The 71637-nt window shown below is 47.0% G+C and overlaps 1 protein-coding gene across 3 annotated transcripts; it reads right to left on the reverse strand.

Moving 5' to 3' along the window:
• Nucleotides 1–27251: 27251 nt before the first annotated feature.
• On the reverse strand, nt 27252–55146 carry LOC125917404 (ras-related protein M-Ras). Of its 3 annotated transcripts, XM_049623616.1 has the most exons (6): nt 54841–54923; nt 42527–42665; nt 34902–35055; nt 33238–33337; nt 28821–28900; nt 27252–27497 (listed from the first exon to the last, which is right to left on the reverse strand). In XM_049623616.1, exons 3-6 carry the CDS (start codon nt 35018–35020, stop codon nt 27398–27400), a joined length of 399 nt encoding a protein of 132 aa, XP_049479573.1. In that variant the 5' UTR covers nt 35021–35055; nt 42527–42665; nt 54841–54923; the 3' UTR covers nt 27252–27397. The 3 variants fall into 3 exon arrangements, with proteins under 3 accessions (XP_049479573.1, XP_049479571.1, XP_049479572.1); XM_049623614.1 differs by lacking the exon at nt 42527–42665 and having other exon boundaries at nt 54841–55108; XM_049623615.1 differs by lacking the exons at nt 27252–27497; nt 28821–28900; nt 42527–42665 and adding an exon at nt 31092–32598 and having other exon boundaries at nt 54841–55146.
• Nucleotides 55147–71637: the final 16491 nt, after the last annotated feature.

Here is a 71637-nt window from a genome sequence, read left to right on the forward strand (position 1 = left end):
TTCAAATCACTATCTTGTGCACTAATGTATCAACTGTACTTCAATAACAAAAATAAAAATATAAAAAATAAAACAAGAGAAAAAAAACCCTCCACAAGAAACCAAAATAGTCTTCTAGGTAGCTCACTACATCACTCTGCAGATGGTAAATTAATTTTAAACAAGACCAGCAGAGAATAAAGGTCTGGTTTTTTCTGTAAAAGTAAAAATGAAATCTGTCATTCAAGTTACGAAATGAAATCTCACCCAACACAACAGTCCAGAAAAATGCCGGGAAAGGTAAGGAGAGCTCTTTTAGTAGAAGGAAGTCACAGTGGCTACTGCAGTGAGACATTCTTGATCCTACCCTTGAGTTCACCAGCCTTCAGCCTGTTGTGTGGAAGGCCTCTCCTCGACTCTGGGAAGAGAGTCTCTAAGATCCCCCAACCCGTTCATGTGTGTCTCCCCTTCGAGGGCCCAGTAGCACCACCCGCCTGAAAGAAATCCCTGATGAATGTCATCACTTATGGAGCAAGTAAATCTCTGATTACAAGAAAAGTTTATCTTTCCAAAAGCATGTATACATATATATTTTCAGGGACAGTAGACGAGGTGTTTTATTTTAGAATCTATAATTAGATCAGCCTTAAATGTGTTGAGAATTTTCTTTCAGGCCATAGTAGTATGAAGGAAAACTGCAACTACCATTCCTTAATTGGGAAGAGTAAGGGAATATTCGTTCTTTATACCTGTTCTGGCCATATACACTTATAATGATTAGATTTTTTTAGTGTGGAAACATGATCTGAAAGTGTTGATGTTATTTGATCTTGACTTGTGCATAATATCCTTTCCTTTATCTTGTATCCTCTGAAAAAATTGATTCTTCTAGTTGTGCAAAAAGAGGTCTACGTCATTCAATCTGGTGTTTAATTGCTGTCCAAGGTTTTGTACATTTGTCTTTGGCTATTTCATTCATTTATTCAACAAGTATTCATTAAGGGCCTTTTACATGTCAGGCACTGCTTAGAACACTGGAGATGTCGCAGTGAATTAAACAGACAAAACTGCTTTGGGAAGCTTATGTTCTAGTTTTGGTTTTCTAGCTTAGTTGGCTAGCTAATACATATTTTTTTTCCCCTAACATCTTCCACTCTCCTCTTTAGGGACATAATATAACTTTTGAGTTTCTTCTTCCCATGACTAGAAGAAGGCAAACTCTGTCTTTTGACCTCAAACATCAGTCCTAGTTATCAGTAGAGCATCTCTATCTAGAGTCTTCTCACACAGTAGTGTCAGAAACTGTTTCACATTCATTTGCTTTTCTTTGATCCGAGATCTTTTGTCAGTGCCAATCATGTTACCCAGCTGCAGATCTCTCCTCATTGATACTGTCTGGAAGACACCTGGCTTGCAGGAATGTGTCCCACAGGTCCTCCTGGGGTTGGCAGATGCAGGAGTGACAGAAAAGCCAGTCCACACTGACACTGCAGCTCAGCCCACCTGGAGATCTGTCACAGCTGAGGCAATCACCGCTGAGCAATGAATGCCAGTGCTGACTACGGTGCACACCTGACTCTTCGGGGCCAAGGGCCAAGTGGGAAACGGACAATCCTCTCTGTCCTTACTGCCCTTTGGACAACTAGCAGGCTGTCCAATTGCACACACATCTCCATGATGACAGCAGTTCCACCCCCAGCCCCTCGGCTCCAACCATTCTATATTTCCCATCACATTGTTTTAATAATTCTAGGACTATAAGATTTTCTTTCTTTTCTTAATCAGTTGTGTTTTTAAAACTAATTGTGAGGTTGTTTTCAAGGAATTTTTCAATCTGATCTAAAATTGGAGGTGTTTTTATAATATTCTTATTTTTAAAAAAGGTCTGTGTGGGGCGCCTGGGTGGCTCAGTCGATTAAGCGTCCGACTTCGGCTCAGGACATGATCTCATGGTCCGTGGGTTCGAGCCCCGCGTCGGGCTCTGTGCTGGCAGCTCAGAGCCTGGATCCTGTTTCAGATTCTGTGTCTCCCTCTTTCTCTGACCCTCCCCTGTTCATGCTCTCTCTCTGTCTCAAAAATAAATAAATGTTAAAAAAAAATAAAAAAAATTAAAAAAGGTCTGTGGGATCTATAGTGATGTTCTTAAATTCTTGTTATGGATACTTTGTTTTCTCCTTTTGTCCCCTTTAGTCTTGGTACGGGTTTATCGATCTTATTATTCTTTTTAAATAAGGAGCTTTTGGCTTCAGTTATTTTCTCTATTGTATGTCTACTTATTTCCATAATTGTGCTTCCATATTTATTTCCTTTCTTCTACTTTCTTTGGGTTTACTTTGCTGCAATTTTTTTTCTTCTAGCTAACTTCTTGAGATAGAAATTAAGATAATTACTTTTCAACTTCCTTTATAACATATGCATCTAGTGCTATAAATTTCTAAGTACAGCTAATGGCTGCATCCTACAAGCTTTTTCAATAGCATAGTGCTAATATTTATTCAGGCCATACTGTATGTGAAGCACTGTATTAAAAGCTTTTTAAGCTTTTTCTTTCTATTTATATATTTATTTTTGTAAATATAATTTACAAATACTAAAACACACAAATCTTAAAGGTACAACTTGACCAATTTCTACCAATTATATATACATCTATATAGTCCCCAGATCCAGATATGAAACATGTTTATCACTTCAGAAATTTTCCTCATTCTTCCTCCTAGTTAACATCCATGTCCAGAGGTAACCACTCATCTGAGTTCCGTTACCATTGATTTAATGTGCCTATTCCTGAACTTCATATAAATTATATCCAACAGTAATTCAGTATGTACACTTCCGTGTCTGGGTTTGTTGCTCAGTTTAGTGTTTTCAGTATTTACCTATATTATTGCACATATAAGATTGTTTGAATTGCTATGTAATATTCCATTGCATGGATGTGCCACAATTTGTTGATCCAGTCTCCTAAAGATGGAAATTTAAAATGTTTTCTAGTTTTTGATTATTATGAATAAAACTGATATGAAAATTCTTGCACATATTAGTAGGTGGACATACGCTCTCTTGGTCTTATGTGGAATTACTTGCTTTGCCATAGGATATGTGAATTTTTAGTTTTAGTAGATATTGCCAGTATTTCTCACATTTAGAATTACGTTGTATAAATGTGAATTTTACTATTTTTCTAATTACCTGATATATCTATAATTGACAGGGAATTTTTAATGTTTGTCAAATACTTTTTTATTTTATTATTTTATTTTATTATTAAAAAATTTGTTTTAATGTTTATTTTTGAGAGAGAGAGACAGAGCATAAGTGGGGGAGGGGCAGAGAGAGAGGGAGACACAGAATCCAAAAGGGAGCTCCAGGCTCTGAGCTGTTTGCACAGAGCCTGGAGATGTGGGGCTTGAACTCACGAGCTGGGAGATCACGACCTAAGCTGAAGTTGGACACTTAACTGACTGAGCCACCCAGGTGCCCCTGTCAAATACTTTTATTTTTTATTAAAAAATTTTTTTTAAGTTTATTTATTTTTGACAGAGACAGAGTATGAGCATGAGCTGGGGAGGGGCAGAGAGAGAGGGGGAGGCACAGAATCTGAAGCAGGCTCCAGGCTCCAAGCTGTCAGCACAAAGCCTGATGTGGGGCTCGAAATCACGAACTGTGAGATCATGACATGGTCGGAAGTCAGATGCCTACCTGACTCAGCCACCCAGGTGCCCCAGCTGTCAAATACTTTTAAAGGTCAGGGAACAATCATTAATTTTCCCATTGATTATTATTTAAAAAAATTTTTAAGGTTTATTTATTTTTGAAAGACAAAGACAGAGCATGTCTTTGGGGAGGGGCAGAGAGAGACACACACAGAATCCGAAGCTCAGTCTCCAGGCTCTGAGCTGTCATCACAGAGGCCGATGCGGGGCTTGAACCCATGAACTGTGAGATCATGACCTGAGCTGAAGTCAGGTGCCTAACCGACAGCCACCGAGGTGCCCCTCCCATTGATTATTATTATTTTATTTTGAGACAGACAGAGAGAGAGAGAGCGTGTGAGCAGGGGAGGGGGCAGAGAAAGAGAGGGAGAGCATCTTAACCAGGCTCCATGCCCAGTGCAGAACCCCATGGGGGGCTCGATCCCATGACTCTGGGATCATGACCTGAGCCAAAATCAAGAGTCTGATGCTCAACCAACTGAGCCACCTGGGAACCCTGGTTTTCAATATTTTTGATGCTATGGTAAATGGTGTTAATTAAAAATTTTTTTAGTATTTTACAGCTAGCATATAGAAATATAATTGGTTTTTCTTTTTCTTTTTTTTTTTTTTTTTAAGGCTAGTCAAGTGAAGCAGTGGGAATGGAGAGGGAGCAAAGAAATCTGTAACTCACTGTGATCAATTAATTGTGAACACCACTGCACTCGGACCAGCCTACAATTGGTTTTTCTATATTGATTTTGTATTCACTAAATTAACTTATTAGTTTGCTTATAGATTCTTCTGAAAGTTCCAAAAATATAATCATGTTATCTTCCCAGAAGCACATTTTTTTGCTTCTTTGTTTTCAATCTTTATATATTTTGTTTCTTGTCGTTGCCATTTTGGAATGGCCAAGACTGCCAGTACAATGTTGAACAGGAGTGAGAGCAAAATCCTTGCCTTGTTCCTGATCTTAGAGGAAGAGTGTTCAATCTTTTATCATTATATATGATTTAGCTGTAATTTTTAAAAATAAATCCTTTATCAGATTAAGGAACTTCCCCCTTTTATATAAGTTTCCTGAATTTGATTAAATGCTTTTTCTGAATCTGTGGAGATGATCGTATAGTTTTCCCCCTTTATTCTGTTGATGCAGTGAATTATGGTGATTGGTTTATGGATGTATAATTGACCTCACATGCCTAGAATAAAACCCATTTGGTCATTAGGTGTTTCCTCCTTTTAATTCATTTATGTATTTGATTTGCTAATATTTTGTTTAGAATTTTTGCAACTATGTTCATGAAAAATATGGTTCTGAAATGTTCTGTCCTTATAATTTTCTCTCCTTGTCAATATTTGATATCAGGATTATGCGGGCCTCTTAAGTAAGTTAGGAAGTTTTCTTTTTCCTTTGTGCTCTGAAAGAGTTTGTATATGGTTGGTATTATATCTTCCTTTGATGTTTGGCAAAATTTACCAGTGAAATCATTGCTCTGTGGGAAATTTCTTGATATAATTTCACTAACAAATAGTGACTATTCAGACATGTACTTATTCTTATGTCAGGGTTTTGTTCAATAGGTTATAATTTCCTGATCTGTTTAGTTAAAAACTATTCTATTTTCTGTTGCAACTTCTTCTCTGGCCCATTGATTATTTGGAAATTCTGTTTACTTTTTAAATAGCTGGAGTTTTTCCAGTTTATTATTTTCTTATTCAATCTGATTGTGGTTAGAAAATACACTTTGTATGATTTCAACCCTCATAAATGTTTTGCGTCTTGTTTTATGGCCCTGCATATAGTCCATTTTGGTTCTATGTGTGCTTGAAAGGTATATCCTGCAATTGTTGGGTATCATATTTTAGAAGTGTCATTTAGATCAAGAAGATTGATGGTATTGTGCAGAACTTCCATATATTTACTAATTTCTTGTCCAGCTATTCCATAAGTTAATGAGAGGAGGGTTAAAATCTCCAGCTATAGGGGCGCCTGAGTGGCTCAGTCGGTTGAGCATCCAACTTCAGCTCAGGTCACGATCTCGCGATCTCGCGGTCCGTGAGTTCGAGCCCCGCGTCGGGCTCTAGGCTGATGGCTCAGAGCCTGGTGCCTGCTTCCGATTCTGTGTCTCCCTCTCTCTCTGCCCCTCCCCCGTTCATGTTCTGTCTGTCTCAAAAATAAATAAAACGTTAAAAAAAAAAATCTCCAGCTATCATTGTTGGTTAGTCTATTTCTTCTTTTACTTCTGTCAAATATTGTTTTATGTATTTTGAAGCTCTAATATCAGGCACATACACATTTATAATTATGTTTTTCTAATGAACTCACTGTTTTATTGTTATAAAATGTCTCCGTTTATATTTGATGGTTCTCCTTATCTTAATTTGCCTCAAATGAATATGATCACTTTGGCTTTCTTGCACTTACTACTGATACAATATATCTCTCAATCCTTTTACTTTCAACTTATCTGTGTTCTTATATTTAAATATTTTTAATGTTTATTTTTGAGAGAGAAAGAAAGGGAGAGAGAGAGAGCGACAGAGGGAGAGAGTTGGGGTGGGGCACAGAGAGAGGGAGACACAGAATCTGAAGCAGGCTCCAGACTCTGAGCTGTCAGCACAGAGCCCAATGTGGGGGCCTGAACCCAGAAACTGCGATATCATGACCCGAGCCAAAGTCAGAGGCTCAACTGACAGGAGCCACCCGGGCACCCCTCTGTGTTCTTATATTTATTTATTTATTTATTTATTTAATTTTTTAACGTTTATTTATTTTTGAGACAGAGAGAGTCAGAGCATGAACAGGGGAGGGGCAGAGAGAGAGGGAGACACAGAATCTGAAACAGGCTCCAGGCTCTGAGCAGTCAGCACAGAGCCCGACGCGGGGCTCGAACTCACGGACCGTGAGATCATGACCTGAGCCGAAGTCGGACGCTTAACCAACCAAGCCACCCAGGCGCCCCTGTGTTCTTATATTTAAAGTGTGCCATATATGTGTAAAGTTGGGTCATTTAAAGAGCTAGTCAGCAAATCTTTTTATTTTTACTTTTTATTGTATTTTAAGTAGGCTCCACACCCAACATGGAGCTTAAATTCAAGACCCTGAGGTCAAGAGTCTAACGCTTTACTAGCTGAGCTAGCCAGGCACCTCACAATCTTTGTCTTTAATTGTAGCATTTGTTCTTTTGTGTTTAAGGTAATTACTGATATGTTTCGGTTTAAGTCTGCTGTCTTTTTCTTTGTTTTCAATTTGTTCCGTCTGGTGTTTGTCCCTTTTTCTCCTTTTGTATCATTAAAAAATATTAAGCAAAGGCAGAATAGACAGTTCTTCTATCATAATTGGAGGATTAAAAAACCTTCCCTCAGCAACTGATAAAACTAGACATAAAATCAGAACAAAACTATCACACTTTGATTTAATTGATATTTGAAGGACACTGTGCCATAAAATGGCCAACTACATACTTTGATTGTATGTGCTTTACCATATAGTAAACATAAAATTAAAAGGACTGAAATTATACAGAATATATTCTCTGAAAACAATGGAATTAAATTAGAGCTTAATAACAATTAAAAAAACCCCAAAATATTGGTAAATTAAATAGCAATTCATGAGTTCGAGCCCCGCATTGGACTCTGCACTGACAGTGAGGAGCCTGCTTGGGATTCTCTCTCTCCCTCTCTTTCTGCCTCTCCCCCACTCTTGCTCTCTTTCTCAAAATAAATAAATAAATATTACCAAAAAAAAAACCAGATGAAGACATTGTAGGAAAAGAGAACTACAGACCAATATTCCCATGAACACAGATACAAATGGCAGTGAAATTAAACTGTAGACCCCATGTGTGTTTGTAAATTATCTGTAACCTTCTATGTGCAAACATGTTCTGAAAGATACCAGGAATAATGTTTACCTAATATTAATGATAATTGTTTCTGGTTGGTGGTTAAAAAAATTTCATTGTTGCACTTTTCTGTATTGTTTCAATTGTTTATAACAAACATGTTTTATGCAGCAGAATAATCATTCTTAAAAAAAAAAACGGTATGCAAATTTGCCAGCTTATTAGTTCTAGGTGATGGCAATATGAATGACTTTTCTTTGTGCTTTTCTGAATTTTTAAAATAAAAATAGGGGCATCTGGCTGGCTCAGTCAGTAGAGCGTATGACTCTTGGTCTTGGGGTTATAAGTTCAAGTCCTATGCTGGGTGAGGAGATTACTTAAAAATAAAAATAAAGGGGCGCCTGGGTGGCTCAGTTGGTTAAGCGGCTGACTTCGGCTCAGGTCATGATCTCGCGGTCCGTGAGTTCGAGCCCCGCGTCGGGCTCTGTGCTGACAGCTCAGAGCCTGGAGCCTGTTTCAGATTCTGTGTCTCCCTCTCTCTGACCCTCCCCCATTCATGCTCTGTCTCTCTCTGTCTCAAAAATAAATAAATGTTAAAAAAATTAAAAAAAAAAGAAAAAGAAAAATAGATATTAGTTGTTGGACTTCAGGCATATAGTCTTTAAATTTTTAGGGAGTTTCTTTCTATTCCTATTTTATCAAGTGTTTTCTATTGGGAATGTGTACTGGTTTTTATCAAATGGCTTCTCTGAATCTACAGATTTTACTGTGGGGTTTTAAACTGCCTTACTCCTGAGCTATACGTGCACACCCGATGGAACCAGCTGATCGCACGGATGTCTAGTCATTAAGGTGCAAGCAGAAAGCAACCTCTTCCCACTGCCCTTCAAGCCCGTGGGCCGGGTACGCCCTCCCTCACTCTTCATGGCCTCTTGGGCAGCTTGTGTAGCTTTTCCCACCCTTTTTAGTCTAAGAAGAGTTTTGTTTTAGTCATAAAAAGACGCTATTCAATCCAATATTTAAGCTCTAGCCTCTTATCTAATTTAAATTTCCCACTCCCTTAGCTCTCCCTCAGACTGGAAAATCTGTGGTGGGGGTGGGGCACCACTTCTTTCCAAAGTACTGGTCAGGGTTCTTCAGAGAAACAAAACCATATCTATCTCTATATATCTATAGATAATTCTTTATTAAATGTATCTATTTATTTTGGGAGAGAGAGGGCACGAGAGTGGGGGAGGGACAGAGAGAGAGAGAGAGAGAGAGGGAGAGACAGAATCCCAAGCAGGCTCCACATACTGTCAGTACAGAGCTCGACATGGGGTTCCATCCCACAAACTGTGAGACCATGACATGAGCCAAGATCAAGAGTCAGACACTTAACCGACTGAGACACCCAGGCGCCCCTGCAAGCCTTTCTTAAGAGAGTCCTCACCCATATCTGCTACCTACAAGGGCCACTCCAACCACAGTCACTCATCTTGAGTCTTTATTGGTTTGTACACCCCTCAGGTGTCAGGGGCTCCTCCTTCGACTTGAAGTAGAAGGCCAAGTGGGGGGTGTGCTCATTGACAACATTTTCCAAACACCTCCTCACTCCTCCTCCTCAACCTCTCAAGGAAACCTCATGGTCTGGAGGGTTCTAGTTGGGTGGTAGGGGTCAGGTGTCTTCCTCAAGAAAAGGGAGGTGTTTGACAACCTTGCTCTTGTTCTGGGCCTGCGGGCTTCTGCCCAAACTCAGATTTCAGGAAGTGCTGCTTTTACTATCCCTTCCATTGGGATAAATCCTCCAGATGATAGCGAAGAGCATAGCATTCTTTTCATACGCAGCAGATTTATTAGTGTATTTTTAATGTTTGCTTCTATTTTCATATGGGAAAATTTTCGTTTTCTTCCACTTATCAGACTTCGATATTAAGGTATTTCTAGTTTTATGAAATGATTTAGGGACTTTTCTCTGTAGGTTTGTGTAGTTTGAGTGACAAGGGAATTATTTATTTTGGGAAGTTAAATAGAACTTAGCTGTAAAACAATCTTGGCCTGGTGCTTTATAAAGTGATATATCCCTAACAACTTGTCCACGTTTTTCTATTGTTATCGAACTGTTCGAGTTTTCTTCCTCTTTCTGGGTCATATTTGGCAATACAAACTTTGTCAGAAAGTCATCAATTTTCTTTCTAGACTTTTCAAATTCATCGCAGTAAAGTAGCACATAATGTTCTTGTGTTAGTTTCTTCGGGTTGCTGTAACAAATGACCACCAACTGGGTGGTTTAAAACAACAGACATTTCTTCTCTCACAGTTTTTACAGGCCAGAAGTCTGAAATCAAGGTGTTGACAAGACTAGTTTCTTCTGGAATCTCTGTGGGAGAGTCTGTTTCATACTCTTCCTCCTGGGTTTTTGTGGCTGTCAATCCTTGGTGTTCCTTGACTTCTATTTTTTTTTATTAATGTTTATTTTTGCGGGGAGAGAGAGAGAGAGGGAGAGAGATAGAAAAAGTGGGGGAAGGGCAGAGAGAGAGGGGACAGAGAATCTAAGCAGGCTCCATGCTGACAGCAGAAAGCCTGACACAGGGCTTGAACCCATGAACTGTGAGATCATGTCCTGAGCCGAAGTTGGATGCTTAACTGACTGAGCCACCCAGGTGCCCCATATTCTTTGACTTCTAGATTCATCCCTCCACTCTCTGCCTTCATCTTCACAAGATCTTTCCCTCTGTGTGTGCCTGATCTCATCTCCTTTCTCTTTCCCGGACACCAGATATTGGATTTAGGGACCTCCTCTAAATCTAGGATAACCTCATCCACAGGTCTTTAACTTAATTATACCCGCAAAGACCTGAATTCCAAATAAAATCATGTTCACAACTATTGGAGGTTAGGACTTGGGCATATATTTTGAGGCGGGGCACTATTCAATCCACTCTACTTCTATTTATAGAATCATGAGAATTGGGTTGAGAGTTTTGGAGGAATATGCAAGTTTACTTGTAATTAGAAAAAAAAATCTTTATTTTCTGGAGTCTTCGAGCATCATTAGTAGAGCCTTGTTTACATAGGCCAACGGACCCTTTTACACGGAAAATAATTCTATCTTTTCTCTCTCTCTACATGTGTGTGTGGGGATTTGGATGGCAATGCTGAGTTCTAGGAAATCCCTCTCTTGGATGTCAGTTGGAGGGAAAGGAATGAAATTTTCACACTTTCTGTCAAAAAGATTATTTGTCTATTTGAGATTGTGAGCTTCCTAAAGAATGGGTCTGTACCTCTTGTTCATCCAGGCATCATGCTGCTCCCATCCCAGGCCTGGACCTTCCCCAGGCAAGGGCTCTCCACATCACAGGGGGTGGGTCGGAGCAGGGCCTGTACCTCCTCGCCCTTCACACTAGAACAGGGCCACCTCAGTGTCTCTGTGCAACCTTCCCCCTGCCTCCGAGGAGAAAAATACTATAGCTGTTGGAAACAAGATAGATCATGAAATCTGACCATCTGTGAAGCCGGTTGTCACAAGTCAGGGTTCTATTTGCTAAGCAACTGTAACGAAAACATTGCACATTTTCATCAAGATGAAAATGAAAACCACGATAACTTTGAGCACCGTCATACGGGAAGACACCTATCACAACCGTGTCAGTGGTGCACCACACAAGCCAACAATCACATCACTGACAAAACACTTCAGCCCCTTGGAAATGATGAATTAGACCCACCGGAGCTCTGGAGAGAACGATCTGGCGACATTTGTGGAGAGAAATCCTGTGGCCACAGAAGAGGGGAGAGCGGAAGCCAGAGAGTCTCAAACTTCCGGAGGTAGCAGGATCACATGGCGGGCTTGTGAAGGCACAGGTTGCTGGCCCCAGCCCGGAGTTCCTGCTTCAGTGGTTCTGGGGTGGGGAGGATATGCGTTTCTTATAAGTTTCCAGGTGATTTGTAGCAGCTGTCCTGGGGCCACACCTGGAGAATCACTGACCCAACATGGGGCTTTGGACTCTTCGCTGTTAACAAGCTCCATCTGTGATGTGAGGCAGGAGGTCCTCATACAACATCCTGGGAGATGCTGGTTGCAGAGTGAAAGGCCGAAGGCCAGAGGCCAGGGACTCGGCGTCTCCCAAGTTGGCAACAAGTTGGTAGGGCTATGAATGTGTGTGGAGCCTTGTGAGAACATTTCCTTGTGTCCACCTGGAAAACTTAAGGCAGATGGAGCAGTTCCTAGAGGGTATTTGAGGTCAGCCAAGAGGGGTTTGGCTTTGGCTTTCACCATGGAGTGTTCAGAGGGAGTTAGCCTGGCCTCTGGTGGGGAAGTTTAGGCCCAGAGGGGATCATCAAACAGTTCCTGAGAAGGCCTCTTGGCCTGGCCCTGTGTGAGCCATTTGGCACAAAGTAGGTACGGTGAACTTGCTACACTCAAGACAAGACCCCGGGTCCCCAGGGTGTACATTAATCTGGGTCCAAGCAGCCCTAGAGGGAGGAAGTCTCAGAGGGCAGGGGTGAGAGCAGGGGAGAGTGCCCTCTGGGAAGCCAGACGGCTTCCCTACAAACATACTGAAGGGAGGCAGTGGGGAAAGCCGCCCATCTGCTCTGCGATGGTGCCACCTGGTGGACAAGAGGGACTCTGGTCTGGCTTCCCAGGCATTCTGGTGCCAGGGGAACCTCAGATGGGGATAATACCAACTCCTGCTGCTCCTATCACAATAATAATGCTAGTAGTGCTAAAAATCGCAACTGTGCATTTTAGAGCTTTCTTTATGTGCATCAGACACTATTCTAAGCTCTGTGAATGCATCAACTCATTTAATCCTTAACAACCAGTGAAGCAAGTACTCCTGAGAACTCAGTTTTTCAGATGAAGGAATCCATGCCCATAGATTTGTAATAACTTGACAAAGCTGCATAGTGAGGAAGTGGCCTCTGATCCCAGTTGGGGGTGTGTGTGGAGGACACGCTTAGAGTCGCGGGTTTGCTGCTCAGCTTGTGAGACCTTGGGAGAGTTATTTAACCTCTCTCAGTCTCTCACATGAGAGGAGTTCAACGTCTTCCTCACCTGGTGGCAATTACAGTGAGAAGTGATGGTAAAAGCCCTCAGCACATGCCTTGGTTGCTCTGAAGGCCAGGGGGCGCCATTCACACAAATTCCTGTGTGCCTCCCGGGCTGTGCGACTGCCAGGTACTGCCCAAGACACAGAGAGCCCTCTATAAGTGGCATTTCAGCTCTTTGCCTTAAAAAAAGGCATCTCTGTTACAAAATCCCAATTTCTTCCCCAACCTTTGATACTATGCTTCTCAGAGAAAATATGTGTCACTGAACTTCCTTGCAGAGGTGAATTATAAGAAGGGAGACTAACACTGAGTCTCAGACAGAGGAAATCTGGCCCTTATTGGACCCGGGAATCAGCAGTGGCCAGAAAGACTGATCCGGTGACCCCCAGGGGACAGCACCCCTCACCTCCTCACTGCCACCCCTCCAGGACATAGGGTCTGTCCTTCCTCGGCTCCTACCTGGCATGTCAGCTGGATAGGGGCCATGAGCACTTTGGCTGAGCAGACTCAGTGGACTGTGGGAGGAGCATGGTTAGAGAAAACAGGAGTCTCATTGGCCCCAGAGACCAAAGCGAGGGGAGGATCTGTGGAAAGACTGAGGCAATGTGGCTGAGTGTGGGCTGGAAAAGAACATGGCAAGCTGAGCATGTCTTGGGCCTGCACCCTACTTAGGAAACCTGTCGTGACACAGGCCTTGACCTTGGCATGGGGAGAGTACCTGGTGAGAAGGTGAGCAGGGAGCTTTGGAGCAGCCTCATTCCCAGCCCACAGCTTTGTAAAGGGAATTCCCCTCGAACTTTGGGCTCAACACAAAGATTGCATTTCAGCCATAGGCTTTTGACGAGCGCAAAATGTATAGCGCACGATAGTGTTGGGACAACACTGGCTTAACACAAAACTCTAACCTATTTCATACCTAACTCCAGAAAAAATTTCCAGTGAATTAGAGTTTAATAATAGCTAACAATGAGTACCTACTATGTGCCACTTACTGTTTCTAGAGCTTTCCATGAATTAGCTCATTTAATCTTCACTATAATGGTATGAGGTGTGGATAATTCCATTTTATTATTTTATGGATAGGAAGTCATCTGACAAAAAGGTGTTAAGTTTAAAGGTATGAGAGGGGCACCTGGGTGGCTCAGTCAGTTGAGTGTCTGACTTTGACTCAGGTCATTATCTCGCGGTTTGTGAGTTCGAGCCCCACGTCGGGCTCTGTGCTGACAGCTCAGAGCCTGGAGCCTGCTTCCAATTCTATGTCTCCCTCTCTCTGCCCCTCCCCCACTCATGCCCTGTCTCTCTCCCTCAAAAATAAATAAACATTAAAAAAAATTTAAAGGCATCAGAAGAAAATAATATTTGATGAGTAAGGATCCTGTTAGCATCACATCAAAGACAAGAACCATAAAGGAGAAAATGATAGCTTTGAACATTTAAAATTTAAAATGTCTACAGTGTAAAATCAAATTAAAAGAAATCACATACTAGTGAAAAATTTGCAATAAATATGACACATAAGTGGCCAGTACACTTAACAGATGGAAACCAATAAGTAAGAATAATAAAATCTCCAATAGAAAACTGAAGTGAGAACATAAATAGGCAATTTATAAGGAATACAAGTTGAAAAATCTTAAAAAGCCCAACCTTACTGGTGATAGTCAAAGAAATGAAGATAAAAGGAATTAGATGCTACCTCCTTCACACTTCCACCAAGCAAAGATTTTGACAAAGAGGATACCGCCCAGGGCTGGCGAAAGGGCAGGAAATGTGTAGTTTTTACACAGACTCACACATCTTCTCATTAATTGCTGGGTTGTACTCCATTCTGTGGATCCAGCATTATTTATTAATCATTTGTCAATTGTTGTTCACTTAGATCATCTCCAAATTGGCTTATAAATTCAAAGATCATCTCTGTAATTCTTTGCATCTTTGAGGATTTCTTTAGGAGTGGATTTTTTAGGATGGAGGGTTTTAAGGCTCTGGATGCACGAGGCCAAATTGCTTCTCATGAAGCTCAAATCTGCTTTGATTGACAAGAAGAGCTGGGTCAGAGCAGGGCTCAGAGTAGCCCTGGGACCAGGAAAGGAGAGGACAACAGGCAGAATGAGTGGAGTGTGGCGGCTGCCTTTCAGAAGAGGACTGAGCAGGGGGAATGAGGCAGACAGGGGAGAAGTGGGAAGGCAGGAGCTGTGGCCAGAGGACAGAGGTGAAGGGCAGAGCCTTCCAGGCTGGCCATCCAAGGGAAGGAGGGCAATGGAGGTGAGGCTGAGCCTCCCTGCTGATATGCACATGGGAGGCAGAGCCCCCCCCCCCCCCCCCCGCAGGGCAGGTTGGTTTAGACTGAGGTCCTCACACCCCACTTACTGGGGCTGCGTGCTTGGGCAAGTGTCTGTGATCCTCAAAGTTTTAAGCGACCCATACAAAGCACAATGACAGATACTTGCTAAGTGTTCAGTAATTGGTGGCTGTAAAGACTAGTCGGCTCCAAAAGCATTTACTGATTGGATTCTGGGATCTTGGCTAACATTTACATAGAGATTCTGTGTGCCAGCCATTATTCTAAGGGGGTATATCTGATTCAAAGCTGATAGCCTAAATAACCCTAAGAAGTACAAATATTATCATCAACTCAATTTGACAAATGAGGAAATGGAGGCACAGAGAGGTTGGGCAACCTCCTAAGGTCCTCAGGTGGCAAAATAGCTGGGCTAGACTTGGACAGCCATGCTCTTATCACCACCCACACAGAGTCTGAGTACCTATAAGACCAGGAATCTCAGCAATACCAACCACAAATAGGGACACAAAAGTCTGATTCACTTGGGGTTTGGGAGTGGGGAGGAGCTCTTATAGTCACAAAAAAAGCCAGTTGTGGTGCCCTGCATCAAGGGCTCCCTCAGACAGCCCTCAAGGGAGTTAGGACCAAGGAGGGGTCCCAGGGGATCCCTGGCTGTGGGGTGCTACCCTGGGCTGGAGGTCGGAGGCCCTCAGACTTGAGGCCTCTGCTGGGCTAGACTGAGCTGGCCTGGTTCAGGAAGAGGCTGGAGAAAGAGGCGGCAGGGACAGGACTAGAGGCTATGTCTCAGGGAGAAGGCCCAGGGCAGAAGTTCTGGAAAATGACAGTGGTCTAGGTTCAAAATGCTGCTGCTGAGTCACCCAGGGGAAGTTGATCTGCATTTAGCTTACTTGGAAGAAGGCGGGGATGTGGGAGATACACTGAAAGATTTCCCTCAAGCAAGTTACATTAACAAGGGTGGTGTAGCATGCTGAGAGCAGCTTGTCTTCAGCGTGGCGGGGGTGGTGGTAAGCTGAGCACGGCTTTGCAGCCAGACCGAACTGGGTGAAAATCAGGCTCTGTCACTCGGCTGTCCCTGGACCTCGGTTTCTCTTTCTGTGAAACAAGCATCATAGCACCTACCTCGCAGAGTGCCTGTGAGGACTAATGAGATAATATGTATAAATAGCATAGGGTCTGGCTTACAGAAAGCACTTGACAAAACATTTGCTGGTAACCAGTATCTGTGGTGCATGGAAGTCCATGCCAAGCCCTCTGCTGAAGGATGTGGATTAGCTAATGCCGAGCTCTCCAAGTGTGCGACCAGACCAGCAACGTCACATCCTGGGGAAGATCATTGGGCCGCATCCCAAACCTGGTGAATCAGAAGATCCTGTGTCTCCCAGGTTCTTATGATGGTTGCTAACATTCAGGAACCACTGCCTAGTTTAGACTTATTAGTTCTGCTCTTATAGAAGAGCTGAAAAATGATATTCTTACCATAGGGTGACCAAATGTTCTAGTTTTAGCACTGAAAGGCCCATGTTCTAGGAAACCCCTCAGTCCTGCACAGATGGGAAACTTTAGTTACCCTACTAACAACTGGAATATTACACCCTTGGAAGCGATGATGGGATTGTGGCAAAATAAAACAAACCAGGTGCAGGTGAGGGAAACTGAGGGGTGGGTGTTTAGCCTACTTAGGGGCATGCTGATGTTGGGGGAGGAGTAGGGTTGTTGGAAGGTCTAGCATGGCAAGGGCTGAGAGGCCCTGAAAGCAGAGGGACCGTTCCTGGGACCCTCCCCCCCCCACCCCCCTGGCCAAGTCCTCAGCAAAACTCAGGAATGGTTGCTGAGAGTGAGCTTTCTTTGTGGAAACTGAGGCAGGGGCTGAACTTCAGAGTGGTATGAGTCTGACTTAGGTTTAAGGCATGAAGGCCCCTGCTGATATCTACAGTAATTACTAACTCATTTAATAAGCATTAAGTGTCAGGGCGCCTGGGTGGCTCAGTCAGTTAAGCGTTGGACTTTGGCTCGGGTCATGATCTCACAGATCCTGAGTTCAAAGCCCTACGTTGGGCTCACTGCTGTCAGCTCACAGCCTACTTCGGATTCTCTGTCCCTACCTCTCTCTCTGCTCCTCCCCCTGCTCAAAAAGACTCGCTCTGTCTCAAAAATAAATACACATTAAAAAAACAATAAACATTAAATGTTGACTTTGTATTACCACACATCCCCCTGAACTTGGGGATATAAAAATGGAAGGGATGTGAACTTGTGGACTGTGACCAGATGAATCAACAAGTCAAGCCAGGCTCAGAGAGGACCTGCTGTAATGGAAAGAGAAGAATCCCTATGGTCAAGTGTCTGTTTACAAAGGGCTGGGAAACTGGGGTCCTTTAGTAACCTCAGACACTGGCAACTCCAGGCAGCTGTTTCTTTTATTTACTAATTTTCACTAAAAAGTTATAGGATTCAAGGGACCAGAATCAAGTGGAAACAGCTAGTGGTCTCAGCCCTGGCTACAGAACTGAATCACCTGGGGCACTTAAAAAATATCTCCACATTTGGGTCCCAACCCAAGTCAACTGCCCCAGATTCTCTGGGGGTGTGGTGCGGGCACCAGGGTTTCCCCCCCAAGCTCCAGAAGTGATTCTAATATTAACACACAGCCCTTTGCGGACCAATGGCCTAGGTGGCTATGAATTCGAGAAATGGCTTCGGATGTTAAGTGCCTTTGCTACACACCTTACATCCTTCCTCTGCCCCCTTTCCTGGCCGGGCTCCCACCCCAGTGGTGGTCCCAGCACCCTGAAAGTCCTCTCCCCATTTCACCAATTCTAGACCAGTGCTGGGGCCTGAGCAGCAGGTGGTACAAACCCCGGTGGGGGGAGGTGAGTGAGTCATGTGCGGGTCACACACTTAGTCATGTGGGGGAACTGGGAGAAGGGTGGCCGGCCCCCTCCCTCAGGATGTTGTGGAGGCGGGTTCAGGGATGTGTCAACCAGACGAAGAATTTTGTCAGAGCTTATAAGAGTCAATAGATCTTTGCTCCTTTCATTTCCTCTTGCTGCTCTCAGTGTCTGTGAAACTACCAGAAGGACCTGAAGTCAGAAAAGGAGGCTCAAGGGACCAGTTTTTTTTGTTGGATAAGACACAGCAGTACAGTAAGAATCTGATGCCATAGGATAGTCTCTCCAGAAGAATGCATGTGTATAGACAATTTTACATGATTTTGGGGGAGGGGGAAGGGTCAGCCACCCCACTGTCACCCCATGGAAGCAAGGTTACTAACCCCTGCACCAGAGTCCCTGGGTTCCAGACCTTGAAGGAACCTCATTAATCAGCTGCTGAAAGGGGAGGGGCAGGCCCTGCACAACTTCCCCAGATTGCCCACTGCTGTCTTGCAGGTGAGAACAGGATAAGTTGCCACTTACCCGCATGTGGTGGGAGTTTTTATTTTTACTTACTTATATTAATACAGTGCTTTTCAAACTTGAGGGAGCACTATAATCTCCTGGAGAGCTTGTTAAAACACACTGCTGGGTCTCACCTCAGAATTTCTGACTCAGTAGGTCTGAGATGGGGCCAGATAGTCTGCATTTCTTTTTTTTTAATTTATCAATTTTTATTTTATTTTTTAGAGAGAGAAAGAGAGAGGGGCAGACAGAGACAGAGAGAGAATCCTAAGCAGGCTCCATGCTCAGTGTGGAGCCCCATGCAGAGCTCGATCCTATGACCCCGGGGTCATGACCTGAGTCAAAATCAAGAGTTGGACACTCTTGGGAATGCAAGCTGGTGCAGCCACTCTGTAAAACAGTATGGAGGTCCCTCAAAAAACTAAAAATAGAACTACCCCACGACCCAGCAATTGCACTACTAGGCATTTATCCAAGGGATACAGATGTGCTGTTTCGAAGGGACACATGCACCCCCATGTTTATAGCAGCACTATTGACAATAGCCAAAGTATGGAATGAGCCCAAATGTCCATCGATGCATGAATGGATAAAGAAGATGTGGTGTATATATACAATGGAGTATTACTTGGCAAACAAAAAGAATGAAATCTTGCCATTTGCAACTACATGGATGGAACTGGAGGGTATTATGCTAAGTGAAATTAGTCAGAGAAAGACAAAAATCATATGACTTCACTCATATGAGGACTTTAAGAGACAAAACAGATGAACATAACAGAAGGGAAACAAAAGCAATATAAAAACAGGGAGGGGGACAAAGCATAAGAGACTCATAAACATGGAGAACAAACTGAGGGTTACCGGAGGGGTTGTGGAAGGAGGGATGGGCTCAATGCATAAGGGACACTAAGGAATCTGCTCCTGAAGTCATTTTTGCACTATATGCTAACTAATTTGGATGTAAATTAAAAAAAATAAAAATTAAATTAAAAAAAAGAGTTGGACACTCAACTGACTAAGCCACCCAGGCTCCCCAAGATAATCTGCATTTCTAATAAGTTCTTAGGTGATGCTGAAGCTGCTGGTCTGAGGACCAAACTTTGAGAACCACTTATAAAATTATTTTACTTCTGTTCATCGGACTGGGCACGGGTCCCAGGACTGACTAGGAAGCTGAGTTTGAGTCAGAGTTAATGGTTTACCACATCATCGCCAGAATGTACATTCTACTGAAAGCATCCATCAGTGCTAGGCTCAGTGTGAACTCAACTTTCTTTTTTATGTTTACACTTTCACATTAGCATGGTAATGACCTATTTGGCACAATGTTGGAGTTTTGCAAAGCGAAAGTCCTGGGGAACAAGCATATCTCCAGCCTGCATAGAATACCCCGTCTTCAGAGTGGCTGAAGAACCCAGAGCCTTTCAGCTTTCTTAGCTCGGATTGTGAGTTCTCTTGTTCTTTGCATTGAACATAGCTACCAACATTTGAACAAAAATACTAGAGTGTGAGAAGCAAACTGGGGTCCCACTGGCCTTAGTGTAAAAACTCCTCTTAATTAAGGGCACCACATGCTGATGGGAGGACACTTCTGAGCATACTGCCTTGCCAGGCAGAATCTTGCAGCAGCTACAGGCAGAGGAGCAAACTCTTAACTGCCAAGTTGAATGCCAATGAGGCTTCTGCTGGTTGCATGTGGTTGAACAGGGTCCCGAGGCACAGTGAGTCCAGGGCTGGATATCATTCCAATGCTGGGGTGATGTTCTAAGGCAGTGCTACTCAAACTTTACTGTGATGCACACATCAATCACCTAGGGGTCTTGCTAAATGTGGATTCTGACTGGGTAGGTCGGGCCAGGACCCCCGCTCCTAGGTGATGCCGATGCTGACATCTGTGACACCTGGGAACTTTTCTCCACTGCCTTTTCACAAGTGTGTGGAGACAGAGGTGGAGTTTATTTTAGATAGTCCTGAGAACCTGGGCAGTGAAACCTTTAATCCTCACAAGCAATGGAACAAGTGGACCCAGTCTGTACCTGAAATTCTCATCTAGTCAGTGCACAACCTCCTCATTGACTGGGTACAAAGTCTATGAGAGCCCCTCCTGGCTCCCCCAGGTTGAGGGAATCCTCTGAATGCACAGATCATAATAGTTCACCACCCCCATTAGGGCATGAACCCCTGTGACGTGGAGACTTTTTTTTAAAGCAAAGTATAGTTGATGAACAGTGTTATATTAGTTTCAGGTGTCCGACACAGTGGTTCCACAATTCTATACCTTACTCAATGCTCACCACGTTGAGTACTACAATACTCATAAGTGTAGACAGTGGCTGGGCTGGGATGTTTTGATGACCTCAAACAAAATATTTTTAAACACAAAGTACAGCTGACACACAATGTTATATTATTTCAGGTGTACAACTTAGTGATTGACAAGTTTTGACATTATGCTGTGCTCACAAGTGTAGCTACCATCTGTAACCCTAAACACTATGACAGTATCATTGACTATACTCCTTATGCTGTCTTTGTTCCCATGACTCATTCATTCCGTAACTGGAAGCCTGCATCTCCCTCTCCTCTCCCTTGCACTTGTTTTGCCCAATCCCTCTGCCAATAAAAGTTTGTTTTCTGCATCACAGGTCTGATTCTGCTGTTTGTTTATTCATTTGCTGTTGTTTTTTTTACATCCCACTGACTGAAATAATATGGTATTTGGCTTTTTCTTAGCTCACTTAGCATAATACTCTCTAGGTCCATTCATGTTGTCTCAAACGGCACAATCTTATCCTTTCTTGTGGGTGCATAATATTCCATTGTGTGTGTCTGTATATATGTGTATACATGTGTGATATGTGTGCATATATATATCATATATACATGCGTGTGTGTATGTATATACCTCACATTTTCTTTTTCCATTCATCTATCGATGGACACTTGGGTTGCTTCCATATCTTGGCTATTGCAAATAATGCTGCAATAAAATAGGGGTGCCTACATCTTCTTGAATTGGTGTTTTCGTTTTCTTTGGATAAACACCCAATAACAGAATTACTGGATCATATTTCTAATTTTTTGAGGAACCTCCATACTGTTTTCCAGAGTGGCTGCATTTACATTCCCACGAACAGTGCACAAGTGTTCCTTTTTCTCCACATCCTCATCAATACTTGTTATTTCTAGTGACTGGGTTTTAACATCCTCTGTTGCCCTGATGTTTGGCTCAGAGCCCAATGAATATTTGTTGCCTGAATGAATGAAACAATTTGACTTCCCTTCTCTTGTGGGTAATGAACATCAGCTCACTTCTAGGTGTTCAGTGGCATAGCTCACTGTGACATACAGTGAAAATGAGGTAGGGGAGCATTTGGGGTGGGGAGGGTTGAACAGAGTGGAGACATACTTTGACTTCCTCCCTTTACCAAGATTCCTCTGGATGTGGTGCTGAGAAAGAAGCGTAGGAGGACATGAGTGAAACAGGCAGGAATCTTGGTGGCTCAGGCCAGAATATTAGCAGTGGAGGTGATGAGAAATGGGCAGTACATTTTAAGGGCAGGGTCAGCAGGATTTGCTGATGGATTGGCTATGAGGTGTGAGGAAAAGAGAGGAAGAATTAGGGATGATTCCAAGGTTTTGGGCCTGAGTAACTGGAAGTATGGAGATGCCATCAACAGAGCTGGGTGAAGCAGGAATGGGAGACCAGGAACTCAATATTGGAGATACTTTGACACAGTCTACTTGAGACATCTAAGCAGAGATGTCAAGTAAGCAGTTGGGTGTGAGTAGGGTCTGGGAAGAGATAGACCTTTGGGAGTCACTGGTACATAGAAGGCATTTAAGTGTCAAGACTGGACGAAATCACCAAGAGAGATGTTAGGATCAAGGACCAAGCTCTGGGGTACTCCAATGGAAGAGGAAGAACTAGCAAAAGAGATCAGGGAGTGACCATGAGGAAAGAGAAAAATGAAGAGATGGCAACATCTTAGAAGCCAACGGAAGGAAGTTCAATAAGGAAGAGGCAGGGATCAACTGTGCCAATGCTATGAGATCAAATGTGAGCAGATTGAGAACCAGTCACTGAATTTCACAAGATGGAAGCCATGGCTGACCTTGAGAAGAAGGGTGGTGGTGGCAGAATGATGGGTGGAAGTCTGTTTAGAGCAGTTTAAAGAGAAAAGAGGGGCACCTGGGTGGCTCAGTCGGTTAAGCGGCCGACTTCAGCTCAGGTCATGATCTCACGGTCTGTGAGTTCGAGCCCCGCGTCGGGCTCTGTGCTGACAGCTCAGAGCCTGGAGCCTGTTTCAGATTCTGTGTCTCCCTCTCTCTGACCCTCCCCCATTCATGCTCTGTCTCTCTCTGTCTCGAAAATAAATAAACGTTTAAAAAAAATTAAAAAAAAAAAAGAGAAAAGAATGAGAGCATTTCATGGACTGAGTGTAAATTACCCTTTTAAGATGGCTTCCTGCAAAAGACAGCAGAGAAGCCAGCGGTATCTGACAGAGGCTGTGTATCAAAGGAAAGTTTTGTTCTTTTTTTTTCAAGATGGGGAAGATCTGAGAGAAGAACTGATGATGCAGAAGAGAGGGAGGTGAAGAGCCAGAGGAAGGTCCTGGATGTGTTCTAGAGAAGAGACTGGCTTCAGTCAGGAGCACAGATGGTTCACCTACTGCAGCCAAGAAGGCAGAGTGTGTGGGTGCAGATGCTTGGGGGTGGGTGGAGATGGTGGAAGGGGGCTGTGGAAATTCTGCTCAGCTGGCTTCAACTTTCTCGGTGAAAAAGTGAGCATCAGCTCAGAGGGAGGGAGACTTGACACAGGGAGAAGGCTATGTGAGGATAGAGGAGAGATTCAAAGATGCTGGCCTTGAAGACTGGAATTAAATGGGTACAAGCCATGAGATGCCAGCAGCTCCAGAAGCAGGATTCAGAAGCTCTCCCCCAGAGCCCCCAGAGCAGGGCAGGGAATGCAGCCCTGCCCACACATGGACTTCAGCCCACAGATACTGAGTGTGGACTTCTGGCTTCTAGAACTGTGAGAGAATAAATTTCTCTTTGAAACCACTAAGTTTGTGGTAATTTGTTACAACAGGCACAGAAAACCAATACAGGAGTAAAGGAGATCTGGTTACCAGAAGACCCTCTGCCCTACTCACCACCACGTACCTAGGACCCAGCCCAATGCCCAGTAAATACGTGCAGAATGAATGGATGGGCAGGCAGCTGGGCCCGGTTGGCTGTCAAACCACCGCTCCTACTCTAGTCTGCTCCCAGCCCAGAGGGTGTGAGGAGCCCCTGGGTTTACATGCTGCAGCCATTGTCCCCCACAGGGATTCCAAAAGAGGGATTTGGTCTCTTGGCCTCTAGCCCCTGATAAAGGACCCAGAGAGGCTCAGTACCAACAGGTTCAATCAACCGGGAAATGAAATCACATTGCACAAAAGACTGTGATCTTGTGGATGGGGGCAGGGGTCAGTTTTCACAAAAAGCCATGTCAGACACCCCAATCAGTGTCCTTTACAAAGAGTGCCATTTCAGAGCTCCGTCCCACAGCTTCGCTTCAGTCCTGGGTCTACTCAGGAGGTACACACTATCATCCCGTTCTCAGGCAGGGCAGCTGGAGACTGAAGTTCCACTGCAATTGAACTTGCTCAAAGGCACAAAAGGTCAGTGGCGGAACTCGAATCCAAGGCTGCCAGACATCAAGAGGCTAGGTCTCTAATCACCCCGCTCACTTGCCCTCATCCTCTGGCTCCAGGTAGGAAGGAGACACTTCCTCACGGCCACCAGTGATCTCCTCCTTAGTTTAGGTTTGCTCTGTAAGAATGTGCTCTGGGCCAGACACGGGCAACTTATAATGTCCTCAGCAAAACTTCAGGAATATCTGAATAAGAGGAAATAAGACAACTGCTCTTCTTTTCTTTATTAATGGGTTGAGCTACACAAAGACTTGATAAAAAGTTACATAAAAGGCTCAAGCATCGTCGAGACCCTCAGGCATCACTCTCCTGTCACAACAATGGCCATCCGGTAATACTGGGTAGCAGAAGCTGTGCGCTCACGGGCGCTCAACAATTCAAGTATCTTTTGTTCTAAGTAAACCCAACATGGAATTTCTAACCCAATGGGCTGCTAATGGAAGGACTCTGTCTGTGGCTCCAGGTTGACTGTCACATGTCTGAGGGGCCTTTGGGTCAGAGCTGCCATGTGTTCGTGGGTCACATCTCTTGGCAAAGTGAGACAGGCCACCCTCGGCTCCCAGGCACTCTCCACAGCAAGCAACACAAGGTGGGGTCCAAGTCCTAAGAAAAGCCATCCAAGTGACCCCCGTGTGGCAAAATACAGGAGAAGCCAGTAGCCAGAGCCCCAGGCTATAGGGGTCGGGAAGATGGCTAAGATTACCTGCTGGAGAGAAAAGTAGCCCTCTAATTGGGGTTGTCAAAATTTTAGGAGGAAATCTGAGAGCACACAGGGGCAAAGGCATGGGGTGGGGAGGTTCAGGAAGGGTGTATTCCAGATGTGAAGGTAGCACTATTCAGGTGGTCTGGAAAACCAGTGGAAACACCAAAATGTCACCAAAGATGAGCCCCATTGGGCTCCTCAGTCACGGAGTAGCATGGCCACCTGATGTTCCGACAGACTCTGCCATGTGGCCATGGAGAGGTACTGTGCTGGGGATGCCCCAGGGTACACTCCATTCTGGCCTATCTGGAAGCCCTCACTGCCATAAGGGCCCACAGTTCTCTAAAACACAGACCTGTCTTTTAAAAGTGTTATTTATCTGTGGGCCACACGAGGTCATGGACAATGAAGGCTGACCCCAGACTCAGCAGCAGGCGGCCTTTCCTTAACCAGTTTCCCCCTTGAAGAACGGAGCTGAGTTGTGGGCTGACTGCAGGAAGGATGTTCTGGAAGATGGGGCCAGGTGGGCAGGAGCACTGCTGGGATCAGAAGCAGATGGAACCCCTTTGTCTGGTGACCTTCGTGGCTAAGGAATTCATTCTATGTCAGCCGATCAGCTTCCAATGGGACCCCCCACTCAGTGCAGCTGTGGAGTCACAGGATCCGCAGAGGGCAGGGGGCAGGGGTGTGCTAGAGGTGGTCCGTGCCCGCTAGTTTTCCAGCAGCGGCCGCTGCCCGCCACCCCTTCGCCACGGAGCATCTCCGTCCTTACTTCTTCCCCCCATCTTGCTGCCGCCTCCTCGTCTCGTCCGCACACGGGGCTGCTGCGGACTCGGCTCAGAGGAGCATAAGGGCTGGAAAGAGCCTTGTTCTGTTAGTGTTTAAAATGTCCATTAACACTACAGGATCTTGGGACACTCTGAAGTGCTCAATCTGGAACGCTCTTTGTTATCTTTCCGTTTAGGGTCAGACCAAAAAGGCCCCTTTCGACAAATAAAGGAGTTTGATTTTCTAATTAACAAAAGTCCCAATTATTTCATTCTACACAGAATCATTCCTCAGCTGGGGCCCTGGGGCTGGTGATCTTGCTGAGTTAGGAACTCAGCACACTTTCAAAACCAAAGAATCCAGGTGTCTCATGTCCAGTTGGGTGCTCACTTTCCCAGGGTTTCTTTCTCCACAGAGTGGCCAGGCCACCTGCTGGGGCTGTTCTAGTTTGCCTAGTGATCTGACTTGTATCACAGGGGAAAGAAGGTCGTTAGCTGTGCTCCCTGGTCTTTCGACCTCCTCTCCGCGGTGCGCTGCTGTTCTTGCTGTCTCTACAAGCACCCTGGCTGGGAAAACCCAGCCTTTGAATCACTCAGAAGCACCCGAGAGGGAAGTGGCATTGTCAGGATGCTGGGGGAGGGTCCCGTTGCAGACATAGGTATATGGGAGCCATGGCATCACCCCAATCCTCCTTTCTCCTTTAATTATACGTTATAGTTAAGATCCGAGAGGTTAAGAAAAGTGTGTGCCAGGAAGGCAAGCGAATCTTAAGTTTGCAAATGCTTCGAGGGGTTTGCTCATTTACTGGGCTTTAAGAAGTAGTAGTCAGTCAGTGGACTCAAAGGGAAAATGGCTTCAGGTCTTGCTGCTGTTTTAGTAATAACAGTATTGGATCGTTTTTGGTTAAGATTCAGCACAAACTCGAGTTTTCTGGATGGCGCCCACATTAGCTTACTGTGACGTGTTGAAACATACATGCCCATGTCAGTGTGTCTGTATCCGAGAGGCACCAGGCAGCACAGGCCGTGAGAAAGCGGGAAGAGACAGATTCGGGAGAGCCCTCAGAGCACAGAATGGAATCTGCACTATCTGAAAAGTAAACGAACCCCTCTGCAAAGCCAATCAGCTTAATTTATACATTTAAAAAGGATAAGAAAAAACCTTCTTAAAACTGACACGCCTGTGCCAGCCTCTCCGCTCAGCAAAATAAAATTCCATTTCCTAATACCTACACCCTCAAACTCTGCAGAACCTTCTGGGTGAATGCATCTCTCTTCTCTCCAGCTTGGAGGCCACGAGTGGGGTGTTCATCCTGAGGCCTCCAGCCACAGTCCTCATTAACTTCCAGGCTCTCGGTCCCTCCACTTCCATGTTGAGCTGAGTTTTGGCACTGCTGGGAAAACTCAGTTAAAAACAACAACAACAACAATATTCCAGACATGGTCTCAGAGAGGCCTGCTGAAGACTTAAAGCTCCACCAGTCAGTGGGCACAGACCCCTTTAATAAAATAATAATCACTAAAATAATTTAAAAATCTAAAAAAGACACCCAAGCTCAGACACTTTGGGTTGGAGGCTGGAGCCGGTGGGGAATTGATCATGGCTTATTTGGTACTTTGTCTGAGGTACACCCTTCAATGTCAAATCAGTATTGTGTACTTCAAAGAAACAACGTAGCCACTGAGAGAGACGGGGAGGAACCGGGTTGAATCAACGTGAGGGGCTTGGGTGCTGCTTCTGTTTAGCGTTGCTTCCCGGTCTCTTACGAGACATGGGAAAGCCTGTGCCCTTTTGGCAAAGCCGGAGCATTATCTCCTTCCTGCCCACCCTCCCTTTCTCCCTTCCCGTGCCAGGTCCTCGGGCCAAGGGTCATGGTTAGAAATGGTTTTCAGTGCGGTTAGGCAGTGGAGGGTCCCGAGGGCCGGCCAGTTCACGGTCACTGTGGCCAGGGTCTCAGGCCCGTCACAATATCACGCACTGCAGTTTGTGGGTGCCGGTGGCCCGGTCTCCCCGCCATTTGGTTTTCTTCTTCTTCTTTTGGCTCTTTTCCGGAATCTGTTGCCTTTTGAGATAGTGAAAGGCAGAAAAACAAAGTCAGAATGGGCTTAGCTTCTCCCTGCCCCACCCTCCTGCGCACCAGGCGGGCCTGTTCTGGATGCTGCTGGAGGGCTTGTCCTGGAGAGTGTCTCTGGGACAAAGAGAGTGGAAGGCAGAGAGGGCAGTGCAAAGCCTGTCCTCCTACTGCTGAGAATTCCTGACATCATGCTGTGGCTACAATTATTTAAATCATAAACTACATTATATGTTATACAGTATTGGCCTCTATTTTTGTGTTTCATATTTTAAAAAAAAAATGACGGGTCAGCTGAGGACAAAAGCTCTTTACATGTTTTCTGGTAGCCATTCCTATGTCTGCAACCTGCCCTTGGAACGACAGGTCCCTAACCAAGACATCACCCGCCCATGGTGTGGCAGCATATCCTAACTGGAGGCCCATGGGAAAATTTTTTCAAGCGTGAAGAAAGTAAGGGCTGTACTATCACAGTCCATGCTGGGGAATGAGGACAAAAGGCGTGCGTGTGTGAGTGCATGCATGTGGATGTGTATCCTGGGGGTGCTGAGAGGTAGCAGGTGGGGAGTACTCTGTCAGAGCCCCACGTGTGATTTCGTAGCTCGAGCTCACCAGCACATGGCCTCACACTACGTGCTAGATATTTGAGGGCCACTGGATAGGCTGTTCTGCATGTTGCAGATTTCAGAAGTGGGCAGATGGGCGACAGGGGAGCAGCCAGGAGGCTGGTTCAATCCTCTAAGCACAAAGTGGTTAGGGCTTGGACCCTGACCATGCAAAGGAATGCAAGCGAGACCACGGACCAGGATTTCCAATAATATTTGCAGACTGGCAGTGTGTACAGTCTGGAAAGGAGGCTCATGTGCCTCGCTTTAGAAATTTGAGCCTAGGAATTAGAATGGTGGTTGTTCAGGTGACATGTCCCAGGGTGCTCTGGCGTCAGGGTGGGAAAGAAGAGACAGACCTGTCTGTGGTGCTGACAGGTGCAGTGGTGTGGGGAGAACCTCAGACAGGGGGAGGGAGTTGCCCTCAGGGAGCCTGAGCTGCAGAGCCTAGGGGAGGCCAGAGAGGAGGCTGAGTGAGCACCACCAGCAGGAAGGGTTCTGGATTCCCCCACAGGTAGTAGGAGTGAGGGCAGGTGTGGGAAGGCAGGTGGGAAGGGCAGGGAAAAGAAATGAATGGAGGTACAAGAAATCCAAAGCAGGCCCAGAACCGTGCATCCTGGGCCTGGGAACAAGCGCTGCGTTCCTCCAGCCCTGCGGGTGCCCATCCTGCCACAGAGGCCCCACTTCTAGGGAGGCGTGCCATGCTCACCTAATTACCCTCACCAGGTCATGGAAGGCTTTGTCGACGTTGAGAGGTGGGTCCTTGGCACTGGTTTCTATGTACGGAATCTGGAAGGCAAAGCTCGACTTGGTAAAAGTGGCTCGGGGGTCCACCAAGCCCTGTTCCCTAAAACCGCAAAATCTCAGAGGTCCTGAGGAACTGCCTGACTTTAGACACCGTCCCCCCACCACAGAACCCCAGCTCCAACAACCTCAAGTCCTTTGGTAGCTTCTTGTTCCTTATGGCTGGAAAATTTTACCAACAGCTTTTCCATTTCCCTCTTGTTCTCTAGTCATAGAGATCTTTAATAGCCCCCCAAAAATAGAAAAGAAGTGATCTTTTTATATACTTGAAGACTAAAGACTGTTTCATTTATCAAACTAAAATAGGATCTGAGGCCATTCTTTTTTTCTTTCTGAGGCCCATTTCTCCACCGTGAAGGGACCTCTGCTTCTTCCTGGGCCCTCTCTAGAGGGGACTGTGGCGGGAAAGGCTGAGGCGAAGCTGGGCCATGGGCAGGACTCTGCACCCTGGTGACCCCTAGCCGGTCTGTGCCTCCCCGCCCCCAGCATCTATGAGTCTGGGAGCTCAGCACAGCACAGTCTGCATCTACGAGTCTGGGAGTTCAGCCATGTTTACAGAAGGCTTGTGCCTGCACGTTTAATACTGAGGGATCATCATCCACCTGAAAGGCAGTCAGCACATGGAGAGATGTGGCTGAGGTGGCCCCACAGGACAGGTGTTGAGGGCCATGTCTACACTGAGCCTCGGGCCAGTACATGGAGGGGAACGAAGGTTCCATGAGGTCAGGACACAGTCCTGAGCACACCTCTTCTCCTGTAGCAGGGACCCCACAAAGGCAGGAAGCATTCATGCCCACTCCTCCATCAGTGGAGAGGGTGTGGGGTTTGTACAAAATATACAGGCTTTCCCAGGCCAGAGCGGTAAGCAGCTTGTGACCAGACTGAAGAACTGTGGTAAATTTCATCACTTTTTCCTGGTTACAAAACTAAGGCATTTCACTGTAACACTTTCAAAAAAGAAAAGCCCAGTGAAGAAAATAAAAATGATCAACAGTTCAAGTGCCTGGGTAAGGGGGTGACAGAATAAGCTATTACTTTGGAAGAGTGTGTTATAAACGACTGCCCAGAACATACCCTAAACTATCTTCACACATTGCTGTGGCTTCAGACAGAGGTCTCGTAGTTGACCCAGACCCCAAGGTCAGGGCACAGGAAGCACGGCTTGCTCAGACTTTAGAAGTAGTCATCCAACAAATCTCTGAACCTCTGAAAACACTGAAAGAAAACTGTCCTCCACTGTAGGTTGTTTGATTGAGACGACTGTGGGCTGTTTTGCCCCCCAGGTCTCAACATCCCTGACCTCACTGAACCCCCCCTTAACCGTCTGCGGTGAGCAAGTATCTCCATTGTGCAGTGGGAGACTGAGCTCAGAGTCTGACACAGTTGCCCAAAGCCACACAGAGGCCAGCAGAGAATCAAGGTTTGAAACAGATGCATGTTCCACTTGCTGCCTGGCCTCCCACAGACAGGTAGGGGTGCTGAGGTCATTGGCAGAGCCTCTTCCAAGCATGGCAGGCACCCCTGCTAGTGCCTAGAAGCCAGAGACCCGTGGCACCCTGTGAGGCCAGGACAAGGCACTTCTATGTGCACACTGAGAGGGGAAGCGGGAAGGTGCCAGTAGTGGGGCCCGGGACCTAACTGGGACCCCTTCACATCCTGTGACCCTGCCAGCTCAGCAAGTCCATGGATCCAGGGGCCCCAGATCACTGCTGCCTGCTGTTCCCCTGCACCACTCAGAAGTACATCACTTGTAGCATCCCCTAGGTCCTCAGGTACCCCCCTCCTTCTTTCTGGGCGTCTTGCCTCTACCAGTAAAAAAAGGCTGATGTGCATTTTCTGGGTTCTTAGAATTCTAGGATTTCAGGAGCAAGGAGACTCAAACTAAGGGAAACCCTGCAATAAACGGTAGTATGCTCTGACTCAGCCACAGGGCTAAGAAATGCCGTCTTCCTGCACAGGGTGGGGCACCAGCCTTGCCAGCTAAAGAGGAACTTGCCTTATGAGCTCTAAAATAGGATGTTATCCAGAGTAGCTCGCAGAGTCATTTGGTCAAATAAGTCACTTGGCTGCAGGAGAAAGATGGCTGAGACAGGGGAGACCCGGTTCTGGAGGTGCGTTGCTTATCTGCAGAATGGAGCTCCTCCTGCCTGCATAGCACCCTCCCCTCTGCACCCACCCACCCAGCTGCTTGGGAGGGACACACACAAGGTGAAAGCCCTAAGAAAGCCTCCTCAGGCCAGTGTATGGAGCCCAAGGCTGTGAAACGGAGCCGGCTCCTCAGGCCTGTCTCTGTTCAGAATGTCCTGCTGCTGAACCAGCTCTCCTCTGGAGACTTCAGGGCAGCCCTGTCCTGGTCGATCACTCCCTCCTCCTTGAGGCACCTTCTTCACTTGGCTCTCATGATGCTCTGCTTTGGCCCTCATGTGTCACTGACCACTCAGGCCCTTTTATGGCTTCCTCCTCACTTCCCCACATCACTAGTTCAAGTGTCCCGGCCTCGGTCCCTCAGTTTGGGGCCCTTGCCCTACCTACACCCACTCCCTTGGTGTTCATGGCTTCAAATGCCATCTACATGCTGTCAATTGCCAATATTTACCCCAGATGCTATATCTGACTGCTGTCTTGGCATTTCCAACTGATCATCTGCTCAGCTCTGTAAATGACACAGATATGCAAGCAAGCTCCTGTCTTGCACACACTTAATCCTACTGTCTCCTCTGCCCAGCTACTCTCACTCCTGTCTTTTGAAAGTTGCTCATGCCCAAACCACAGGGTCACCTGCCATTCCCTTCTTTCTCTCTCACCCCATATCCAATCTGTGCACAAACCCTGTTGGCTCTCTTAGAGACATGTCCAGAATCCAACCACCTCCTTGCCACTTTCACGAGTCCCACCCTGGGCCATGTTAACCTGCACCTGGATTATTGTGGCAGCCTCTAACTCATTTCCCTGCTCCCACGATTGGCCCCTACCAACCCTACTCAACACGGCCACCAGAGAGAAGCTGTCCAGCCATAAGCCAGACCTCATCACTCATCACTCATCACTCAAAGCCCTCCAGTGGTTTCCCGTCTCCCTCTGAGTAAAAGCCCATAAAGCCTTAAACCCCTTCTCTGACCTGACCTCCCGCTACCCACCCCTCCCACTCCTGCTCCAGCTGGCCTTGCCGATCCTCAAACTCCCACCTCAGGGTCTTTGCATCGATTATTCCCTCAGCTGGAACGTTCTTTCCCCAGAGGTCTGTGGGGCTTACTCCCCCACCTCCTGTAAGTCCTTGCTGAAATGCACCCTCCCTAGCAAGGCTTTCTCTGATTACCCTATTTGGAAAAGCATCCTCCTCCACCTCACATTCCTGACCCCCTTCCCTGATTTACTTTTTTCCATAGTACATGTCACCTTCCAACACACTGTAATTTGCTTTGTTTATTATCTTCTCCTGTCACTAGACATAAGAACCATAAAGCAAGGGGTTTTGTTTCCCAGGGCCTAGTACAGTTAAGTGAACATGTGAATGAACACAGAAGGCACAGACAAGCAGAAGTAACTTGCAGTGAGCCCCCTTCCTCTACTCACACAGCTGGGCCCACCAGGCAGGGGGATGGGGCAACCTTGCAGCAGACCTCCCAGCAGGCAGAGTGGACTTCTATGTAACTGACCAAGGAGGCCAGGGGCCTGCGCTGTGCCTGTGGGGGGGAGGGGTGGGAAGAAGCCCAGTGACCCCTCTCCAGCACATCCAGAGGGCAAAGGGGCATCACAATGAACTGAGAAAAAGAAAACAAAGATGTCTGCTGATATTCACGGAGTGGCCTCGGCAAACCTCAGCGTGACCAGCCGCAAGATGGGCATAACGATACCTACCTCAACATGTGGCTATGAGGCCTAAATGCTCTCCCGGCATAATACCTGTCATAGAATGGGGCTCGGTGAACTGCAGCTCGTCTGATGATTCTGAGCATAATCAGGCGGCTGGCTCAGAGTACAGGACAGAAGCCAACCCCTGCACAGCCCAACGATGAATCTGCTGTGTTGAAGGCCAGGAGGTGGCCTGAACGCCACAGCTCACAGGCTGCTGTGAAGGCCCTTGGTCCCCACATCAGAGCCCCTTATGACTGAAGAGAGTGCTTTCTCTCTGGTCTGCTATTTTGTTTCACAACATATCCCTTATCACATATGCCCTCTACCCACTACCCAGGAGCCCCAAGGTACCACAGGGGTGATGGGCATGGACTTGTATACATCCCTGACCATCCAACACACACACACACACGCATACACACACACACACACACACACACACACACACACACACACACACAACCTACATTGTGTTTGGTCGCCATTTCTTTTCCTTGTTCCCTGGTGATTTTCCTCAAATGCATCAGATCGACTTTGTTGGCCACGAGGATCATCGGAAATGACTCTCTGGGAAATAAAGGAACAGCAGCTCATGAAGTTTCACAGCTCCCACACCTGGTGATGGGAACACAGCTGCACCTCAGGCACAGTGCAACCCATATTGCCTCCCTGGTTGCCCTGGGGCCGACTCAAGAGTCCTTCTCTCCACGTCTCTAGGCAGGGGAAGGGGGAGCTCAGGACTGCTGGTTTGGAGGCTTGCTGCAGGGAGAGGAAAACGGTTTTCCTGGGAAGCTGCTGGCTCAACACCATCAGTGAGGGCCCTGACAGACTGCTGTGCGAGGGAGGGCTGGCTACCCAGACCTGCTCCCTTCCATCTCCTGGCCACGCTGATGCACCAGCCATGCAGGGCAGCTGTGGCCATCAGCAGTGGCTCGGGAAGAGCATCAGGGCCAGCGTCTGGTACACAGCTGGCATTCAATAAATGGCAGCTGCAAAATCAAGATGGCTCCCAAGAGAGGAAGAGTGGGATCACAAGGCATGTCTGCCTTAAAGATTTTCATTGACTTGGGGCGCCTGGATGGCTCAATCGGTTGAGCGTCTGACTTTGGCTCAGGTCATGATCTCGCAGTCTGTGAGTTCGAACCCCGTTGTCGGGCTCTGTGCTGACTGCTCAGAGCCTGGAGCCTCCTTCAGATTCTGTGTCTCCTTCTCTCTCTGCCCCCACCCCTCCACTCTCTGTCTCTCTCTCTCTCTCTCAAAAATAAATAAACATTTAAAAAAATAATAAAGATCCTCATTGACGTATGTGGCCATATTGCCGCCTGAAGGTGAAAGAAATGTCAGTCTTACAGCATTTTCAACATCATTGGGCATTTTCATTTTTAAAAATTTAGAATTTCACAGGTAAAAAATACTACTTTATTATTTTTCTTGCATTTCTTGGGTTAGCCAAAAGGCTGAATATTTTCTCATATCAGAGTCATTTATGTTTTCTCTTTTGAAATTCCTACAGTCAGGAGCTTAACCCACATTTACGTCTCAGAGCTTTATGTGTATATGTGAGTGTGTGTGAGTGTGTATCCCTTTCCCTGGAAAAGTTACTAATACTTTGCCTTTGGAGTTGGTGTGAACTAGGCTTTTCTGAATTTACTGAGATTTGTTCAAAGCTTGCTCATTTCCTATTCATTTGTCCTTTTACTCTCTTTGCGTTGCCTCTTTAAGAGCCAATTAACTGAAAACACCAGTTAGGCTGAAAAGAAACTACAAATTATTTAATTACTCCATATAATGCTAAGGAAAAAACCAGCCTTTAATTAGGTGCTTGTAAATCCCACAGTCAAATGTGATTTAGCCAATTACAACGCATACTGGAGAGAAAATTCACTTTTTCTTTGAACATGATAAAATTTGGTTAAATTGGGGGCATCAGTGGGGACAGTTTAGGAGAGATGGGAAGGGGCTGACTTAAGGCTTGAAAGCAGTTTGGCCCCATGGAAAGAACTGGGGTAGGAGCCCAAGGGACCAATGTCTGAATTCACCTCTGCCCCTCTGTGCCTCAGTGAGAGAGACTGAGACAGACAGAGCCTGCTCTGATCCAGAGGCTGGGAGGTCCTGGCCCAGCTGCCCTTACCTGTCCTTGACGCGCAGGATGAGCTGGTGGAAGCGGTCCACGTGCTCGAAGCTGGCCTTGTCTGTCACCGAGTAGACGATGAGGAAGCCGTCCCCTGTGCGCATGTACTGCTCCCGCATGGCGCTGAATTCCTCCTGCCCGGCTGTGTCCAGAACTGGAGTGGGATGAGGCCACTCAGAGGCTGTCACCCCCCACTGTGGAGCCCTCCTGGCCTGCAGACCCCCATGCTGCCACTGCCATCCCCAGGGTGGCTCCAGACAAGCTGTCCCCACGAGAGGCTGCATGAGTTCCCTGGGCTGAGGTGTAAGGGACCCAGCAGGGCCTCAGACACTTCAAAGTATGAGGCTCTAAGAGACTCATTTGTGGACCTGCTGATTCCAACCTACTGTGCTCCCTGGGCCTTAACAGTCTGTCTACAGAAAAACCTCACAAAGTCCATGATCAACTCTGCTACACAACCCCTCTGGGGTCCCCACACCTGGGCTTGGATCCTGCTGCAGCCCTTACAAACTGATTCCTGGGGAAGTTACCTGACTCTCTGAACCCCCTTTCCTCTTTTGTAAGATAGACACAACGCTTCCACCTTGTAGCTCCTTGGGAGGAGAGCCCAGGACATGCACTGGGGAAGCCTGAAGAGGCCATCCCAGGTCAGGAAGGGTCCTCAGTTCCGGTGTGGACAGACAGCAGGCAGGCCATGGGGAAGGAGAGGCCTCTGAGAGCCAGGATCACTTGCCCCTAGGATGGGGCTGTCACAGGGGTGATGGGAAGGGAAGCTGGGGAAGGAAACAAGAATGGCTGGGGAGACGGAGCAGGGCACCATCTCGGCAGAGGGTCTCTCCCCAACCCATCCATCCCCTCTCCTTCCCTCCACCCTATGGACTTCTCAAGCCGATTCCCCTCCAGCTTCCTTGCTAAATGTGCACCCCCAGGCTGTTTCAGAGGGGTGACAGCCACAGCTGGGGGTTCTCCTCTGAGATGCACAGGCCTGACCCCCCTTAGGCCTCCTGAAGCCCCTCAGCATCCCGCAAGTCTCTGCTCACCATCCGGCCTCTCCCATTTCCTAGCTCATTCTACTCTCAGACCCACCTGCCCTCTCCCTGGAGGCAGTGGAGTAGGTAGTTATAGATTTTGGAGCCAGATTCTGGGCTGAGTCTGATTCTTCATTCCTAGAGTGTGATTCAGGGCAAGCTCACTTCTCTGAGCCTTCGTTTCCTCAAATGGGGATGCTAAGGGTTGTTTAAGTTAAAATATTTAGACCCTTGGAGCAACGCCTGCCACAAAGAAGCTCTGAAGGAGTGTCTGTTTCGAGCTTGTCTTCCTCACCTGGGGTGCCATCCCCCAACCATCCCTCCTCTCTTGCTCCCCTTGCTTTGGCCAGCTGACTCTGACTCACTGCATTCTCGTGCCTGAGCCTCCGGGACTCTCCCCACTCTTGTATAGCTCCTTCATGGCATACTGTTCTTGCTGCCCATTTCATAGGCCCCACCTGGACTGTCACCTCCCAGAGGCAGGGGCTTGGTCTATTTGGAACCTGGCACAAACAGAACTCAAATAGTAGCTGAATGAGTAAATGAATGTGAAGTCTACTCAATTTTGTTCATTCATTCACTGAAGAAATATTGGAAAGCCTACGATGTGCCAGGCAGTGTTGTAGGCACTGTAGATGCAACATCAATGAGGCAAAATCTTTGCTCTCCTGGGACTCATAATCTAGTGGGGAGATTGGCAAACAACTGAATGGGTAATATAACATCTGGTGGGGATGAGTACATACTGTGAAGATCAATATAGCCAGCTGAAGGTAATTGATGGGAGTTGGTGTAATTTTGGGTAGGGATCGAGGACACTAAATAAATCCCAACAGCAAAACAGATGAAAATGTCACAGGTTTGGCTGAAGGGATGGGAAGGCCCAACATTCAGTTGGTATGTAATTAATGTATTCACAGATTTTGAAGGTGTGTATTATCCAAAACAAAAACTAGAGATCTAGGGGTGCCTGGGTGGCTCAGTTGGTTAAGCGTCCAACTTTGGCTCAGGTCATGATCTCGTGGTTTGTGGGTTCCAGCCCCGCATCGGGCTCTGTGCTGACAACATGGAGCCTGGAGCCTTCTTCAGATTCTTTGTCTCCCTCTCTCTGCTCCTCCCCTGCTCCCACTTTGTCTCTCTCTCCCTCAAAATGAATAAACATTAAAAAAAAAATTAAAAAAAAAACAAAAAAACTAGAGATCTAGGATAAGTGAAAAAATATGTTCAGAATTTTGAAACCCCAATTTAATAGGGAGCTGAAAATTGAAATGGACCCTCTGGAAAGGAAAAATGGTCGTTTCACACACTGATTGGCGTAGAAGTAATATTATATCCATGCTTTCTAACAGAATTCTTGGAGGAAATACTTCAGCAAGTGAAAAATAGGTCCATGAAAGACTATAAATAATGATAAGCAAGGAATACAGCAAAACATAAGAGTTAAGTTTAAATAAACATCATTTTAGGATTTGAAGTAAATTAATGACAGTTTAGAACTAAAATCTACAATGATCCATCTGTGAGGGGCGGGGCTGGGGACAAGTAAGCTACTACTAAATTTCTTGCCTCATTTGGGAATAGACTAAAGATAATAATTACATCCAGATGTTAACAGAAAAATATAATCACACACACACACCAACACATGTCTGTACATAGAATAACCACTAGACATAAAACTCAAAAGTTCCTAACTATCAGAAGAAAAAAAACCCAACAGAACAAAGTAAATGGGACCAATCCAACAAAAGGCAAGAATAAACTACACAAAAATATGAAAGCTAAAAAAGGAGACATGAAAGAAGATGGCAGACGTAATTCTAACTATGCCTAACAATAGTAAATGCAAATGGATTAAACCCACCTATTAAGGCAGACACCCAATACAAAATCCACTTGTCTGCTACTGCAAAAGACACATATAAACCAAAATGACACAGGAAGGATGAAAAATGAAGGGATAAAAAAGGATATGCCAGCCCCATGCATCCACAAAACAGGATTCAAGGCCAACGCACTGGACAGGACAAATCAGGGTATTTATAATGGGAAAAAGTACAAGCATCAAGGAGTGCCAAAGTCATGAATCATAAGCACATAAGAATGTTGCCTAAGATACATATGTACAAAAACCTGATTTTTAAATACAGTAGGTATTGGCAAATCTCATGATCATTGTGAGAGAACTGAACAGGCCTCAATGGGCACATGAAAAGATGCTCCACATCACTCATCATCAGGGAAATACAAATCAAAACCACCATGAAATACCACCTCACACCTGTCAGAATGGCTAAAATTAACAACACAAGAAACAACAGGTGTTGGCGAGGATGCAGAGAAAGGGGAACCCTGTTGCACTGTTGGTGGGAATGAACCGGTGCAGCCACTCTGGAAAACAGTATGGAGCTTCCTCAAAAAGTTAAAAATAGAACTAAAGGGGTGTCTGTGTGTCTCATTGGGTTAAGCGTCCTACTCTTGATTTCAGCCCAGGTCATGATCTTATGGTTTTTGAGATCGAGCCCCACACTGGGCTTCATGCTAACAGTGCAGAGCCTGCTTGGGATTCTCTCTCTCTTCTCTCTCCCCATCTCTCCCATGCATTCTCCCTCCCTCTCACTCTCTCTCTCAAAAAAAAAAAAAAAAACTAAAAAAAAAAAAAAGAACTACCCTAAGACCTAGCAATTGCACCACTAAGTATTTACCCAAAAGATACAAAAATACAGATTCAAAGGGGTACATGCACCCTGATGTTTATAGCAGCATTATCAATAATAGCCAAATTACGGAAAGGGCCCAAATGTCCTTCGATTGATGAATGGATAAAGAAGATGTGGTGTGTGTGTATATATATATATATATATATATATATATATATACATATATATATATATATATATATATATATATATATATGTATATATATATATATACGATGGAATATTACTCAGCCTAAAAAGAATGAAATCTTGCCATTTCTAACAACGTGGATGGAGCTAGAGTGTATTACGCCAAGTGAAATAAATCAGAGAAAGACAAATACCATATGATTTCACTCATATGTGGAATTTGAGAAACTCAACAGATGAACATAGGGGAAGGGAAGGAAAAATAAGAAAAACAGAGGGAGGCAAACCATAAGAGACTCTTAAATACAGAGAACAACTTGAGTTGCTGGAGGGGAGTGGGGTGGGGGATGGGCTAGATGGGTGATGGGCACTAAGTAGGCACTTGTTGGGATGAGCACTGGGTGTTGTATGTAAGTGACGAATCACTAAATTCTACTCTTGAAGCCAATATGACACGATATGTTAACTAACTAGAATTTAAATAAAAATTTGGAAAAAAAAGAACTGAACAGGCCTGTCTTAGAGACAGATCACCTGGCCTCTCAAAAGTAATGATCTCAATAATGCCAAATTTAAAAACATCATCTGAGAGAACAAACTTTACACTCAAACAGTAAATAAGCATTTTCAAACACAGGAAATTGTCACAAAAATTGGCCATATATTAAGCCATCAATAAAAATTTCAACACATTTCTGAAAGCAGATGTCATATGCAGCTATCTTTTTGTCTATATGCAAAATTATCAGAAATTAACAGCAACACATATGTAAAAGAAACTATCCGCTTCAAAGTTTAAAGAGTGATACTGCTCAAAAATGCTCTAGTTAAAGAGAAAAGCAAAGTAGAAGTTACAAACGATTTAGAATTGAATGACAATAAACAACAATAAAACCCCTGGTTTGAGGCCAAAGTGGTACTCAGAGGAAAATTACAGCTTTAAATGCACTTCCAAAAACAAGAGACTGAAAATTAACTAAGCATTTAAATGAAGGGGCTAGGAAAAGAAAAATAAAACCAAAGAAAGAAGAAATCATCAATGAAAGTAGAAATTAAGAAAATGAGAGGAAGTAAAAGTAGTAGATACCTAAAAATCAAAATCTGATTCTTTGAAAAGACCAATTAAAGAAAAAAAGCCTTTATCAGACAAAAAAAAGAAAAAAGAAAAGAAAAAAGACTAATAAGCCTTTGGATTGAGGAAAGGCCTATGACTATGGATCTAGATATATATTTGATTATGAAAGAAAACTATATGCAGTTTTATAGCAATAAATTTTCAATTCTTGATGAAATGGACAATTTAAGGAAAATATAAATGAACAAAACTGGCTCAAGAAAATATATAAAATCTGAATAGGCCAATAATTATCCATGAAATTAAAGAGACAAATCTCCCCCATGAATGGCACAAAGCTCTTTTTATTAGGGACAAACTGTTCCAGAGCCCAGAAAATAAAGAACTTTCCAGCTCATGGAAACAGCCTAGCATAGTCCTAATCACAAACCGGACAGGGATGGCACATGGTTGTGTGGTAACGTCCAGGCCTGCCCCACCTTTGGGGAACAGGAGCAGCCTGCACATGGGACTCTAAGAGGTGCATTCAGTCAGTCATCCATTTGCCAATTACTTCTTGAGCACCTACACAGTGCCATCCGCTCTGCTTGGTACTTCAGGTGGTTAAAAAGAAAGCTGCATCTCACTATCAAGGTACACAGGCTAGCTGGGCTGACACTTGAAGAAAAATAATACAGGACAGAAAGTGATACATACTATTGGAGATCTAGGGAAGGGGCAGGGGGAGGTCCCTTCAGCTTGGAGGGATAATGGAAGGTTTTAGCCAAGAAGGGATACTTATCCTGCCCTTAAAAGAACAGCATTTGACATAAAAAAGATAGGGCCTGGGGAAGGCCTTCCAGACAGAGAATCAGCATGGGCAACGGCCTGAAGGCTAGGAAGAAAAGAGTCGTGGGGAGGCTGGTGTGCAGGCATAAAAGGTCTGTGATGGGAGAGAGGTCAGGGAGACCAGAGGCTGTGGCCCTTGGATCCTACACTAAAATGTTTGAACTCAGTGGGTGCTGGGGAGCTACGGAAGGTTCAGAGAGGGGAGAGATGTAGTGAGAGGGTAAGTCTGGCAGCCAAAGGGACTGGAGAGGGAAGCTGTGAAGAGGTGAAGGAGGGACCAGGGCAGAGGCAACCAGGGTGTCAGCGAAGGCAGGTGTGTTTGAAGTGGAGAGAAAAAAATGAATGGGCAGACACTGAAGACACAGAACATAGAGAATGGGGGCCAAGGGGAAAGAGGAGAGTGGAGGGCGCCTTGGAAATTCTAAACCTTAGGGCCCCAGAAGGGCAGACGCAACCAGGAAGGAGCAGATGGGGGCTGAGCTGGGCCTGGTCTGGTTTGGGCTTCATCCCTCCCCTCCACACACATACACCTGGATGAGGCACAGGCCCCTTGTCAGTAGCTCTGCCTCCAAAAGAGGCTGAAGATAATGGGCAGCTATGCATTTCAGAAATTATGATTCAGCCTGCATTTCCCATGCCTGATGTCATGAAGGTAGGAGAATTCCAGAGAGAGAAAGTATTAGTCACTGTGGGAAAAGAGGTGTTTTGCCAATGTGTGTGTGTGTGTGTGTGTGTGTGTGTGTGTGCATGTGTGTGCGTGTGTGTGCGTGCGTGTGTGTGAGAGAGAGACAGAGACAGAGACAGAGACACAGGCACCCAGGGCAGAAGGAGGGAGAAGAGATAAAGATTCTGGAGACAGAGAGGGTCAGCACTGTGTACCTCTGTCTGCTTTGCCCCAGTCTTCCCATCCAGAGGATAATGGGGCCAGCAGTGTGGCTGAGGAGGGTTTAAGTGGAAACCCCAGGGCTGCTCTTAGATCTTGTGAATTTCAGAATCCAAGTCCCACATGTGGGCATGGTATGGGGCCCCCCCACCCCCGCAGGTGGGCAGTCAGCATGTGAGGGCACCAGCCTGGGTCCCAGCTGAGCCTTCCTCCTTCTCCCTCCCCATCTCCCTCCCACTCTTCCTCTTCCTTCTTCTCTTCTTCCTCTTCTTCCTCCTCCAGGGCTTTCAGTGGGAGGCACACCCTGCCATGGGCTCAGGGCTCTGACCTTGGCGGCAGCCCAGGGTACAGTCTGAGCTCTTTGGCTGACAAGAGTCCTTCCCACCATGTTCCTACTGGCAGAAGGCACTTTGCTGGGGTTTTATGCACACACGCCCTCTGGGTCCTCTTCATGGCCTAGTACAAATGCAGACACTGAGGCCCACAATGTTAAAGGGATCTGCTCAAGGCTGCATACTGGGAAGGAGGCCACTCCAACTTCCCCAAGACCCAGCTGTCCCTACTCATCCAGTCTTTTATCTTCAACCAGAGGGTGCGGGTCTGGCCACCCAGAACCCGCCAGGTTGTGTCTCAATTACAAGCCTTTGCACAAGGCTTTGCACAAATGAACCAGAATACCCTCTCCGCCAGCTACCCCAGCCATCCCGCCACGTGGCTGCAGTCTGCCTCCTCTCCTGAGAGCCCAAGCCTCTGACCTGTGTCTTTGAACCCTTCCTGTTGGGTTATGGGTTCCGTGGGTCTCTGCTAGTCAGGGCCTCCAGGCCTGGCTCAGCTCCCCACCATGGCGGGGGCGGGGGGGGGGGGGGGAACTCCAGAGGGTGAGTGGGAGGGGAGCCTGGCTTTCATTTCCCTGGGTGTCTCAAAAGCTTCAGCACCCAATGCAGGTCCAAAAAAATACTTACAGAATGACTAGACAGATCACATGCATGCCATAGTAAATGCAGTTACTGTGTTCGATCAGCCCGGGCCAGCTTTAAGGGAAATCACTAAGAAGTGACTTTTTAACTTGTGTAACGCACCCTTCATGGTGAAGTAAGGGTTCTGGAATATAAAACAACAGAGATGATGATTTCTAGAGATAATACGCCTCCAAGGACCATGCCTGCTGTTTTCTACCTTTCTCTAATCCACAGACCCGTAGTGGGAGGCAGGAGTGATCACACCCATTTCACACAGGAGTCAGGTGGGGAAGCCTGTGCCCTTCCCAGGAGAAGACTCCAATAAATACATGCCACCTAGTTGAGCATCAGTAGGGATGAGGGCTCTTTACTATGTTACTTGTGTTCCCCTTTCTGGGTAAGGGTATGTATGGAGTGGGCTGAGTGTCGGGCAGAAGGGCTGGACCCATCCACCATGCACTGTTCCCAGAAAAAGGGCTGCTTTCTTCTCTAAAGTGCTGGCAGGGTGTGGAAAGCCAGGCCACTTGGGACTCTCTAAGGGGGAGGGGGCAAGATCCTGCAGCACATACGGCTGGCTCCCTGGCGATGCAGAAGCTTCCCTTTGGCAGTGGCCCCAACCTCAACTCACTGACTTCAGGATGACAGGACAGAAGTGCTGGCCACCAGCCTTAGGGGACAACTGCTCGCGAGGCCACACTATGGCAGCTGGGGGAACGGGAAGAAGCCCTGGAATACATTTTCACGGGGTCCCTAAATTCCCTGACCTGGAGAACATATTGCATGTGTGGGTGCACATTCTCTCAGGGAGATGGTCTACGGTTTTGTGGAATTCTTAGAAGAGCCGGGAACACCTCTACCCCAAACAAATACCTCTCTCAGGGAAAGAAGAGGGCAGCAGGGGGGTGGGTCTCAGCTGTGTAACCAGGAACATCCCAGGGACAGATGGTAGCAGGGCAGGGGGGTGCTGGTAATGGAGAGGAACAGGGAGGCAAAACGTTGGCCTACAACCCCATTTCTTCCTCACAACCACTCACAACCAGTGGGGGGGGGGGGCAACATTTTATAGGTGAAGAAATGAAGCAGGGCAAGGCGGTGACCTGCCCAGGTTCCCACTGCTGGCGAGCAGGACAGGCACGCTTTGAACACCAGACTATCTGGAGCCAAGCCTTGCTCTGCTGCTGGCACCAGCCTGTCTTTGACCGGGCAGCCAGCAGTGTCCGCAGGGCCTGTGAAGAGGCACAGGTCTACACGGAGGGGGCGAGGACAGAGCACCGAGGTCTGCCGAGATGGAAGACACCCATCCCACCTGCTTACCCCCAACCTTCCACCTACCTCACACCTGCCCCTGGGTGGCCACGCATAGCTGGGAGGAGAGAACTCAGAGCCGTGCTCCTTGCTCCCTTTAAAGTCCTAGCACCGACTTCCAGGGCCCTTAAAGCACCCAACAAATCTAAACATGTCCCCATCCAGTCTTCTCCTACTCCTGGGCCACAGCTTCCCACGGCCTCCTCTCCTCCAATCTCCACCCCCAGCTGAGTGAAACAGGTGTGAAACAGAGATCAACAGCTAAATTCCACAAGCTTCCAAATCAACCCACCTCACAGACCGAGGAAGCCTCGCACACTGCGGGGGAGGCAAACGCAGCCACTGCAGAAAATGGTTTAGCATTTCCTTGAAAAGTGAAACATGGAGTTACCATAGGACCCAGCCAGTCCATGCCAGGGACACACCCGAGAGAAGTGAAAACATATCTACACAAAAACTCGCACACGAATGTCTGAAGCAGCACTATCCATTGAAGCCCCAGAGTGGAGACAACCCGAATGGCCAGCAATGGATCAGTGGATAAAGAAAATGTGATGCATATCCATACACTAGAATACTATTCACACATAAAAAGGAACGAAATTCTGATACAAGCTCCAACAGGATGCACCTTAAAAACAGCACGTTGAGTGAAAGAGCCTAGTCACTTTCTAAGTGAAAGGCTACTTAGAGTATGGTGCCATTTATATGAAATGTCCAGCATAGGCTGATCTGTAAAGACAGAAAGTCCGTCAGTGGTTTCAGGGACTGGGGGAGGTGGTGGGGGAGAATGGGGAATGACTGCTTAATGGAGTGAGCTTTCTAGGGGGAGGTGGTGGAAATGTTGAACAATCAGTGGTGATCCAAGTGATTGCTGATTTGTGAATCAGTCAGCAGTTGTGACTGCACAACTGTATATCTATACTATTTAAAGGAGGGAGTTTTCCATGGAGTTACATCTCAATTAAAAAATGTATGAGGGACCCCCTCTCTTTTTCTCTGAAACACACACTCCCACTGTCTTCTTACTACGGGCATGACCTGGCCCTGCTCCTGTCCAAGCCCATCCCCTCCAACTGGACACTGGATCCTGTCCTCTTCCACCTATATAAGGGCACTGGCTGCTATTGTTGTCTCCTGCATCATCCATTTCTTTCTCTAGTGGTTCATTTCCACCACAATGTAAACATACTATAATTTCTCTCACCTTAAAAAAAAAATTAAAGTCAAAAAAATTACAAGTAAAAACCCTGCCCCTTGACCTCACATCTCCTTCCGGCTGCTGTCCATTTCTCTGTTCCTCTTTACAGCCACACCCCTTGACTTGTCTGTTCTCATTGCCTGCTCATCCTCTCCTCCACTCTCTCTTAAATCCACTATGATCAGACTTTCATTCCTGACCACTCTATCAAAATTGATCTAGTCAAGTCACCAATGACTTTCATGTCACTGAATCCAGTTGGCACTTCTCAGTCCTCAACCCACTGGGCCACCTGCTGACATCTGACATTAATCTGGCTGGTGCACTCAGGCCAGTAGTTGATGGTTCCCTCCTTTCTGAAGAGCCTTGGGACATCGCTCTCTCCGGTTCTTCTCCTACTGCAGTGACTGGTCCTGTTCTGTCCCTTTATCTCTCTACCCTCTAAATGCTGGTGGGTCCCCACACTCAGTCCCCCACATTCACTTCATTGGCCACCTCTCATCTCATGGCTTTACATGTCTACTCCAAAATTTCCATCTCCAGCCTATACATCTCCCCTTACTCTAGATTCAGACATCCGGCTGCCTGCATGACTTCTATCTGTATATGAGAAAGGCATCTCAGATTTAACATGTCCAAAATTAAACTCTTGATTTCCCCCCAAACTTGCTTTTCACCAGTCTTCCTAATCTTGATAAACCTAACCATTCTACCAGCGTGCAGGCCAAAGGCTTTCTCTCTCTACCCCCACCCCATGCCATATACTCCATCTACAAATGCTGTTGTTTCCTCCTCCAAAATACAACAGGAAGCTAAGCTAACTCCTTCTCACTACCGCCTTCAGCGGTGCCCTAGTCCAAAATCATCACATGACTTTTAAGAGCAATCAACATGAAGTTCTGAAATCAGGGCAAAAGCCTAAATTAACTGCAGGGGTATAGGATCTGTCAACAATGTAAGAGGAAACCCACCTGAGGTTTAGGGTACAAACCCCAGGACTGAATCCTGGCTCTGCTGTGACTTTGAAGGGGGAGGGGCATACACTGCATACACACTGTCATCACACAGCCTTGTTGAGCTGACTCGAGGTCACTGCCTGATGGGGTGAACCTCAGCTCCCAGGCTGGCTAGTGCGCTAAGCTGACACAGAGCAAGAGTAAGATCCTTTGCTTCGGGGTCAGAGGAATGGGGCTCTAATGAGCTGTGTGACCTTGGACATGTTATTTCCCCTCTCTGAATCTTGGTTCCCTCCACCTGCAGGGGCCTGACTGATCGGAGGACGGCTGGACAGGCGCTGGAGCAGGAGGTCTGGGTCCCCAGGGACACAGGACAGCAACAGCAGCAATTTCCCAATGTTATGGAAGTATTTCACTGCTTTATCAACTAGTATGGCAGTACCGGTGGGTACTGGCTAAGGAGCAGCTGTGCTCACCGGCTTGGTGGAGACATTAACCTCAATTTAGCAGAACTGTTGCAAGGATGAAATAAAACAATCCCTGCAAAGTCCTTAACACAGGCTCTGGCCTTCCAGAAAAGTCTAGTCAGGAGTAACTGCTCCTACTGCAGTGAAGCAAAAGGAGCCACTGTGAAAGAGGGTTTGGCTTCAGTGCACCAGGAGGCACTTCCCTGAGCACCTTGGAGATCAGTAAGCCCCACGTTACTGGAAGCATTCAAACAGTGATGGCTGACGGAATCAGAATAAAGAGTCAGGCAGAGGCCTGCAGGGCTGGATTTCATAATCTGAGGCCATGTTCCCTCATAAAGAAAAAGAGGGAAATTCCTCCCACATCACTGCCAGCAGGAAAAGAGGAGGATGGGTGGAAAGGTGGAACGACAGGCCAGCTCTGGCTGTACCCCACTTTTAGTTGGGGGGCCACGGGGCGGTGCTTACTCTGAAGCTCTAGCTCAGAAAAATACACTCAATAAATGTTCCTTTTCCTCTCGCTGCCCTTCCAATGTCCTCCTTCCCTCCTCCTCCCCAGAAAGAATGTGGATTCAAGCTTCAGGGAAAAGCCAGGTCCAGGCTGCTCCGAGAAGACAACAGCACTTGTGTCTGAGGTTTGGGCAGAAGCCAGGGTGGAAACATCCCAGCTTCTGAGGGTGCAGGAGAAGGGCTGGAGCTTTCACTCTGCAAAGACCAAGCTGTCAATGGGGACACAGGGGGCCAGGGCGGCTGCAGAGCTGGGCCCAGGAGCCCATAGTGGGAAGAGGTGTTGGGAGAGTTAGGGCCACTGCTGTTCTCCATTGGTGGAAGAAAGATGCAAGGCTGGGAAGAGGGTGGGACTGGGAACAATACAGGTGAGAAGCCCAGCGACACCCATCCCCGTTGTAGGTAGGATTGCGGAGGATGCGGTCAATACCCTTCCCTGCAGGGCCAAGGTTTAGGCGCAAACAGGACAGGAAGGGGGATGTGCTCGGCAGAGGTATGACGCCCTGGGCCTGCTCTGCCTCTAGCTTGACTTAGGCAAGTCACTTCTCCGTCTGCACCAGTTTCCTTAGGTATATAGTGAGGGGGGTGATACCATAGAGTTCAGGAGCCTGCCAGCCCTAGCCTAACAGAAAAAAATAGGCTCACAAGAACTCCAAGACAAAACAACTGGAAGCACGGACTGCAACAGATATCTGTATGCTCGTGTGCACAGCAGCATTATTCACAAGATCCATGAAATGGAAAGAGTCCCAGGGTCCGCTGCTGCACAAATGGGTAAACAAAATGTGGTATATACATACGGTGGGATATCATTCAGTCTTAAAAGAGATGAAATCCTGACACATGTTACACATGGGTGGATGGACCTTGAAGACATTGCGCTAAGTTAAATAAGCCAGTCACAAAGGAACCAATGCTGTATGAGTCCACATACATATATGAGGTACTCAGAGTAGTCAAATTCAAAGAGACAGGACATAGAATGGTGCTTCCAGGGGCCGGGGGAAGGGGAGTAGGAGTTATTGTTTGCTGGGTGCAGAGTATCAGTTGGACATGAGTAAGTCTGCGGAGGGATGGTGGTGACGGCTGCACAATAACATGCATGGACTTAAGGCCACAGACCTATACACTTAAAAACAGTTACAATGTTAAGATTTATGTATATTTCACCACAATAAAATCATACGTACATACAGATGTACATACATACATACATACATACATACAAAACCTCAAGGCTCTGCCCAAGGCTTGGTTCTTCCTGATTCATGAAACCTGAGAACTGGGATATGGTGAGTCCTGTAGCTGAAAGCCAGGGTGAGGGGGGGGACCAAAGTCAAGGACCAGGAAAGAAGGCTGGAGAGCCGGGAGAGGTGGGCACCGGGCAGCGAGGAGACGTTCCCAGAACTGGGCTGTAACAATGACAGGTGAGGTCAGGGTCCCATAGGACCTGTGGGAAAGAACCCAGAGCAGGCTTGCTCCAAAGCCTAGTAGTCCTAGACACTGGGGACCCCAGCTGCTGGCCCCTGAGGTCAGCTGTCTCCTGTGTCTTAGATTCTGGGAGAACCAGGGCAATGAGGTCCCTTGAAAGAGAGCAAGAAACAAGTCTGTAAAGTAAGCAGAAGCCTCTGAGAATCCTGTGTGGCAACCAGAGAAGGCTTTTTGAGCAAGCCTGGGAAGAACAGCTGGCCCTCTGAAGGGCCTTGGGCAAGTTGTAAGCGGGACAGGCGAATACGTCTGTTGACCTGATAATCCAGGCCACGCTCCCCTCTTCCCAGGATTTCAATGTCCATTCCCAGAGGCCCAGGGATCAGCTTGTGAGGTGGGAGAGGATTTTCCCACCCAATCAGACTAACAGAGAATCCAGGAGACAAAGGGGAGTTCAAGCCATTGCTAGCTGTGTGAATCTTGCTGTGCTTTATTTTTAGGGAGATAACAACAGTAGCTAGCACAGTACTGTTGTATTAAAACAGAGCGTATGCAACGTGCTTGGCATGAAGCTTGCACATAGTAATTGCTCAGTAAAGATCATTACTGCCCTCATAATTCTCCCCCTCCTCCTCCTCCTCCTCATCAAGCTGCCATGTTTTTGCTCTTTTTGAATTTGGAAGAAGAGCAAACCCCAGAATTCAGAGCCCTTGGAAGGCTTCCCAGGCTTAGCACTGCGCCCCCCAGGATGGTATGGCCTCCAGCGAAGCAGGAGGTCAGGACTCTGGATGCCCGAGTAAAGTCCTGACCATCCCAGGGCTGCAATCCACCCCAGAGGAATCTAGCCTCAGAAGGGGTCAGAGTTACACTCAAGCGTAAATATAACCAGCCTTTGATTAAAACTCCCAAAACATGGGGCAGGCATCTTTTTAAATGCCAGACTAATTAATATTTAAAAGGAATGTTTTAAGCCTTTCTTTTCTTTTAACATTTATTCAGTTTTGAGAGACAGACAGTGAGTGGGGGAGGGGCAGAGGGTGAGGGAGACACAGAATCCAAAGCAGGCTCCAGGCTCTGAGCTGTCAGCACAGAGTCTGATGCGGGGCTTGAACTCACAAACCACGAGATCATGACCTGAGCTGAAGTCAGCTGCTTAACCAACGGAGCCACCCAGGTGCCCTGACCTGCCTTTCTTTTCTTAATACAAGACTTAACTCAGTGGAGAAATGTAGCAATCTAGCATCTGTGCCTGAGGATGTCCTGGGTGGGCAATGCCCTGAATTAGGCTGGGTTCAGGGGGGCAGGTTGAGAGGCACAGCATCCCAGGGGAGCCCAGGAGATTCAGAACACAAGCTTTGCAAATTTGTGCTTATAAAGTAGTGCTGTGGCCATGCTTCCCTTTTCCCTGCTGCTGCTGAAATAATAAATATTTTTATTGTGATAATAAACATTATCACAAAATCTTCCTAAAAATCACCCTTGGGAACTTTTTTTCCCTCAGAGACGAATCTAATACCCAAAGTTACTTTAAGAAAAAGTTAGAGAAGTCAATACGGCTGTATAGAGAACTAATATTCATTAAGTCCCAATTATGCACCAGGCAATGATGTTGCTCTCTTACATGTATTATGCCATGTTTTTCGGGATGTTTTCTGTGGAAATAGTCCAGAATGATGTGCTAACAGCGGTCCTTTGGGAAACCCTAAGGACAACCTATCCTACCAATACATTCCCAATATTATGTGTGTATATTGAAGAGTCTCTTAAGTCCCACAGTAAAGAAACTGCTTATAGTTCTTTAACTCTGTATATCCCAAAATGCGGCATATAGTCGAATGGGTGACGCATGAGATGATTTTTAGCAGGTGCATAAATGTAAGTTTTAACTTTTAGTGGTTATAGATATTTATTATATAACACAGCTAGCACTTCACACCTGTGACTGCACATATTCTGTTCAGGACTTAGTCATACATTCATTTCACACACATTTACTGAGGACGTACGATGAGCCAAGCAGTCGTCTAGACACCGAGAATATAGCAGTAAATAAAGTCTCCACTCTCAAAAATTTATATTTTATCGGGAAGCAATAAAAACTCAAGTAAATATAGGGAGCAAATATATGTTTACCAGTAAAAGGTAGAATAAAGAAAAAGAGTTAACAAGGAAACAGAATGACAGGGGTGGGGTGGCTGCTGGTGCAGATGGTCTGGTCAGGGAAGACTTCTTAGGTAAACTTAACATTTGAGTGGAGACCTACACAAAGGTGAGAATGTATTGCTGAAGGAAGAACGTTCTAGACAGAATACCAAATGTAGAGTCCCAGAGGCGGGAATGTGCTTGGTTCCTGGGGAACGATTCAGTTTCAGGACTACAGCCAAAGCCCTGAAGGTGGTTTTTAAAACTATGATATAATTCAAATACCATAATATTCACCCTTCCTAAGAAAAAAAATTTTTAACGTTTATTCATTTTTGAGAGGCACAGAGTGAGTGGGGGAGGGGCAGAGAGGGGGAGACACAGAATCCCAAGCAGGGTCCAGGTGCTGAGCTGTCAGCACAGAGCCCGAGGCCGGGCTCGAACTCACCGATGGCGAGATCGTGACCTGAGCCGAAACTGGACGCTTAACCGCTTAACCGACTGAGCCACCCAGGTGCCCCTCGCCCTTCTTAAAGTACACATTTCAGTATACACACAAAGCTGTCACATTTTTTTTTTTAAGTGGTGATTCAGGGGGTGCCTGGGTGGCTCAGTCAGTTAAGCATCCAACTCTTGGTTTGGCTCAGGTCATGATCTCATGGTTTGTGAGTTCGAGACCCACATCAGGCTCTGTGCTGACAGCATGGAGCCTGCTTGGGATCCTCCCTCTCCCTTTCTCTGCCCCTCCCCTGCTTGCACTTGCTTGCTCTCTCTCTCTCTCTCTCTCTCTCTAAATCAATAAATAAACTTTAAAAATTAAAAAAAAAAATTTTAAATGAAGTGATGATTTGGTTCTGGTTCCAGCCAAGATGGAGTAACAAGGACCAGATTTATCATCTCACTTGAAACAACCAAAGACCAAACGACATAACGGACATTCATAGAACGTTCCACCCAACAACGGCAGAATACTCATTCTTTTCATGTGCACATGGAACATTTACCAGAGAGAACATACCCTGGGTCATAAAATAAGCCTCCATAAGTGTTAAATAATTTAAATCATACATTTTATGTTCTCTGACACAGTGAAATTAAAATAGAAGCCAGTAACAGAAGGATCTCTGGAAAATTCCTAAATACTTTAAAGCTAAATATTTCTAAATAACCAATGGGTCAAAGAAAATCTCAGAAGGGAAATAGGAAAGTATTCTGAACAGAATGAAAATGAAAACACAGTGTATTAGAATGTGTGGGATGCTGCTAACCAAGTAGTTTGGGGGAATTTATAGCACCAAATGAAGATCTTGGAAAAGAAGAAATGTTCAAATCTATCACACAAGCTTTCACTTTAAAAAATTAGAGAAAGAAGAACAAATTAGGCAGACAAAAGGAAATAATAAAGCTAAGAGTGGAAATCAATGGAACCAAATGGGAAAAGTCAATGGACTCAAGAGGTGGTTCTTTTGTGAAAATCAATGATATCAATAAATCTCTAGACTGTTTAGGGAAAAAGGAGAAAACACAAATTAAAAATATCAGGAATGAGAGGGGAAACATCACTCTGGATTCTACCGACATTAACAGGAGAATAAGAGAATATCATGAACAACTTTACGCCAATAAATTTGGTAACTCTGATGAACTGAACAACTTTTTTAAAGACACCAACTACCAAAACTCACTGAAGAAACAAATAACCTGAATATCCCTATATTTACTAAAGGAATTGAATTTGTAGTTAAAAAATCTTCCAACAAAGAAAACTCCGGCCCCAGAGTGCCTCGTAGGTGTATTCAACTAAATATTTAAGGAAGAAATAATACCAATTTTGTTCAAACCCCTCCAGAAAATTGAAGAAGAGAGCATATTTCTCAATGCACTCTATAAAGCTAGCATTACTAGGCATGACAAGAAAACCACAGGCCAGTATAGCTCTCAAGAACATACACACAAAAATTCTAAACAAAATTTTAGCAAGTCAAAGCCAACATTACATAAAAGAAGAAAGCATCATGACCAAGTGGGATTTATCCCAGGGAGACAATGTTGGTTTAACATTATAAAAATTAACATAATTTGCCAAAATGACACACTAAAAATGAAATACCATATGAGTATCTAAGTAGACATAGAAAAGCATTTGACAAAAATCCAATATCCATACCTCATAAAAATTCTCAGGAAACTAGTAATGGGAAGTCCTTCAACCTGATAAAGGGAATTGATAAAAAACCTACAGCTAACATCCTATTTATTGCTGAAAGACTGAAACCTTTCTCCTTAAGATCAAGAACAGGACAAGTATGTTTTTAGTCAGTGAAATCAGGCAAGGAAAAGAAACAGAAGCCATCCAGTTTGGAAAGGCAGAAGTAAAACTGTCTTTACTCGCAGACATGACCATCTCTGCAGAAAGCCCAAAGGAATCTACAAAAAAGCCACCAGAACTAATAAGTGAATTTAGCAAAGTTGCAGGTTACAGTTAATACACAAAATGCAACTGCATTACTACATATTAGCAACAAACAAGCGACAACTGCAATAAAAAAATATCATTTATAATACAGATTGTAGATATAAATCTGACAAAATAGGTAAAAGACCTATGCAATCAATTCTGTAAAACAACTCATGAGAGAATTAAAGAAGACTTAGGGGTGCCTGGATGGCTTGGTCAATTGAGCTTGAGTGTCTGACACTTGATTTCGGCTCAGGTCACAATCCCTGGGTTGTTGGATCGAGACCGAGTCAGGCTCCATGCTGAGCCTGCTTGGGATTCTTTCTCTCTCCCCTTCTACCCCTCTCCCCTACTCACACTCGCGCTCGCTCTCTCTCTCTCTCTCTCTCTCTCTCTCATAAAAAATAAATAAAAAAAAAAGAAAGAAGACCTAAATAAATGGAGAAATACTGCATTCATGGGTTGAAAGGTTCAACATTATGAGGATGTCAATTCTTCTCAAATGTGCAGATCTTTAGATTCAACACAATCTCAATCAAAATCTAGAATTTTAGAATTTAACTGGTTCTTAAATTCATATGGAAATGCAAAGGACCTAGACTGGCCAAAGCAACTTTGAAAAAGAACAAACTTGGGGACTTAACAATACATGATTTTAAGACTTGTTATCAGTCTACAGTTATCAAGACAGTGTGGTATTGGTGATAAGATAGACGGATAGGTCAAACAAACAGAATATATGGGCAACTAATTTTCATCAAAGGTACAAAGGCAATTCAGTGTTGAAAGAAGAACCTTTTCAACAAATAGCCCTGGAACACCTGCATCTCCATATACCAAAAAAACAAAAAAACAAACCCCCAACCCCCCCCCCAAAAAAAAACCAATTTTGTTCCATACCTCACACCATATACAAAAATTAAGTCAAGGTAGATCCTAATGCTAAATACAGAACCTAAAGCCATTAAACTGCTAGAAGAAAACGTAGGAAGAAAACCTTTGTGACCTTGGGTTAGGCAAATACTTTAGACACAACCAGAAGCACAATCCATAAAAGAACAAGCTGATAAACTGGACTTCATCAAAATTAGAAGCTCTAGTCTTTGAAAGACACTGTTAAAAGAATGAAAAGCATGTCACAGACTGGAAGAAAATACTTGCAAATCACATATCTGATAGTGCATCCCAGGGGCTTTCAAAGCTCACTTCCTACAATTACAGTCTATCCTTAATGGCTCTTTGTTTAAAAGAGAGACTCAGTACGAAGTCATAACCAGTAAGAATCTGGAGCAGCGGTTCTCTACTTTAGCATCACCTGGAGGGTTTGTTAAAACACGGATTCCTGGGCTCCACCCTCAGAATTTGAACCAGTAGAGCCTGAGGGTTTTCATTTCTGGGAAGCTCCCTGGTAATCTTAGGCTGCTGGCCTGGATACCACAATTTGAGAATTGCTAATCTAGACCAATTTAGACTACACTAGAAACAATGTCAAATGCAAGATTTCCCCCCTCTCAAAGGGAAATAAACTATGCTCACTAAAAAACAGTTTGTCTCTTCCCCATTTTTTTAGGAGCCAGAGACATCTGTAAATGTTAATCAGAGCTTCAGATCAGCAAGAAATAACAAACATGACATCACTGGGTTGGCACGATGCTAGCCTCTTTGTTGAATACGCATTTTGGTTGCCACAAAGCTATTCAGAATTCACCCTGGAAAACATACACGGCCTGACACCAACCATCCCATAATGACAACGTGGAAGACACTATCCGCCCCAGGGAAGTTGGTCAACTTCCTCTGACCCTCCGAGTCACATGCCCCACCCCCATGCAGGGCTACTATCCATGTCTCACCGTCCAGGATGGCCCATTGATTGTCAATCTCCGTATGTTTCAGGTAGGAGTCTTCGATGGTCGGGTCGTAGTCAGGCACAAAGATCTTCTGGAAAAACTGGATGGTGAGGGCGCTCTTGCCCACACCCCCATCTCCCACCACCACCAGCTTGTACGTGGGGAGGTTGTCACTGGGGACGGCACTGGTTGCCATGTTTCTGATAGGTCAGACCTGGGGAGGCAAGACATGTGTAATGAGGCAGGAGGCTTTTTCCTTTCTGACCTTGAGTGGAAAATATTCACGAGTTTTCCTCCCTCCTTATAGAGTAGTAAATACTCCCAATTATATGTTTATTCAATCATCTATTGAATATCAGCTATGTGCCACACCTGGTCTTGCAGACGTAGCACTACTAGATGCCATGAGGTCTTTAACGAGTAAAGCCAAAAAAGCCATGTTAAAGAAGCTTTTCCATCACTAAAGTCTGCCCTAGTCATGTACAGGTGAACATGTGCGTGCCAGTCTGAGCAGGGATGGCACAGAGGTTCACCTTTTACATCAACTCTAGTCACAGGACTGCTGTGCTTGAGGATTTGAGGCCCCCCAAACTACGGAAAGGACAGGCATAGCAGCCTAGTACCCCCCCCCACCCCCCGCTCTTAGAATTTAGTGATCCTGGCTCCTTTCTCTCAGTCTCCTTGCCCATGGTCATGCAGAAAGTTGTGCTGGTGGGGCACCTGGGTGGCTCAGTTGATTGAGCATCTGACTCTTGATTTTGGCTCAGGTCATGATCCCAGGGTCATGGGATTGAGCCCCGCACTGGGCTCCACACTGAGCATGAAGCCTGCTTGGGATTTTCTCTCTCCCTCCCTCTCTCAAAATAAAAACAAAACAAAACAAAACAAAACAAAAATCTCTCTCTCTCTCTCTCCCCCCCTCTGCCTCTCTTCCCGGCTTGCGCGCGCGCTCTCTCTCTCTCACAAAAAAAAAAAAAAAAAAAAAAGTTGTGCTAGAATCTCGTGGCATCTGGTCAACCTGTTTTAGTTGGGAGGGGGGGTGGAGAATGATGTCACGTCTAGCGAAGGCAGTGGTTCTCAAGCAGGGGCAGTTTTGTCCCTGGGGGACATCTACAATGTCTGGAGATAATTCTGGCTTATTAGTGGGTGTTACTGGCATCTAGTGAGCGGAGGCCAAGGCTGCGGCTACACATCCTCCTACAATGCACAGGACAGCCCCCCACAATAAAGAATTATCCATCCTGAGATGTCAGTAGTGCTAAGGCCGAGAAACCTTGAGCTAAGGAGACCAGGCAGGAGCCAGAAATGTGGCGCCAGGATTCCAAAGAACAACTGAGCCTTAACAGATAAGGAATGACTGTGAAGAGGTGACGGCAGAGGAGTGAAGAGTCATCTTTGGAAACAGCGTCATAGAGAGACAAGGAGGAGAGGGAGGCAGGGAGCATGGAAGGAGCCCTCAGCCAAGGGTGGTTGCCAGAGACTTAAGCCGCTACCTGCGGACGCGCCAGGGGGCCAGGGAGAAGCAATACCACCTCCCGTTCTGGCAATCCTAGGCAGCATGGAGACAGACCTGGTGCCAGGGGAGCACAAGCTTGATCCTGCCTCAGTGTACCAGCAAAGCAACAATCTCTGCACAACTGGGAGGCAGAAAGGCACGGTGGAACGTGTGACAGGGACACTGAAGGGTGAGGGGACAATGGACTGGGAGTCCCATGTGCATTGCTGCTTGTTGGGAAGGCCGTGCAGAGCCATCATTTCCTTACCTAACAGATTAAAGGGCTGGATTTTTTCCAGTTATTTGCAGCTCTAAAAGAGTCCTCAATTCTAGATTTCAATACAAAAGGTGTTAGACACAAATGTAGGTTATGTGGTCACACTGATTCGCGTGGGGCTACAGGAGAGAGTGATTGCATAACCTTGTGCAGTTACGGAAGCTTGATGTTGACATTTAGGATTTCTCTGCAGTGACAGGAAGTACAGGCGCTTTTATACCCTGCGGGTGGCATATACATCTGTCCTAACCGGACTGAGAACACACTCGCATCAATATATCAAAATGTAAAATGACATACCTTCTCTTGGAGCTATATGATATATGAGAACTTATGCTAAGGAGATAATCAGATGAGTGAACGAAGATGTTAGGAAGCGGGGCAAATATGGAAATGACTTAAATGCTGCGGGGGGTGGGGGGAAGTTAAAGAAAACATTTATCTACACAATGCAATACTATGTAGCCATCAAAAAGGCTGACAGTCGCTAACCTAGAAAAAGTTTATATTAGGTATGAAAAAAAAAACCCAAACAGCTGCGAAACAACACATACGTATGATTGCACGTCCATGAAGTCACCCATCTATGAATCTGTATGTCTAGATGTAGTTCTAGGCAGAGAGAAGACTGGCAGATTTGGGGGCACCTGCTCAATTTTCAACTGGCTACAACAAGCTAGTATTATATATGTATCCTGGGAAAGCTTAACAACATTAAAATATTCCCACCCGTAGGACTAAAAGGTATAGCACAGGGAATAGAGTAGATGGTATTGCAACAGTGTTGTGTGGGACCCATGGCAGCTACACCTGTGGTGATGACATAATGTACAGAGTTGGTGAATCACCATGTTGTACACCTGAAACCAATGTAACGTTGTGTGTCAACTATCCTCAAAGAAACAAAGTTTTTAAATGTTCCCACCAAATAAAAGGTTCAGGCTACCTGAAAATGTAGGACTCTGTGTCCTTCCAGGGGGGATTTAAGTAAGCTCCTTTGGTGCAGGATATCAGGTCCATTTGGTGCTGCACCTCCCTAAGCGGGATAAAGGTGGGGACACATTGAGGCCTTGGGGAACTGAGTTCTCCCACATGACGAGATGACGATCCAAGGGGCTGCAGGACAGTTGGAAGAAAACAGGGCTAGCTCTCTCTCTCCTTTGCCTCTCAGGTTTTGAGGAGTGAGATGTTGGTGTGGTCCCCTCACTGTCCTTCCTTACCCGTCGTCTTGGCCGTGGGTGTACAAGGACACTGGGCCAGGGTGACCATATTTGCCTGTGAAAGAGGCTCTTTTTAAAGCTCCTTCCATTCTCTGCTGGCAACGACATGAATAAAAAGTACTCAGTGGGTGGAAAGGTATCAAGAAAGAAAATTCTTCCTCTTGACTTTCTTCTCAAAATAAAACAAGATAAGAAATACACTAGTAAGTATGATAGAGGACACGAACTGAATCTTTGAGGTGGTGCTCAGACCACCCACAGGAGAATCACCTGGGGACCTGCTTGCCAAGCAAGGCAGCTGGCAGGAAACGGTCAGCTGAAGGGCTCCTTCCTTTCACAGAGTCCTGCACTCAGGGGTTGAGCTCCCAGGAGACCACAGGCAGCCAACTCGGGGTTCCCTCCCAACTAAGACTCAATGGAAGCAGGTCAGAATGCACAGTTAGCACAAAACTTGGACCGGATCCCTTGTGGTGAAAAACCCTTTAGCACTGTTCATAGCTGATGGGCCAAGTTCCGGCTCCTTCACTGACATTCAAGGCTGGCACTGGTTGCCACTGCTGACCTCTCCAGCGGTAGCTATGCCACAACCTCTCATACTCTACTCTCTCTTTCTCTCAACCAGCTTTGTGCTCACCCAGTGTGCTCTATGGTCACACGGAGTCCTCTGCAGATACCCAGGGCCCCCTCGGGGAGCACATACCTCTTCACAGGTCAGGCCTGGGCCCAGGAATCCCCTCCTATGGGAGGCATCACCTTCTAGTCTGTGCCCTGTAATTCCTTGTGCAGAGGATGCTTGAAATCTACACTTAAATGCGCACAAAAGGCAAGGACTGCAACTTGTCCCTCTCTGTATCACCAAAGCCTAGCAGAGCATCAACAAGGGTGTAAGTCTAGCTGAAGGAATTAGAGGCTCAATGCCAGCATTTCCAAACAACTATCAGACCACCTACTGGCCACAGCATTGGCCCTGACCATGCACGGGGCTAAGGGGCAACCCTCCCAGCCAGGAGTTAGGACTGTCTCCCTCCTTCTACCAGGTCAGACCAATCACACAAAAAAGCCCTTCTGAAAGCAAGTGTGGGCCCAGGAAGGAAAGAAGGTGTTGCAGGGGCATGAGAGTGAGTCCAGAACTCCCCCTCCCCCAATTCTAAAGGCTCTTCTCCTGATGGGCGTGTTTTTCCAGCCTTCAACCTCCCCCAAAATAATCCCAGACTAAATGATGTCCTTGTAAGTGCATGCACCAGACTCCTACAAAATAAGCTGGACTCGAGTGGTGAAGAGAAAGACTTTTTTTAAAAGTCACCACAAGCTATGACGAACATTGGTTGGTGGTTAAGAAGCAAAATGCTTACATTCACAAGACCCCCCCCTCCTCTCCAGCCTGTTTGACTAGAAGATCAGAGCTCTTTTCAGATCTTTTTAGATTAGAGATGATTCTAGAATGTCAGTTCTTTACCTTTTGTAGATCATGGATGGCCCCTCTGAGGTGGGAAGGTAGTGTAAGGTGGACCTAGGGTCTCTCTCTAAAGCTCCTCCACCAGTTTTCTATGCTGGATACTCTCCTACTGACCAGGTAAGGGACCTTGGGCAAGTTACTGTTCACAGCCTCAGTTTCCTATTTTGTAAGATGGGATGGGTTAGAAAATTACTTTGAAATCATCGGAAAATACTTTGCAAGATTGCTCTAAGCATGAAATTAAAATTATGAAATGTTCCCAGCTTAGAGAAGGTGCTTAAATGTTTGTTCTTGCACCTTCTTGACTTTGTTCCCAGGAGAGATTCCCTCAGTCTCTCTTCCCTCCCCCTCTCACTTTGTCCACTCAGAGGCTCCCCCATCAGAGCCCTGCTGCCATCTCAGCTCCGCCGGAGGCCTGTGTGGGATCGTCACCCATCATTTAGAACATTGTTTCCATGGGAAATGGCTCTGAGGTTCTAGGCAGCCCCCTCCACTCAGAAACCAACTTTTGGAACAGCAGCCACTTGGGCGGGCGTTGGCAGCTGAGCACTGGTTCTCATGGCAACCACTGCTCCTACAGCCCCTCCCAGTCCACGGGCAACCCAAACCTTCGCTCATACTGGAAACTTCTTCCTAAAAGACAGTAGTGCTGCCTGGACAATTTTAATAACACGTATACAAAAACTTTGGGCATCTCTAACCAGAGAAATAAGCTTTTTTTGGCTGCTGTCTTTGGCTTCCTTTCTCTCTCAGGGTTAGCACCATCTTGCAAGGTTTGAAGTTGTTTCCTGAATGGCAGATTCGTCTCCCCACGTAGCTCAGAAGCTCCACCGGGACAAAAGCCACATCTTATTCCGTTGCCTTTTACGGGGCCAGGCAGGGCCCGAAACACAGGAGGCTCAAGGTCTATTCACTGACTGACTGCTGGATACTGCCCCAGTGAAGCCTTCTACCCACCCAGCTCTCCCTTAGGCCAAGAAGCAGGGGTGATGCTCCCAGGAGGTGGGGGGCTAGGTAGACAGACAACCCCACAATAACCTCTTCACCCAGCAAATTTCAAAGTGTGCATGGAGGGTTCTAAGAACTCCTGGGGACAGTCTTGTACAAAGCCTCCCTTGGTTCTCAGGGGGACACTAGGGGCAGGGATGTCATTAACAGCCTATGACTACAGTCAGGTAACTTGAGTTCTTTTTTTATGTTTGCTTATTTATTATTTTTGAGAGAGAGAGAAAGAGAGCACAAGCAGGGGAGGGGCAGAGAGAGACACACAATAGGAAGCAAGCTCTAGGCTCTGAGCTGTTAGAACAGAGCTGGACACGGGGCTCAAACTCATGAACTGTGAGATCAGGACCTGAGCTGAAGTCAGACACTTAAATGGCCGACCGAGCCACCCAGGCATCCCCAGGCAGCTTGAGTTCTATTTGTGTCTCTGATATGGACTCCCTGTGTGACCTGAAACAAGTTTCTTAACTTCCAGGAGCCTGTCTGCCCACCTATAAAACAGGAGAACAGGACGCTCCTGTGAGGCCCCTGTGAAAAAGACCAAGGGGCCCTCAGCAAGGGCATATTTGTACTGACAGGTGAAGTGGTTGGACCCCTGGTCTCCCTCCAACCTGGTAGACCCCTGTGGTTTGGACCACTTGCCTGCCGCATCCACAGCCCTAAGAGCGCCTGCACTGCACAGGGCCACTGGAGGACCCAATACAGTAGCCAATGTAAATGCCTGGGTAACAGAGGGCTCCAGCAGCCCCCAAAATGGCTGTGTCCAGTGGCTAGGATCCTTTACCAAGTCTGTTGCATTCTCCCAGATTGCCAGTTTCTAGGGCTTCTACAGGGCTTTTTCCCCAAAAGAATAGCCCAACACATTCCCCGTTTTTTAAGTGGGCGCACAAAAAAGAGGTAGCCTGGGGGCGCCTGGGTGGCCCAGTCAGTTAGGCGTCCGACTCTCGATTCCAGCTCTGGTTATGATCCCACGGTTCATGAGTTCAAGCTCCACGTCAGCCTCTGCGCTGACAGCTTAGAGCCTGCTTGGGATACTCTCTCTCTCTCCTTCTCTCTCTCTTTGTCCCCTCCCCAACTCATGCTCACTCGCCCTCTCTCTCTCTCAAAATAAATAAACTAAACAAACAAACAAACAAAAAGAAATAGTTTGCCTTGCAAACATTGTCAAGGGGTCCACAGGCTCCCTGGCCTCTCTGTGCACCCCATCCCCATAGCCAGCACCACTTCCAAAGCAATGCCATACAGTCCTGGCCAGAACAACTGATGCCCAGGAGAGACTCCATCGCAATTACACTCCCCACCATTCAGTGGGCAGCTGCGGTGGACTGGCCGGACACCAAAGGTCATGCGGGGAACCGTCACACCATACTGCCTTCAATTCCTTGGGTGATTAGTTTTATAGCATCACAGCATTTCTTTGACTGTCATGGTGACTTCACTAACCCACAGGGCACTCTTCATCCTTGTCCGTAGCTTCCTTGGCTACACGACTAAAGGACCACAGATTCTTGGAGCTGGGGCAGTGGCCAACACAGAGCCTCTGCAAAGATGCTGCTAACTTTATTGAAAGTTTAGTTTTCATTGCTTTTTGCCTCTCTACTTCTACACTAAACATTTTAAAGATCCCCCCCCCTCCCCGCGCCAAAGAACCTTATCAGTTGAACTGCAAGTCATCTGATAAATAAAGCTAGAAGAGGGGGAACATTTACTATTAATGGAGCTGCTGTGAGAGCGAATGGACTTTCCATCCCATTGAGCTGAATCAGCTCTGGGAAGTTAATCTCATCTCCATGATGTCTGGGTGTGCCCAGCTCAGGGGGATGAGGACAGGCTGGGGGGAGTGACCCCACCCGTGTGGAGGAAATGGCTCTGCATTCCAGGAGCTGCCCTTCCCTTCTGCACAATTCCCAGAAATGGGCAGCTTCCCCAGGGCTGCTGCCTTGCAGGCTGAGCATAAATGGTGTGCCGTCCCACCAGGGGTCTAGGCCATTGGTGTATCCCTTAGGACTTCACTCTCCTCTCCCTCAGACCTTGCTCCAGCCTGTTGTCTCACATGGCTGCTAATCCCAGCCCAGCCATGTCACTGCACTACTCACCCCTCCAGGAAGCCAGTGCATTCAGCTCACTCCAGTATTACGACTTAACCACCCATCCAACCATGTGCATAATTTTGTGCGATAAAGGACCTTAAATACCACTGGCTTTTAGATGGTGAGCATGTGGCGCAGGGGCCATTCCTCCTGTCCCCAGAGCCACGCAGGCATCATAATTGACCACTGTCCTCTTCTGGCTCAGTCGTGAACCCTTTTTGATGCAGCACCTTGGCAGCCAGAACCAGGTGACTGATCCAGAGAGGAAACTTGTTTGCCACCCCAGATCTAACCCACCACTCTTCCGATTCCCTCCAAAACGTATCACGTACCGGCCGTCCTGTTCTGGGTGGGGGCGCGCAGGACCTTTAGGGGGAACCTGCCTGGTTGTCTCTGGAAAATTCTATTACCCAAGTCTTGTGCTAATACATCAGCCCCTGCTTTTCTACCCCATCAGATCCAAACTCCTCTGCCGGGACCACACCTGGACTGCTGGCAGAGATGGTCAGATAGGGATCCAGAGATCCAGGCAAAGGCCAATGTTTGAAGTAAGCCAGGGGAGGGATGCAGTGCCCTTGGCCGTACTCATGACCCCCAAGTCCCATATGCTTCCTTGCATCACTGCTCATACTTGTGTCTTACCCACTAGCCCGAGAGTGACTCCTGACAAGGCCTAGAGCTGAGCCACTTATGACCCAGCAGTGTAAGTCCCAGAGTAGGTGTGTAGAAATACCTACTGTAATAATTACAAGAGTGGTCAATGCTAAAAACAACTAACGATTAATTAATTAATTAATTAATTAATGTAAGTGATGTGTCTGATGCTGTTGGAAGATTTTACCACGTTAGCTCATTTAATTCTCACAACAGCCCTATACGGAATGACTCTGATTATCCCCATTTTATAGTTGAAGAAACTGAAGTACAACAAAGTAAAATAACTTTTCTGAGGTCATCCAGCTAGAAAGGGGCAGTGCTAGGCTCTGAAACCACACAGTATGGCTCCAGAGCCCGTGGCCAGTCCATCATCCTAGGCATTTGTTCATGGCTGGCAAAATGGTGAGTGGGTACAGGGTCAGGCCAGGCCAGAGGCAGCAGATCCAGGAGTGCTGGGAAGAGGTCAGCAGTGAGCCGGGAGAGTGATGTCTGAGTCAGAGAGGCCTCCAAGGCCACATCCCTGCTCCTGTGGGGGAGGCGGCCGAGCAGGTCAGGGCCCAAGAGGCACCCAGGGCAGATACTAGTCACAAGGAACAGGCACGCCCCCACTCCCAACTGGGACAAAGTATGCCAAACAGTGTCCGGCCACATGCTCCTTCCCTCAGGACCAGGGAGGAGGCTGGGGGATCAGGCAGCTAACCCTGTGGGAACACCAGGTAGCTTTGAGACCCATTTTCCAGCACTTCTGTCTGGGCCCCTCTCCACTGTGCTGGTCGCTGCCTTAGGCCCAGTCTGTCTCCTCGTGCTCCTGGACACCAGCTGGTTCCTACCCAGCTTGGGGCCGGCCCCTCCCCTGGAGCCCGTCATCACAGAGCCTGAGCCACTGACTCAGGCAGCCTGCAACTTTAAGCAAGTTACTTATCTTCTGCACCTTGGTTTCCTCTTCTGTAGAGGTGGGCACAGTGGCTACACTTGCCTCATGGTGGTCACAACAGGCTACACTGATTTGCCTGGCTGTGACTGGCCCACCGCAAGCGCTCAGTAAACATCAAGTTGTTACCATCAGCAACATTCTTCAAAACCCATCTCAAGCCCTTCCTCCTGCAGGAAGCCCTCCTGCCTCCCTCCAGACTCCTGCCCGAGCTCATGCCCTGCGAACTGGCTGGTTCCAAAGCTGACAACTCAACAGAACTCAGCCCTCCCCACTCCTTCTGGGGTGTGCTCTCACGCTGGCTGTGTATGGGCCTCAGCCCCCCCATTCTGCCCTGGGGGGGCATCTTGCCACAACTCTTTCTGCCGTCCCTAGGGAGGCTGACCAACAAGAAAAGCCAGGAGAGACTGGGTAGCCCGCAGGGCAGAAACTCTGAATATTCCAGAAGCTCTGAGGAGAGGGAAGCAGATGGGGAAGGGATACAGGGTCAGGTGGGAAGAGGAAGGTCAAGCAGGCCGGCCGGCACAATGAGGCAGGACCATGCAAGGTGGCATTCGGTCTCCCCATTTTACCAGTGGGGAGACAGAGTCAGGAATGTTAGGGCATTTGCCCAGGGGAACAGCGTGGTAACGGGGAAAGCTGGGACCTGGCAACTAAAAACTAAAGCTCTGCCTTGCTCACCACCCAGCTAGACCAGGGCACCTGGTAGGTCTGAGGCTCTGGGAACAGAGGGGTTAGCGAGGGCCCCAGTGTCTTAAGGTCCACATAGACCTTCAAAACAACATGCCCCCCCCCCCCCCGACCGGCATCTCTGCCTCACGGGGTATTGACACCGGGCCTCTCAACCTCCAAGCTCCCACCCCGGCACCCTCCACCATGTCCCCATGTCCTACCACCACAGGGAGGGTGGCAGTGAACTCCAGGGGTACGGGCAGGGCTGCCACCTGGGTCACAGCTTCCTTCAGGGCAGCTAGGGCAGAGGGGAGGAAGTGGCTTTACGATTGAATTCTTACTCTCAGCCCCAGGGGCCTATTAATATGTACCTAGTGCTGGGGCTGGGGCTGGGGCAGTCTCTCCTCAGCCGAGGAGAACTTCCGCAGCCTCACACCGGAGCCTGCATGCCCACTGGGAAAGTCATTCTGGCAGTCACCCCACCAGCAAGGGGTGGCTTCTGCGCACTCTGGGAGTCCCCAAAGTGAGGACCCTCAGACCCTGGCGGGCCACCACCGTCCTATTCTCTCCTCATTCCGCCGCAGCAGCCTCCTCACAGCGCCTCAGGGGGCTGCTCAGGCTCAACCCTTCTCTGAATGGACTCAGCCAGGGGTGCCTGGGTGGCTTAGTCCGTTAAGCATCCAACTTCATTCAGGTCATGATCTCACAGTCCGTGAGTTCAAGCCCCGTGTCGGGCTCTGTGCTGACAGCTCAGAGCCTGGAGCCCGCTTCAGATTCTGTGTCTCCCTCTCTCTGCCCCTTCCCCACTCACATTCTATCTCTCTTTCTCTCTCAAAAATAAACAAAACATTAAAAATTTTTTTTTTAATTTTTAAACATTAAATTTTTTTAAAAGCCAACAACCCCCCCCCCCGAGACCCCTTGTCTCTCCTTCCTGCCCTCTTCCTCCCCTAGCAGCTCAAACACCTCTCCTCCCTCAGATCCAAGGCCAAGGCCTAGCAAGTCTGCCACTCATGGCAGGTGCACCTCAGGGGCTCAGCTCTGCCCCCCATATCCTCCCACCCCTCCAGCACTATCGGTCCTTAAACAGCCCTGGAGCATACTGCTCCCCCCTGAAAAACCACGCACGGGTGTCTGAAGCTCTCCCACTGACCAGAGCATTCCAGGCCCTCCTTGAACAGCCCCCAGCACCACTGGCCTCCTCATGCAGCCTCTCTGCTGATTCCTAGTATGGCATCCTTGAGGACAGGGACTCCGGCCCCTGGCAGAGCACCTCGGAGTCTGCCAATGAAAGTTCTCTGCCTGCCCTGTCTTTTCACCTTCCCTCCGCCTGCGAAAATATTCCCTCTCTACGGAGAAGCCCCCCTGCTTTCCCCAGCATCCTGAAGTGATCCCTTCCTCCCCAGCCCTCTCCTGCCTTCCAGGCCTCCATCCATGCAGCCACCTCGCTTGCGTCTGGGGAGTGCTGGCCAGGTGGCAGGTGGCAGGGTGCTCTGCAGCCATTACGCCATTTGACTCCTCACAGCCAATAAGGTGCCATTTAGCACCTGTTAGTGATCAACCCTGAGGTCACAGAGGTTCTGTGGCTTGTCTGTCTGTGAGTCTGACCACAAAGCTCCCAGCTCGGCCACAGGGCCGTTCTACCTCTTCTGGGGAACAAGCCCCCCTCCTTCTCCCTTCAAATCTGGGAGCCGGGGAGCTGTTTCCCCGTCAGATTCCCCCACTAGGGTAGGGTTGGGGTCTGAGGGCCGGACCTCATCTTCGTTACCTCTCTAGGGCACAGCTTTCTGCACAGAGACACTGCAGGGGTCTGCTGTCGGCATTTCCACAATGCAGGGTTGACACTGGGAGGCAGCCAGAACTCTGGCTCCGGTAGAGGGTAGGGCAGAGGTGGTGTGGGCACTATACCCGATGGGCCAGCTGGGTCCCAGAGTAGTGAATGGTGGCTCTCATAAGGGACATACCACGTGAGGAGTTCCACTGGACACACATGGGCACTGGCCCATCAGGAGAAGTAGGTGACAGTGAAGGAGTCCTTACTTGCCACTCACACTTTCAAAACACCGAGCTCCCTGCAGCTCCCAGGTCCCAGCTCCCTGACCACTCCACCTGCTGGTCTGGGGATGCCACACCCTGTCCCTGGAGCCTGCTGGTGACAGCAAGGCAAATCTCCTGGTACTGTCCTTCCCCTGAGTAGTGTGTGTGTGTGTGTGTGTGTGTAGAGCACAGCTTCAGAGACTGTCCTTCAGAACTGTGTCAGCCCAGAGCTGCCTGTCTCATGGAACCGTGGCCTCACACTAGCACACTAGGAAGTAAGTGGCCCAGCAGAAGGGCAAGGGTGGTGCCAGACAGCACAGGGAAGGCCTCGAGGCCAGGGACAGTCATTGCTCTGTGTCAGCAGCCCCTCTGCTAGGAGATGGACATTTTTGCCAGGACTGACTATGGCTGAACTTCAGCCCTCCAATCCTGGCTGACCCACTATCTGAACTGCTTTCCCTTGCAGTAGCAGAAAGAGGCATGTGGGAGACAACTGAACATCCCAGCCTCATGTGTTCACAGAGGCCAGGTCGATAAATGAGAGAGGCAGGTGAGTGCAGGCAGCAGGGAGCAGTGGAGCCTGCAGCAAATTGGAGACTGCTGTTACCCTCCACCGACTGCTCCAACATGAACCTATCTGTAAAGGGGTTGCCAGATAGCCTAAATTGTTTAAGAGTAGCCAGGAATCTGAATTTTACATGAGACTGAGTTTTTGACGTTAGCTACCTGTTAAAAAGTTTTATACATTGTATAAGGCAAACGAATCACCCTTGGGTGGCTCCGGCCCACAGGGGCACCTGCCCCCAGCCCTGGCCACCTCAAGCATGCCTCAGCATGCCCAATTGAGTGGGAGCTGACAACTCTTTGCACTGCCCCGGCCTGGCTTTGGCCACAAAGAGGCATGATAAAAAAAGGATGTGGAAATGACACTGAGGAGTAACAGCAGCAGGGGTTACTCAGCCTAGAGACTTTGCAGGGGCACAGTCATTAGGGGGAGGGCACACAGCCCACCCGAAGAGTGTTCAGAACCCAGGGAGGTAAAGGGCAGAAAGACATATTCAGAAACGACTGTTGCTTTGATTTGTTTCTATCATTTATATTCACGATGTCAAGCACCATTCATGAAAAATGTTAAAATTTTTATGTTGAAGCTAAAATGAGAAAGAAACATGGTCCAGGCTCTTGCCTGAGGTGGGAAGAAGCAATCCAATCTCCATTTTAAAAGCGTAACCAGACTGTAGAGATCTGGGCTGGAGCAAAATAAAAGGGAAACTTCCTGAAAATGAGGTGGGCATGACAATGAGCAGCTGGGGAGGTTGTGGGGGTTTCCTTGCAAAGGCCTATGAAGCGAGGAAGGAATAGGACCCAGCAGCCTGGCTCTGGAGGGGTGCACCAGGGCTGGAAGTGGGGTGGTAACTTTTCAGGGACCCTCTCAAAGTCCCGATTTTAAGCCCACCCCGCTGGAAAGGCAGGAGGCAACTTTTCACATCTCACTCTCCAAGTGCAAAACATTGCTGCATTTCTCCCACCTATTTCTCCCTCCCATTCCTCACCAGCCTAGCCAGGCCAGACAGCTGTGCCTGGGTGGGGGAGGGGGCAGTGAGCACAGCTGGCAGACCGGCTCCATTCCCAAGGGGTGCGACCCACCCAGGAGCCACCACCGGCCTCCCACCTGTTTTTTCCACATACAGCACTTTTATCAAAAGTCCTGCATCAAAGCATTTGCCCCTCTGCTAGGTATGTGGCCCTAGGCCACTGCTCAATCTGTTTGTGCCTCAGTTTCCTCACTTGACAAAGAGATGCCAGCCCCTGAGATGAACTGAGGTATTACTACTCCTGCTGCTTGGCCATCCCAGGATTTAACAAGGAAGCACGTTTTATTTCTGATGATGGAGGAATGACCAGCATCCACAACCCATGCTGACTTGTTTCAGGGATGCAGAGAAAGAGGGAAGCTTCAGAGCTATGCCCCGCCCTACAGCCCATCTCAGGGGACCATCAGGGGACCTTCCCAGGGGCATAACGGCCGAAGACAGAGCAGAAGTTAGGAGCATGGAAATAGGTCCGACACGTCCAGTGCTGAATCCTGGGTGTGTCACGTACTGGCCGTGTAACCTTGGAAAACATTATAAACCCCTCTATGCAAAACTATTGTTGGTAGTAGCAGCAACCAGCTGCAGGTGCAATCAGGCTGAGTCCTGTGGCCAGGATGGAGCATTATAATGCCTGTTTATTAAGTCCTGACAACATCCTCAGCACTCTACATCTACTCCCCTGAGCACGCCTTACCACACCCCAGACTAGGTGAGATATTACTGTTACGCTCTTCTGGACACTCAGCTGTCCTTGACAGCCCTTTGCATTCCTTACTTATGTAATGTGTCAGTTCCATGAGCACAGGGCCTGTCCTCTGTTCTATTCTCCACCGTCCCTCGGGTGCCCAGCACATGCCTGATACAGAGTAGGTGCTCACTAAATATCTGTTGATTTACATCAGCTCTAATCCTCACGGTGATTCTGCAAGATGCTGTAACAGGAAGGAAAAAAAATTCACACTTGGGTTCGTTCTGGTCATTGGGAAAGAAGCCCTAATTTAAGAATTTGAAGTGTTTCATACTGAAGGTGCTAGCTTACACCTAGCTAATGGTGTAAGGCTAGGGTGCAGAACTCTGGCTTAGACAGGCTCTTTGGTGGCTCTTTTCTGAGGCCAAAGTGTAGGCTCGCAGCCTAGTCCAGGACAGATGTCATTACTGCTTTGCAACCAAAAGTAATGGAAATTTGGAGTTCTCAGAAGTTCTGGGGAAAGCGTCCAGGAAAATTGGTCCCTGGAAAATGGCAGTAAACTAGGCTTGAGGAGACAGGCAGGCAGGGAGAAATCCTTTAAGGGTGAGTAGGCAAGAGGAGGATGTCTACTACTCAGTTTTAACTCCTGCCCTGTTCTGAACAATGGGTAACCCCCTTTCTTCCGAGCCCTTGGTGAAAGCCTGTTACACACACTGGCTGTGGCTTAGTGGGGCTTAGGGAATGAGGAAGCCAAGCTGATTGTATACATGCGTGGGGCAAAGTGGGGCAGATGACCAGGGAGACCAGATGGCCAGCGGACATGGTCCCCACTCTGAAATCCTCAGAAATACTGCAGATAGGGAGAGTTTTCATCAACACCTGGGTAATTTTTAAAGAAAAATAAATGATACACTCAGAGAATTTCTACAAGGAGAAAATGCTTTGGGGAGAATGAAGAAATACTGGGGAGAGCACCTCCCCATTTCCACACATGTGGGATGAAGGCCTGATCCAGCATAGCTCGATCAGGAAGAACGGGATGGGGTGGCTGGGACATCTTCATTGTTACCTGTTAGAGACCAGGCAAGGGAGGCTCACACTGATGGGGGGGGGGGGGAAACCACCCTAGGTCACATGACAATAGGTAGTGGGGCAGAAATTGGAGCCAGGGTCCTCTGGCCCTGCAGTCCCTGTCCCTTCCTGCTCTCTTGTGGGTCTTCTGAGGTGGGAAAGGAGACTGAGACTATCTGTGGCCCCTCTGGCTGCCAATTCTGCAGCCCTGCTGGGGGTCCCAGACCCTTGCCAGAGACCCTGCCTGGGGCCCTCTCCTTCCACACAAAGAGGCTCTCCCAGCCCTCCACCCTGTCTTTCCTATTCACTCACACCAACCCTAAATAGAAAAAAGTCCCTGTTAAATGCTTTATTAGAATGGTTATTTTGTTGGACTGCCAAGTGACCTACTCTTGCTCCCCCTTTCCATCCCTCCAGCCATCCCCAGTTTGAGTCCAGAAGTAAAACAAAGGCTTTGTTTCTTTATTTTGATTTCCTCTGTAAAATCTCAAACATGCAGGAAACACCCACCCAGTCCCAGATAAGTGGACTCAGGCCGCTGTCCACTGCGGGCGGGCGGGGTCGGGGGTCAGTGAGTGGGGGTGGACGGGAAGGTTCTGATGCCAGCTGACCTTAGCTCCCTGGGAGGCCAGAGGGCACCTGGGGCCCGGCTTCCTGGAGAAGGGCTGGGTGTGAGGAGCACCAGGCCTTCCCAGCTCCTCTGCCCAAAGAACCTCAACCTGAGGAATGTGGGTGTGGAGGGATGGCTGAGAAGACAGATCTCATACAGTTATTTTTTCATATATGCCCCCAAGGCTTTGGGACAGTGGCTCCACCCTTTTCCATCATCTCTAGTTACAATAAAGCCAGCATTGAAAGAAGAACACGATAGAGGCTATTTTGGGCAGCTGAGCCGACTTGTGAGAGAATGGTCCTTGCCAAGAAAGATGGGCTCGCCTCTATCTCCTCCGTGGGCCCTACATTTCCAGAGGAATTCAGATAGAAAGGGGTGAATGTGTGGGTTATCTAAGAAGGGGAATTTTCAAGAAGGTATGATGCAATTTTGTAAAGGGTAAAAAAAAGAAACCTAAATGGAATTAAAATTAATTTTGCTTTTGAAATGAATACATAATGCTTTGGGGAGGCAAGAACTTTTCCCTTGACCCCCTGAGAATGATTAGTTCCAATGGGGTGGGTGGGCCTCCCCCAACTCCACCCACCAACCCTCTGGCAACCTCCATGCGGCTCCACATGCCCACAGACATTTTCACTGTTTGGGGACTTGGGTACAGTGTGGGTATTTGGTATAGCAGGGCCAGCCTATACCAAATATATATAGCAGATACTTAAGAAACCAGAACTTTTCTTTTGAAAGTGGGTTGCATTTCAAATAAAAAGGTGTTTTTTTTTTTTTTCAGGAGTGGGGGGGTTGGGGGAGAGGTGATAGGACTTCAGAGAAGGTACTCTATTCTGTTTCATTGACCTATCTACTCCTGTTCCAGGGCCATACCACTTTACCCTAGTTTTGTAGTATTTTAGTATCTGGTAGACCAGCCCCTTCTCCTTTCTCATTAAGGGTCTGTGAGCAAGGGAGTAAAATGCTCAGATTTGATTTTGATATTTCGTTCTG

Source organism: Panthera uncia, unplaced genomic scaffold (genome assembly GCF_023721935.1).
Source record: "Panthera uncia isolate 11264 unplaced genomic scaffold, Puncia_PCG_1.0 HiC_scaffold_180, whole genome shotgun sequence".
In the NCBI taxonomy this organism is placed as follows: Eukaryota; Metazoa; Chordata; class Mammalia; order Carnivora; family Felidae; genus Panthera; species Panthera uncia.

Excerpts from the sequence above, each read along its gene's own strand:
- LOC125917404 (XM_049623614.1), bottom strand. The coding sequence starts at position 55,033 with ATGGCAACCAGTGCCGTCCCCAGTGACAACCTCCCCACGTACAAGCTG. Across the intron at positions 28,901-33,237 it reads AAATGGCGACCAAACACAAT|ATTCCGTACATAGAAACCAG; the intron begins GTAGGTTGTGTG and ends TTTGCCTTCCAG. Across the intron at positions 27,498-28,820 it reads GACCTGGTGAGGGTAATTAG|GCAACAGATTCCGGAAAAGA; the intron begins GTGAGCATGGCA and ends CTATCTCAAAAG.